Below are 72,089 nucleotides of genomic sequence, written 5' to 3'. Positions count from 1 at the left end.
TCTACTCAGGATCTAATCTTGTTATTCTTTGGGAATTAGACAGGGCATATATTTGAAACTCAACAGATTTTCCCAATTTATTTGATAGTTTCCAACCCTTATCTTATTGCTTTTTGCTAAAAATTGATTCCTATAGCGTAATAAATGATTGTTAGCTATCCTCTCTGAGTATCTTACACACTGACTTGGAAAGAGGAGAGTTGAGACCACACCCAACATGACCACTTTTGGCTCGGCGCACTGGGGTAATTCCTGAGTGCTTGGCAGACCATATACAATGCTAAGGATTGAACTAGGATTGGCTACTTGCAGGGCAAGCACCTAACCTCCTGCCCAGATCACAATGGCTATTTTCTCCTTTGGGTGAGTGGAGGGGTATGTGTTGGGCCATGCTTGCTGGCGCTCAGGATTTACTCCTGGCTCTATGTTCAGGGATCACTGATGATACTCAGAAAACTCAGTGACAAGAACTCAAACCCAGCTCGGCCTCATGCAAGACAAATGCTGCGCCCACTGTATTATCATTCTGGCCCTTCACAATGGCTATTGTTAAGCAACATAGACATACATATACCATATGATATGAAGTATTAAGCAGTGAATAAATTTCTGGAGCAAGTCATTTAGCCAAAAGAAAAACGTGATCCCAGTGGAAGTCAGTTGGCACTGGGTAGAAACTGGCACCTTTCTATCAATAGTCCCTTTCTGCCAGTTGTTATTTATAATTGGCATTGGAAGTTAGACTGCAACATGAGGCAGCCCGGTTCCACTGCCATGAAGTTCTTAGTTTCTATAAGATACATCGAAGGTTATCTCATGAATTCCATCTGCCGGACCCATTCAGTGGAAAGTTAATGCTGAAATGTAGTTTGCAGTAAGCAAATGTTAGTACTTTTCAATTTGCTTCAAGAGTGCCAGGAGTGGTATTTGATTAAATAAACTCAATGGCTTAAATACTTAAATTGGATTTAAGATGGGCATTATAAATGTGACTTGCCAAGTATTCCCCCAGACTTTCATAGTTCAATTAGTACGTCCATTCTCCAGCCTTTGGTTATGCCCCGAAGAGACTGTATTTTGACTGGGTAGAAGGAGAAATGTGTTTAATGTTGAGCAACCAACCCTCATGTTTTAAGTCTTTGGCTTAATTGTTTCTGAAAATTGTCAATGCCACAGGCAACGATTATGTCGGGGAGCACGATGAGTTTGAATCACGAGGCCCCAACATCTCGCAGTCAGCTGGGGCGACAGGCCAGCTTTCAGGAACGGAGCAGCTCTCGGCCACACTACAGCCAAACAACTCGGAGTAACACCCTACCCTCAGATGTGGGCCGGAAATCTGTGCCCCTGCGAAAAATGAAACAAGACATAAAGGAGATCATGGTCCCAACACCTGTGGAGCTGCACAAGGTCAGGAGGGTCATATGTGTCCTGGGGTTCCTTCTGCAGAGTGGGAATGCTGGTGTGAGCTTGGTTATGACATTCCACTGTAGGTTCAGGGAAAGAAGCCAAGGCTTGCAGCCAACCACCAGAGACTTTTCTCTGGAAACATGATTTTTGGAAGATGGTTCTGGGTTTTTTGTTTTGTTTTGTTTTTTGCTTTTTTTTTTTAAGAGAAGGTTGAGGCCAGAGTGGTAGCACAAGTGGTAGGGCATTTGCCTTGCACGAGTTGACCTAGGACAGACCTTGATTCGATCCCTAGCTTCCCATATGGTCCTCTAAGCCAGGAACGATTTCTGAGCACATAGCCAAGAGTAACCCCTGAGCATAACTAATGTGTCTCAAAAAAACAAAAACAAACAAACAAAAAAATAAAAGAAACTATTTTTAGAACAAAACAAATAATGTGAATAATTATAAATGTATTTAACTTGAGGATAATTTCCAGAATTTTTACAGCAACCTTTTATATTTTAATGTGAAGCCCTATGTTGAAAATACATGTGAAAACACTTTTAAATAGAAACAGAAATTGTCTATGGTGATTAGACAAACTGCAGTAATTAAAAAGTGGATGTTCTCTAAAAAAATTTTAAAAAAAGAAAAGATTGCCTTTCAGGCAGTAATTTTATTAAGTATGTATTTATGGTCGAATCTTCTTGTAAAAAATTTGAGCTTCTAACATTATCCAAACTTTAAAAATGGTTTTTTATCCCAACCTTCATTAGAAAGGCAAAGAGTTTTTCAAATGCCTTACAAGCACTGCTTCAGGAAAAAGGAATTTTGGAAGGAATAGGTAAAGTCTTCATCCGAATTATGATTGATAAGTAAATAGCTATGTTATTCAGGAGACATTAGATTCTTTGAAACATAATTTAGGCATCTTGAATGAGAATTGGATAAGCCCTGGTTGTATTCCATCTCTACCTACAATAGTTGTCTTTCTTTATTTTATGGTAGAAAATTCTCTGTGGTCCACAGGGCTGAATTCCAGTTTCTGGCAACATTTAAACTTGGCATATGTAAATGACAGTATTTGTGGAGCCTGGACCAAAGAGAGCCATGGGAGGAAGGGATATCAAGTTTTATTTCAGAGAATTAATGCATTATTTTTCAGTTACTAGTGTTGAGATAGTAACAGTCTCATTTCACCCATTTGTGTGATTCCTAAGACTTTCTGTAGTTAATTAATAACTATAAACTAGAGGGGCTGAAGAGATAGCACAGCAGTAGTGTGTTTGCCTTGCACACAGCAGATCCAAAATGGAAATGGTTTGAATTCTGGTATCCATAATGGTTCTTCATGCCTGCCAGGAGCAATTTCTGAGCACAGAGCCAGGAGTAACCCCTGTGTGCCACTGGATGTGACACACACCCTCAAAAAAAAGAATAATTAAGCTAGAGATTACAGTTGTCTTACCCCAAAGAGCAATCATAAGACTTTTTGTCTCAAGACTTCTAGTTCCTTCATCACCTACCAACACTAGCAGTTTATTTGCAGTTGAGAAAAGATACTATGAAAGGAGTGGGAAGAAAATTGGACTCTGTATGTTGTGTTCTAGTCCTGGGTTTATTCATTTAATATACATATTATGTATGTGCTTTAACTTAAAACTACATTTCAAGAGCCAAAGAGACATTGCAGGGAATAAACACTTTCTTTGCATGCAGCCAAGTTTTACATATGATCTCTTAAGCCCTGCTAGGAGTGATCCCTGAGCACAGAGTCAGGAAGAAACCCTGAGCACCACTTGATATGACCCCAAAACAGTAATTTGAATCCCAGAGAGCACATAGTCTATGAACATTTATTTGTGGAAACAGAGGGAAGATCGTGGATTAAGATCAACAATAGAAAAGAAATAGACTGTCTTTGGGACTAAGACCCTCACCCACAAGAGAAGAGACAGGGAGGATTTCCTAGAAGTGCTGACTCTTCAGGAAGGATGGGGAATGGCATGGTCTTTCAAATATAGAAAAAAGAATCTCAAATACTCCAACATGATTAGTGCCTGGGAGGAATTATAGACAATAGAAAACCAGTCTCTGATATTTTAGGTTGTGGGCCCACAAACCACAATTTATTTGTATATCCAGTTACCTGAAATTGTTGTGTCTGGTTAGTAAGCAAGAATTTTGTTGATCACATATCTGAGTAAGCTAACGGACAATACCAGCAGTCATCTGTAAAGACTCCTAAAGTGATTTTGCAGCAGAAGCTGCATAGCCAATTTTAATTCTGCTGTCCCAGGAGTGCTGGGTTCTCCAGAGATCTCAGGTGTCCAAGAAAACTGCCTTATCTCCTCTCTAATTAGAGAAGAGCAAACTTCCTAACCCACCATCCTGCAACCCAAAGGGAAAGGATAGTGGCAAGTACTAAGTCCCTGCTATGTATTGTACTCTTCGTGGTCCACCTCACAATTACCTAGAATGAAGCAGTGGCCTCAAAACAAGAATCTTGCTAACCCACTAATGCAAAATCCCTGTTTCCCCATTCTTCCTACACTGAAAGCATATAGAGACGACCATGGTGGTAGAGTGAATATGTGAAGGGTTTATTTTAATACAAACTACTTTATTTAAAGACCATGTACCACATAGTTGGCATAATTAATCATACATTTGTTTCCAGGTAAGTGGGAGCATAATTATTAAAACAAAAAGAAGAGTACAACTACAAGAAGATTTGTAAAAATTATTATGTCTCCAATGAGGTCATTAAGTCATTGTCAGAAGATTTGCAGTTGAGAAAAGACAGTAAGCGCTTGTTGCTGGTTGATCGGTCTGTTGCTTCTTTTGTTTCTGAATATTAGATGTCTTCAGATATGCATTGGTGTCTAAATTGGTGTGTTCCTACTGGGATGACAGTATTTAAAAAGAATGGAGTTGTTGAATGGCTGAAAATGCAGCTAAGCATTCCAAGAATTCCAAGCACGATTGCTGATACTGTGACTTTGTTTTGTGGGGCATGTTTTCAGCTTCCACCGTACAAGGAGGCAGGGGAGGGTGTCTGCACTCACTCCAAAAATGTCCTAGTGATGCTAACCCAAATACCAGCATATCTGGGATTTTGGTCAAATTGGTATCTCTGCAGAGAGCCATAGAGGAGTGGTGAAGCCGGATGATAGGCAAAGCAGCAATTGTGAGTGATGGGAGCAGCAGATGTGGCTTAGGCAGGATGGGGATTTGTGGATTTTAGACCACACCCGGTGGTGCTCAGGGGTTACTTCTGGCTCTGCACTCAGAAATTGCCCCTGGCAGGTTGGGAGACCATATGGGATGCTGAGAATCAAAGCAGATCTCTCCAGGTCAGCTCATGCAAGGCAAACGCCCACCAATATGTTCTCTCCCTCCCCAGCTTTCTATTTCTTTATGTCTTCTTTGGCTCTTCACTAGCAGATTCTTTCAAGAGCAGCTGAAAGAGAAAGGGATGAATGTATAGTTCATGAATATATAGACTCATCCCTATCCTAAGCAGGAAAACAAAAGGCCAAAACAACTCCATCTCCTAGTGATGGATTTCAAATAGCATTTTCTGTGAACAGAATCAAGCCTTAACTTATCTTCCATTTGGGGAGATTTTGGCTAATTCGCCATTATTTGCTTCTCAGTTTTCACCCAGTTCTCCTCCTTATTCCCTTTATCTCTTCAGATGAAACCAAGCTCCATTCAGAGTTTTCATTGGTTTGAGCTTGTTTTGTGATCTGTGTGTCTGAGGGTCTGCTGGGTGCCAGCAAGTTGTCCACTTCTCTTTCTTAATGCCCAAAGCTCCTTTTTTTTTTTTTTTCCTAACTAGAGACAGAGAACTAAAGCTGTTTTTAGACCTGGGAATAGGGTGTAGTAGGAGCTGAAATCAGGATTGGAAATTAGTAGGCAGATGATTTGGGGGCCAGAGAGGTTTCCCAGAAAAGGAAACACTCCTGTTCCCTTAGATTCTGTCTTCTTAAACTGTGAATCAAAATACCGTGGGCTCTGAGAGCTGAATATTGGAGTGGCAAAAAAAATAAGGCAACAGTAAAAGGTTTTTGATTATTCAACAACTCAAAAAAGAAATTCAAAATCCTCTCTAATGAAGCCAAAGTGTTTATCGCAGTGCTCACTCAAATTGCATTTCTTAAGAAGCACTTTCTTGGCATCGTCTAGACCACCTTTGACCTCATTTTTCTGTACAGATATATACTCCCACTCCTGAGTAAATCCAAAGAACTGGTACTAATATACTCCACTTTGTTTCTTTTCTAATGTCACATCATGCTGATTTTAAGATGTATTAGAGAGGCTCAACCAAACCTTTGCAGAATATAGTCATTTGGCAAAGGAACCTCTGAAGATCTTGAGCATCCGAGATCACCTGGGAGCTGGTGAAAATGCAGAGCCCCCAAAATGCAGAGCCCCTACCCAAACCTGCCTGGTCAGTACTTTGAGAAGTGTAAACACAGAATCTACATTTTGGCAACTTCTTTATTATATTCTTTGGCAAAAACATATTGGAGACTTGGGCCCTTAGGCATTGATAAATGCAGGCAATGATTCTATTTCAGCGAGAGCAGCGACTGCAGCTCAGTGGCAGGGTAAAGAGGAAATGAGGTTGAGCCTCTGACCCCTGCAGCTTCTGAGTTTTATCTTTAAAATGAATTCAGGTTTGGACGCAGCTTATCACAGATTCTTTCTCTCAGAAGATAAGCCTGCTTGTGATTTTAACCACAGCTCATTGATAACCTTCTTTCCCTTCTAAAGCTTAAATATCCTTTGGTGTCCACTTAATCTATTTTTAACATGAAGTCAAGCTTTTCTTCTTCCATCCTTTAAGGCAAACTAATTTTTATGAGAGTAGGTATTTGCCCAGTTTCTGAATATTTGTTTACAAAATAATCGATAGACATTTCCTATTCCCCTGTCATTTGTGATTGCACTCTCATGAAATTCTTTGCATTGTACACAAGTATTTTATTTATCTCTTTGAAAAAAGGCATTGACAATTATTTGTCAGTGCCATCTTTTCTTTATGGCAACAAGTAGCTTGAATATTTAAGTCACATACCAGGAGGGAGGAAAACAAAAGCTTGTCAGTTTTCAACTACTTCTGCCACCAGCCACTCTTCCTGCAATCAAATTCACTTTGCATTTTCAATCTATTTGAGCATAACCAGAGACGATTTCTTCTTTTTTGGCAGAATAAATTTAATTGCAGTGCTTAATAAAACCAGCTTCTTTTGCAAATTTCTTCCCAAATTAAGCACAGGCTTAATCCTAATTTGGAGGAGAAAGTGATGAAATGCAAGTCTTTGTCTCTTTCAGTCACATACATCGTTCATCACTAGACACCTTGGTGGGTGGGTTTACTCAAGGCCAGATGAGTCCTCATGCCAGGCCTGATGATCTGGCTTGGCACTTGGGTGTTACTCCTGGGAGTACTCAGTGAACCATATAGGATGCTAAATTTCATACTCTGGTGGGCCATACGCAAGGCAAGTGCCCTATCCACTGTGCTATCTTTCTAACCCCTAAACTTTTGTTGGCTGCACTCCTTGCTAGGTCCACTTAGTCTGTCTTCAGGCAAAGTGCTCAGTCAAAGAGGATGCAGGCTTGGTTGTCCGAGAGAGCCAGGATTGTGTTATCTCAGTATGTCATAGGCCATGACCTACTCTGGATCTCAGCTGCTCACTTAGCAGAAAAGAATCTGGCTTTCCTGCAAATAGGGGAGGAATCTTCCCAAGCAGCATTTTTTCTGGTGAAATAAGCATCTGTTTTGCTTTGACCATCAAATGGCAGAGCCCCAGAAACTGAAGCTGTTCTCCAGCTCCCAAGTTCAAGATTTAGTTTAGATTTAGTCTATAGAGTATCAAGAAGGAGGTGGAAGCCAGAAGAGAATCTTTCTATAAAGTGAAATGTAGGTGTATAGTTGCTGTCATTCCCTGAATCCAAGAAATGTAGTTGTCCTTCCTGGAAAGTGTGTGTGTGTGTGTGTGTGTGTGTGTGTGTGTGTGTGTGTGTGTGTTGAGAATAGGGTTGAGTTTGAGTTGTATGTTTTACACAGTGAGTGTCATCCAGCCCTAATGGTTTCAAAAAGTGTCATTTCCATCAATGGCTTTTATCAGGGATTCTGTTCAAACATGCTTTTCAAACAGTAGAAAACAAGGACTAGAGCAATAGCATAGTAGAGAGGGCTTTTGCCTTGTAAATGGCTGAACTGGGTTCAATCCCTGGCATCCCATATGGCCCCCCAGCACTGCCAGGAGTAATTCCCAAATACAGAGCCAGAAAATAAACCCAGAGTATCCCTGGGTGTGGCCACAAAAACAAACAAAAAAATAGAAAACAATTCTTTAATTTGCATTTTTGTTTAAGGGTCACACTCAGCTGTGCTTAGATTTTACTCTCGTATCTGAGCTCCAGGATCACTTCTGGCAGGATTGGTGGACCATAACATGGGCAGGAATCCATGTTAGCTGTGTGCAAAATAAACACCCTACCTGCTGTATATCTCTCCAGCCCCTATTTTTTGGGGGGGAGGGGCCCACACCTGGCAATGCTCAGGGGTTACTCCTGGCTATGCACTCAGGAATTTCTTCTGGCTTGATAGAACCATATTGGACGCCGGGGGATGGAACCACAGTCCATCCTAGGCTAGCACCGGCAAAGTAGACACCTTGCTGCTTGCGCCACCACTCCGGCCCCAGCCCCTATTTTTTTGTTTTTGTTTTAGAAACATAATTATCATAAGATGGATTAGCTCATGCCAAAAAAAAAATGTATAGAGGGCAGTAAAAAATAAGTGACAGTAACCTAACATATCATGTTCAAAGGGGAAGTAAAGAAACATTCAGTCTGTCACTGGTAGGGAGGAGGGATGAGGGACGCTGGAATAAGATTTCCAAGTGAGAATTAAATCTGCTCAATGATTTATAGGGAAATAAGGGCAATGCCTCTGAGGTTATCCTTTCTAATGATTAGGAATCATTTGCATTGCTACTAGACAGAACTCATTTGCATCGGATTCCTCTTCTACCAGTTGCTGGCCACCTTTGCAGAGGCTGAATTGAGCAGTAGAAATGGCAAGTTAAGCAGAATCGCAGAGCGCAGGCTGAGAAGGCCCAGGTGCAGGCTTGTAAGACAAACTTGTGTGCACTTTCCTTCTTGGATTTTGATCCTCTGTCTGGTAGAATCCACTACCATCTGCTTTGGAAATGTAAATAATTAGGGGCCGGAGAGCTAGCATGGAGGTAGGGTGTTTGCCTTGCATGCAGAAGGACTGTGGTTCAAATCCCAGCATCCCATATGGTCCCCTGAGCCTGCTAGGAGCGATTGTTGAGAGTAGAGCCAGGAGTAACTCCTGAGCACTGCCGGGTGTGACCCAAAAACCAAAATAAAATAAAATGTAAGTAATTAGAGCTGGAGAGGTGATATGCTTGCCCTTGCTTTGCTTGCTTGCTTGCTTGCTTGCTACCTGGTTTCATCCGTGGCATCAGAGATAGTGAAGAAGCACTGCCAGGGGTTACTCTTGGACACAGAGGCCTTAAGCCTTCCCCCACTGTGTGGCCTAAGTTCCCTCCCCTTCCTTTACTGCCCTGCACCCCTGCCTCTCCCCACCCCCACATACACACCTGACCAAAAGCTTCCCTAAAATGTAACTCTGGCCTGAAGACTTCTTTCATTTATTTTTTTCTTCCATCCCTTTATGTTTCTTCTCTTTGATTGATTGCTTTCAGTTATGTGACCACATCCAGGGGGTGTTCAATGGCTACCCTTACCTCCATGCTTAGGCAGCTACTCCTCCTATGGGAGCATGAGATGCTGGAGACTATACTAGTCCTTTCCATGCTTGGAGCTCTCTCTCTCTCTCTCTCTCTCTCTCTCTCTCTCTCTCTCTCTCTCCCTCTCTCTCTCGCTCTCTCTCTCTCTCGCTCTCTCTCTCTCTCTCTCTCTCACTCTCTCACCAAAGATATTCATTTCTAGGTTGTAAGGTAGTTCCATCTGTAGAACATGCACTTCCATGTAAAGTAAATGAGGCCCACTGTGATGACTAGTTCCATTCTAGGGAAGGCCGGGGAGGCTTCTGGTGACCAGGTCCTTGGAGAGCTTACACAGACTCTTCTTCCACCATGATTCCCATATTGACAATCTTGGGGCCATATTGAGGCTCATGTGGATGGTTGTCCAGGCAGAGCTGGTGTGCCTCTCTCCTGTAGATGGAGTATATGATGCTTTCTTCTTATTCCAAAGCCTTTATGGTTAGCCCGTAATCATTCCTGAGGAAATAAAACCCAAAACTCAATACTCAATACAGAGTTGATCAGGTTCTACTTGTCCTTCCTGAAAAGCACTGAACATCATCTGAAATCCTCATAAGCCTAGGAGTCCTGTGGAAAGTACCCAAATCTTAGAGATGCAGAGGACCCCTGGAGCAAGGAGCCACACAATCCTAAGGATCCTAGAAGTCAATAAAATTGCAGGGTAAATTTAAAAGGATCTATGGTGGAGGAAAGTTGGGCAGGAACCAACCTGGGAGGTGCAGAAAGAACACTGGCAGGTACCATGAGTCGAGGGCAGGCAGACAGAGCAAAGAAACTGGGACAAACTCTGCTGGCTAATAGGGCCAATGACTGTGCCAAATAGAAGGAGCATCCTAGGGCTGATGATTATTTGGTGACCATCAGTTGTCATGGCTTGGCTTGATTTCCTAGGAGATTTAGAGCCTGCTCTAGCTCTTTCTTCCTGGAGAGGATATGAAGTGAGAGATTGAAATGAGGGTATGAAATGGGATGAACTGGGTGAGCAACACATCCATCTGCCAGAGATCTTTAAAACTGGTGCTCGCTTGCTTGTATCTCGGTCCCAAAGCCCGTCAGCCTCTGAGAGCCCAGATCCAAGCGTCTATCTCTGATATGACTAAGCCCCAGTATTTCAAGCACGGGGTGCCACATGCCTGGGTGGCATGAGTGTGGGAGACAACATTGGAGGCAGGTGTCCCTTCCTGTCCTCTGCCAAGTGGGCTTCCCAGATGGGAAGGCAGGAGCAGCTGCCAGTCTGTCTTGCAAACAAGTGTGGGGCATAAACTGAGATGGCGGGGAGAATGCACTGGGAGGAATGTGGGAATTGTCCTCAGTCCTGAATTGTGAGCTTAAAGGAATAGGGCCCCCTGGTGGTGTCTGCAAAACGTGCAAAAAGTCTGCAATTGGTGGTGTCCAAGTGCCAGATGCTCTGCAGGAAGCTGATCACCTAAAGAGAAGGTCCTTAAGCAATTAGGAAGCCAGGGCTCCTTAGGAACTGCTACTGGCCATGACTGTCACTTTTGAGTGGCTTCCTCACGACAGAAAACATGAAGCCCAAGGCCTCAGTGTAGAGACGGGCTGTCGCTCAAGTTGATGGCTTGTATCCAGACTGCAAACATGAGTACTTGTTTCTGATCTTTACCCCCAGGACATTGTTCAGATATGGGAAAGCCTGGCTTAGAAAATCAAACACAGTCTCCACTGAAGTGCTGTGACTCCAGTTAGTGCCATTTCTAGGGGTGGCCACGAGTGCTGACAACTTGTTAACCTTGACCCGAGCTAGTGGAATTCTCCTTGCCTGGAGTGCTGGTTCTAAGAGGCCAATTGGCTCTTTCAAAACCAAAAAAAAAAAAAAAAGAAATTCAGGCACAGTATTTATAGACCAGGTTCCACACAAAACAGAGACCCTGGAAAATGAATCTGGCTTCATGTGGCCCACAGTCGTCATAAGCTCTTGGATTCATTTGCCGAACTCTATGCAGATGCTCATGAAAGTCCAGAAGGACCCTGCTGAGGGGACATGATCAATTATTCATCTTTCACGTATCACTGGGAAATGGATAAAAGCTGCCTAAACAGCGAGGAGGTCATCTATCAGAGAAAAAAAAATTATCCACAATAGTAATCATAATCATGATTTGGTAAGAGAGCACAATAAACGAGGTCAGCTCTTGTACCGAGGAACCGTCAAGCTGCACCATTCCAACCAGACAAGCCCATCCATCAATACCTCAAGAGTCAGTGTCCTCATTTGCAGGAAGGGGATGATTTTGCTCTACAGAGTCATTGGGAGATCAAAAGCAATCATTGTAGCAAAGTGCCGAGATAAAGGAATCATCAGTGGCGGGACACATGGCTCAAGCTCAGAATTCTTAGATTTATTTGTGGGCAGGAAATAAATCACGGGAGCCACTACACAACAGGAGAGCCATGGCTTCTAAGCACCATTTGCTGATTCTGCTTTAAGAGCAACTGGCTCTGCTCCCTATCTTTGTGAATTGATGGTCTTTGAATTTGTTGTGTTCTTTGAAATAATTTAATTAGTTGTTATTTGCTATTTTTCAGAGCATCATTGAATTCCCCATGAAAATCTAGTGTCCTCTAACCTTGAGAGATTTGTCTAGAAAAATAAAAGATGTTTTTTAGTTTTTAACCATTTATGAACCTCTTGATCTTGACGAGTTGGCAGTGAGAGATATATCAAGTTTGGAGCCCAGGAAAGGCAATGCTCTGAGTCCACACCATGATCTTAAAGTTAATGAGAGGATTGCCATGACTGACAAACACTACTCATGTTTCTCTTCTTGCATTATCATTATCTTGCCTTTCGCAATTTTAGGTGACACTCATCGTATCCTGGGAAGAGCTGAGCTTCTCAGTCAGATCTACCTGAATGAGTGAGCCCTGCTCTTGGGCTTTCCGACTGTTTTATCTTTGCAACTTTCTCCTGGGGGTTGGAGTAGGGGAGCACACAGCAGAAGTAATGGAGGAACTGTGTAATGCAGTGATTGAGTCTAGGGCTACCACATTGGCAAGCATGTACTCTCCAACTTTTCAACTTTCTCCCTAGACATCACAGCATTTACCTTAACAGCAGTCTCTGCCCTTTAATTTCCTGCAATTTGGACCCCAGCACCCAGAATATATTTAGATAGTGTGCATTAACATTTGATGGATATACAAATGCTTCCTTAGATCAACTTGTGCAGAGAAAAGAGTAGAAGTGCTTTATGGGCCATATCTGACTTCAGAGTAACTCTGAGGCCAGCTGATAGGAGGCAACTATCTTGAGTTATTATACCCAGCCTTGGGCAAGTACTCAAGAGAGCTTTAAAAGCCAGACCCTAAGGTACCATATTTGCTACAGAAACACTCTCAGGTCATTTAAGGTATTTTTTTTCTCAACAATCTGGATATACTCTTAGATTGGGAATCCATGGCAAACCCAAGGATGGACTACCTGTAACTTGTTCCAAGGAGGAAAAGAATCCTCTGCCCAGAACAGCAACAGGCAGGTGGTAGGCGGTGGGAAAAGAATTCTTGCGTGGCCCATGAGAACCAAGTTGTCCTTGATTACTTTCAATATGATGTTGATGAGGAAGAAAATAGAGATGAAGAAAACAGCCTGCTCTGTGGAAATTCTCATATGTGTGTTTATTTCTATTTATCTGTTGAATGTAATTTAAAAGAAAAAGAAAAGATCCAGGCCTCTTTAACACATATCATCTCCTTTTATTCAATCTTGATTGGAATTTTACAAAAATCCAAGGACATACTTGGAGAAAAGGGGTTTGAGAAGTTTCCTTATCTATTACAGATCTAGCATATTACTGCAAGGAGTTTGGAAAGATAAAAGTGTTATTAGCAAAATGGTGAAAGGCCTCAGTCTAGTTCAATGCTCACTTCACATTTGCTCCCTTTCTAGGTGACCTTGTACAAGAGCTCAGACATGGAGGACTTTGGATTCAGTGTTGCGGATGGTTTGCTAGAGAAAGGAGTGTATGTTAAAAATATTCGCCCGGCTGGACCTGGAGATCTCGGTGGCTTAAAGCCCTATGACAGGCTCTTACAGGTATGACCATGGGTGGAATTTTATTTAGCACCTCAGAGTTTTAACTAACTAATGCACCCCATTTATTTTTGCTTCTGGTATAGAGGGCAGGCTCAGGAATATAGCTTATAGGGCTGCAAGCATGCTTTGTACATTGGGACCATAGTTTGGTTCTGCTACTATATGGTTTCGAGTAATGCCAGATGTGAACCACCACTCCATCCAACAAAAGAAAGACTGACATAGGAGCCCCTTCCTATACTTTCTATAAAGTACCTATTCTGTGTGTGTGTGTGTGTGTGTGTGTGTGTGTGTGTGTGTGTGTGTGTGTGTGTGTGTGTGTGGTTTTTGGTTCACACCTGGCAGTGCTCAGAGGTTACTCCTGGCTCCATGCTTAGAAATTGCTCCTGGCAGGCACAGGGGACCATATGGGACGCTGGGATTCAAACTGATGACCTTCTGCATGAAAGGCAAACACCTTACCTCCATGCTATCTCTCCGGCCCCTAAAGTACCTATTCTTTGGTAGAATTTGCCAGTTATTGAAACAAAGTTAGTACATTATTTTTCTATTAAACTTTAGTCTTTGATATTTCCATATTTCACACACAAAATCTGAAGAAAAGCTTAACTTAAGGGGGCAGGAAAATGTTTCAAATGTCTAAAGTACATGCTTTGTTTGAGTTTCACCCCTCCTACTGTATGCCCACAAGCATACCTCTCTTCCCAACACTACCAGTTATAGCCCCTGTGGCTTTCAGCATCTCTAGTTCTGAGTAACAGCATACTACTATATTACTGGGCCTGAACAGTAGATGCTGGGGGTCTACTCTGCCAAGCTGAGTATCTCTGGAAATAGCTCCCACTTGCTAGCACTGCTAAGGAACCCTTACCTCACCAAAGTAATCATATAGGACCATGTGTAGTTAATGAAATACTGATATGGTCAAGTTTCATTTCATTAAGCAAAGCAAAGCTCAATTTTTGTTTGATTATTTGGGGGCGGGGGTCCAGATGCAATGATGCTCCTGGGCTTTGAACTCAGAAATTACTCTTGGAAGTGTTCAGGGTACTATATGGGATGCCAGGGATCAAACCAGAATCAGCAGCATTCAAGGCAAGCACCATACTTGCTGTACTTTTACTCCAGGTCTGAAATCCTGAATTTATGTAGAGGTTTCTGATAAAGCATTTTGTAGGATAAGAAGAGGATGACTTCAGTCTTAAGTATTTTCAGTGCACAGGTCTCATCGAACAGCAGACTTTCAAAGCTTGCATGTCTGATTGATTGACTTTCAGAGATTGCTTTATGAAGCCAGTTGTCATTGATCAACTAGAGCATTTTCAAGCCAATTCTGGAGGCCATTTTAAGCTTGTCAATAGAACAATCCATCTTGTATTAGTATAGGTAATGGTTTTCACCTTTTTATGCCTGAAGACTATCTATGCATCTGTCAGAAGAAGAACAGCTAATCATCACAACCCTGTACCTGTGCCTCTTGCTTTTTGATTCCTGTGGACCAGCATTAGTCTTCAGACTGGTGATTAAAAAACACTGATGCGGGGCCGGGTAGGTGGCGCTGGAGGTAAGGTGTCTGCCTTGCAAGCGCTAGCCAAGGAAGGACCGCGGTTCGATCCCCCGGCGTCCCATATGGTCCACCCAAGCCAGGGGCGATTTCTGAGCACATAGCCAGGAGTAACCCCTGAGCGTCAAACGGGTGTGGCCCAAAAACCAAAAAAACAAACAAACAAAAAAAAAAAAAACACTGATGCAGGGAATGGAGAGATAGCATGGAGGTAGGCTGTTTGCCTTGCATGCAGGACAGTGGTTTGAATCCCAGCATCCCATATGGTCTCCCGAGCTTGCCAGGAGTGATTTCTAAACACAGAGTCAGGAGTAACCCCTGAGTGCTGCCAGGTATGATCCAAAAACAAACAAACAAACAAACAAAAAACACTGATGTAGCTGCTCTATGATTGGAGGGAAATAAATGGTAGACTGCCAAAGAAATATCCACCAGCCAACGTTGGTGCATAGACCTCAGGCTTAAGAACGAGGAGTGTGGGGGCCGGGAAGGTGGCGCTAGAGGTAAGGTGTCTGCCTTACAAGCGCTAGCATAGGACGGACCGCGGTTCGATCCCCCGGCGTCCCATATGGTCTCCCCAAGCCAGGGGCGATTTCTGAGCTCATAGCCAGGAGTAACCCCTGAGCGTCAAACGGGTGTGGCCCAAAAACCAAAAAAAAAAAAAAGAACAAGGAGTGTAGGGTACCTTTCTTTCCAATAGATTCTCCAAAATTTGACAAGCTATTTAACACTTAGAATGCCTTTTGAATGAATGACTTGAAGCCATATATACTTTCACAGAAGTTAGAGCTGCGAAAATGGTGGATTGAGACTGTGAAGGGCCATGAACACTATGTTGCAGCATTTGGACTTGAAACCAAGTAATGGACGACATTCTGGACCTCTTGCTGAAGAGAGGTGATAGAGCCAGAAAGAAAGATTTAAGATACTGAACAATGGAGTTTGGATGCATTTGCCCAAGGAACACTTAAGATAAGAAAGAGAAGAAAAGTGAGAATTGGCTTCTTAATTTAAAAGACAGGCAGAAATATCAACAGGAAAGGACTCAGAGTGAGCATGAAAATATTATGGGAAGATGGTGCAACAGGCTTAAGTTGCATTTTGCATGCCAGAAGCCCAGGTTTGAGCCATGACAAGTCATGATCCTCTGAGAACTATCAGGAAAGACTCCTCTCAATCACAAAACCAAGAGTAGCCCCTGAGCACTACTGTGTGTGGCCCACATAAAAAAGAAGTGGTGCCAAAGAAAAAGAGATTTAAAAGAAAGTGAGGGCAGAGCGATAGCATAGCGGTAGGGCATTTGCCTTGCATGCAGCCAATCCAGGACAGACCTTCATTCCATCCCTGATCCCTGGCGTCCCACATGGTCCCCCAAGCCAGGAGCAATTTCTGAGTGCATAGCCAGGGCATAACCCCTGAGCATCAGCGGGTGTGGCCCAAATAAATAAATAAAATATATAAATAAATATTAAATGAAAGTGGGGTCAAAATAGTACAATGGGTACCACATAGAGTATAATAGTAGATTAGTATTTGCTTTGCGAGACAGACCTCAGTTATCTCCCCCATTTCCCCTTGAGTCTTACCAGCAGTAAATCCTGAGCACAGAGGCAGGAGTAATGCTGAATTTAGGCCAAAAAATTGGGTAGGGGGAGTAAATGAATGTGGAAAGTAACGACTGCTGAAAGGCCAAAGGAGATGAACACCAGAGACCATTCCAGAATTTACTATGTGTACAATATTAAGGTCAAGTCCCAAACCTGAAAACACTGAGGAGCAAATTTGAGAATATAGAGGCAGTGTGTGGATAATTACAAGTGTGTTGGTCAGCATGAAGAGAAATAAAGGGAGGAGACAAGCAAAGGAGAAGCAGGGTGACCTCTGAGGGAGGGAATTCACAGGCAGGAACATGAATCTGTGAGCTAGACCCCTTCTGATGCTGACTCAAAAAAAATTTCTTGGTTACTCAATCCCTTCTCTTTTTTTGGGGGGGGGCGGTGTTGGGGAGCCATTCCCAGCGGTGCTCAGGGGTTACTCCTAGCTATCTGCTCAGAAATAGCTCCTGGCAGGCATGGGGGACCATATGGGACACCGGGATTCAAACCAACCACCTTAGGTCTTGGATCGGCTGCTTGCAAGGCAAACACCACTGTGCTTTCTCTCTAGCCCCCCTTCTTCTTTTTTATTTATTTATTTATTTATTTAGTTTTGGTTTTTGGGCCACACCTGGTGACACTTAGGGATTACTCCTGGCTATGCAGTCAGAAATCGCTCCTGGTTTGGGGGACCATATGGGATGTCGGGGGATCAAACTTTGGTCCATCCTAGGCTAGCGCAAGCAAGGCAGTCGCCTTATGCCTTGCGCCTCTGCTCCAGCCCCTCCAATCTCTTCTTGTTGTAGTTAGTGGTCTGTTCAGCAGTTGGTGCTTCAGTTAGGGTTGAGCCCATCTGCTCTGCTCAACCTGACTATGGGTCTTTCTTTGTCTCTGTTCTTAGGAGCTCTACAGTTGCGCAACAGAGAAGCCAGGCCAATGTTAGTCTGTGGCTAAAGCGGGGATAGCCTCTCTCCACACAAATTAGTTGAATGTGTAACCCCATTCCCCATTCCTCTTGTGTAACCTTACCTACAAGAAAGACCTGCCCATGTCTTGGCTGGGTCTTTGGTAGGTAACATAAAGGTTTGGCTTCAGGGGCAAAAGGGATTTGCATGGATGGAGGTTGGAGAAAGGGCAGGAGGAGAGATGGCTGAAAGAAGCTAAGACATAGGGCAAGCTGAGGATAGCATGTGCTTAAATAGGTTCATGATTTAGGCCACACATGTTGGCCAGGGCAAATAAAGATGTTATCTCCTGAAGAAGCCTGCGTGTGCATTCTCTACCCATTGCTATCCAGAAGTTGGGGACCACTGGCTGGAGAGAGGCCAGAGACACATGTCCTGGGCTGGAGGAGAAAGACCTCTCACCCTCCATCTCCATCCACCACCATCCAAGCCCATCCAAAGGGCTTTATGCAACAAAATGCTCCACTGGGGGATTTCCTTTCTGATACTATGACTCATAACTGTACTTCTCAACTTTTCAGGTGAATCATGTCCGAACAAGAGACTTTGACTGCTGCCTTGTCGTGCCCCTCATAGCAGAATCCGGTAATAAGCTGGACCTGGTCATCAGCAGAAACCCACTTGCTTCCCAGAAGTCTATAGAACAGACTCTCCCAGGAGAATGGAGTGAACAGAACAATGCATTTTACCAACAGCCTAGCCATGGTGGTCACTTGGAAATACGAGAACCCACTAATACATTATAGCAACGCTTTTCATAAAGCAAGACGAAAGACAATTATCTACATGGTGCTAAAAGAAAAAAAAAGAAAAACAAAAAAAGAAAATCCCTTTAAGATGTCTGTGACCTTTTAAGCACAGATAATCACGTGGCATTATTGCAAGCACAGGGGTCTATTCCATCTCTCATGGCTCATGTTAACATCACTTCCCTTTTCAAGTTGAAGAGATTTCTTTTTTGGTGACCATTATGGTACAGGGCAGGCAACTTTCTGTCCAGCCCAATGGTAGAGATTAAACACACACACACACACACACACACACATACACACACACACACACACACACACACACACACACACACACACACACGGTCAGCACCCTCTTTCCCCTTCACAAAGAACATCAAAGGAAATTTTTTTACAAGATCATCTTCCTACCACTTTTTACAAAGAGAAATGTCTGTTTGAAAATACTGACGATTTCCTTAAATTCACTTTGAAATCAATTTCTTATAAAGAAGTAAGTCATTCATGTAAGAACGTGACCAAGAAGGCTTTTATTAAAACTGGCTCTATTAGGGGAATTAGAGATTGGGGGACCACTGGGGGCTGCTGCTAAGGGAAGGGGACAGCTATAAGATTAAGTTACATGACATGTTTCAGCAATGATGCACGTAGGAGACCATAATAGGTGGTGGTAAATGTTCTGCCCAAGTATAGGAATGATTTTAGCTAAGATGTATGCTATTCCCTATGCAACAGATGATCAAACAGGATATGTCTTGTGACCTGTTTTGTTTTTGGGGTTTTTTTTTAAGGACACATTTTTAATAGCTGAAAATATCTGATAATGAATTAGAGTGGGTAGTCACACTGAGAATTAGGTATAATATCTTATTTTTTAAATTCACAGCTAAGACTGTGAATTTAAAATGAGGTTTGTCTTGATAGGCAAATCAAACTCATACTGCTTGATAGGCTTTGAAAACTGATTATATTGAGGGGTGTACGGCACATAAACTTTAAAAATGACACTGGACTATCTTTTGTTCTGAGCCATGCCACTTACTGAAATTGTAAATACATTTTTCACAAAATGCATTGCCAATTATTACCATCCCTCAAAGCAATAATAAATTGTGACAGTTGCTTTTAAGGTTTGTCAGCAACTGTTTTCATTTGTTCAGATATTTTGAATAGTCACACTAATAACTGTTATTTAGCGAATATTAAAAGAATAGATCTGTATATTGACTGTAGAATCTCCATATTGAAACATTTATTTTTCAAACACTTTCATTTGGTCAATGATTCAAACAGCTGCTTACGAAAACATTTGAACACTGTGTCCTTCGTTTAAGGAAAAAGTTCACCTTTTTTTTTTTTTTGTGCAAAGAAATATATTATTTCAATCATATTTCAGAACCTCCAGGGCAAGAAAGTATAAAGCAGAGTTATGTTAAGAAAAAAAAGATCATGAGTCACTTAAATATGTATTTTTATTTGTAACAGACAAGTATTAAACTGTAAAGTATTTTTGTACAAATTTAATACTTTAATAGCATGATATTTATCGTCTATGTATGGTTTTGGGGAATTAAAAATTGTTGCGAATATTTGTATGGGGAAAATCCCTCTACCAAATGGAATAAACAGTGGTTTTAAAAAGCAAAATATATATATATATGCATTTTTTTCCTTTGAATATATTTTAGAGTTCTGGACTTTAGCTTCTGAAATTCTTTATGGTCCATGTAAATGAATGTACTGTTGAGGAAAAATTTGGCAACATGGTAAGTTCTGAAGGCATATCACCCCCCAAATTGACTCAAAATCAAATAAATAACAAATCTGAAATGTTTCTGGCAGTGCTTACATTTCTGGGACAAGAAGTTACAAATGGAAAAAAGTCTAAGAAACTCTGCTCTAGACAGAACTGTACATAATGCTTGTTACATAATTTTCTGAAGGAAGCATGAATTTAAAAGCAACAAGAGGGACGGAGTGATAGTGCAGTGGTAGGGTGTTTCATACGCCGACCCTGAAATGACCCAGGTTCGATTCCTGGCATCCCGTATGGTCCCCTGAGCCTGCCAGGAGCTATTTCTGAATGCAAAGCCAGGAGTAACCCCTGAGTGCAGCCGGGTGTGGCCCAAAAACAACAACTAAATAAATAAAAGCAACAAAATCATGAGTTTTGAACTTAAAGCTGTTTGAGTTCCAACTGATCATCGTCATTGGTGGCAGAAATGCTATTTCTTGGAACTAGTATCTTCACTGGTTTAACGTGAATATGCAAACAGGATCAAACCCATGCCATAACTCCTTTGTTTTAGATGACAAAGATGAGTCCCAACTTCAAGGATCACAACACCTGCCCTAGACTGATATACATGAGCTGTTAAAACACACACACACACACACACACACACACACACACACACACACACACACACAAATTTGGAGGCTGGAGAGATAGCACAGTGGCAGGATGTTTGCCTTGCATGCAGCTAATCCAGAATCGATGGTGGTTTGAATTCCAGCATCCCATATGGTCCCTTGTGCTGCCAGGAGTGATTTCTGAACGCAGAGCCAGGAGCAACCCCTGAGTGCTGCCAGGTGTGACACCAAAACCAAAACCAAACAAACAAAAGGAATGAAAATCAAAATAAAACGCCAAGTTTTATGAACAAACATTTATGCTATCAGGTTTGTTTGGGAGCTACACCCAGTGGCGCTTAAAAATTATTCCCCGAACTACCAGAGGTGCTCAGGGACAATGTGATGTTGGAGACCAAATCTGGGCCTCCTGCACACAAAACTTCACTCCAGTTCTTTAGGCCATATCCTGGGCCCTAATTATGTTCTGAAATACAAAAATACAACCACACAAACACACAGCATTAACCCCAAAATTATCACTAGTATAGTGGGTAAGGTGGAGGGTTTGATCCCTGGAATACTACATAGTCCCTTGAACACCACCAGAAGAGATTTCTGAGTGCAGAGCAAGGAGCAAGCCCTGAGCACTGCTGAGTGTGGCCAAAACAAACAAACAAACAAACAAAGAAACCCCCCCCAAAAATAAAACAAAAAATATAAAAACAAATATAAAACAAAAATATAAAACAAATAAAAAACAAAAAGAAACCTCAAAATGACTTTAGCAAGGTTTAAGCATACATTTAAAAATAAGTGCTCGGGGCCGGGCGGTGGCACAAGAGGTAAGGTGCCTGCCTTGCCTGCACTAGCCTTGGACGGACCACAGTTCGATCCCCGGCGTCCCATATGGTCCCCCAAGCCAGGAGCAACTTCTGAGCGCATAGCCAGGAGTAACCCCTGAGCGTTACCGGGTGTGGCCCAAAAATCAAAAAAAAAAAAAATAAGTGCTCGCTTCAGCAGCACATATACTAAAATTGGAACGATACAGAGAAGATTAGCATGGCCCCTGCACAAGGATGACACGCAAATTCGTGAAGCGTTCCATATTTTTTTTATTGCCATGAAGGTTCTACACTTGATCTGAGCTCATAAAAGAAAAAGGGTTTTAATTTAAAAAAAAAAAGAAAAATAAATTATATTTCTATCATTTTAGTTTGGCAAACCAAAAATTAAATTAAGACCATTTCAATGTTAAAAGGGATCAAAATAAATTAGTAGGGGGTCAGAGCAATAGTACAGCTGGTAGGATACTTACCTTGTATACAGTCAACCTAGGTTGTCACTTATGCCCCTTATGGTCTCTGCCCTATTACAAGTAATTCCTGGACACAAAGCCAGGAGTGACCCCTAAGTACAACTGGGCATGGCCAAAAATAAAAATTAATTTAAAAAAATACAATAGGCTAGACGTGTGGCCCTATTCCTGGAGCACCGGGTCCAGGGACAAATCAGCACCACCACAATAACAATGGGCAAAGATCTGCAAATGTCTCTGAAGAGGCAAGTGGCCCAAAGGCAGGTGAAAAAAAGATAATTAATGATAAGGAAATGTAAATCAAAGCCATACATTCACTTCACACCCACTAGGATGACTATAATCAGAACTTAGTATTACACTAAAGGACAAAGTTGCTTCAGAAATGTCTGGCAGTTTCTCCAGAGGTTAAACACGAAGTTTAATGATATAACCCAACAATTCTACTCCTACATATGTACCCAACAGAAATGGATTTATTAAGCCCAGCTCCACAGATCCTCAAAGTATTGGACCTGTGGCCACACAACATCCCCATAATTTTATTCTTTATTTATTTGTTGTCCGCTAAATTGGTCATCAGTTTAATTAAAGCAATTTTAAATTTTATTTTATTTTATTGAACCACTGTGATTTGCAAAGTGCTTCACAGTTGAATTTCAGACATACATACACAATGTCATACAATGAATCAAGGCCAATCCCACCACCAGTGTCGACCTCCATCCACCATGTTCCCAGAGTGTATCACAACCATCATCTTTTCCCCCCAGCCTGCCAGTATAACAGGCTCATTTAAAGTTTAGATTGTTAGAGTTTGGGTCTCTTGAATTCATTGTTGTTGACTCTGGCTTGGATATTTGGTTCTGGGTTTTTTTTGTTGTTGTTGTTGTTTGGTTTTTTGGTCCACCAATGCACTTGAGACCAGACTGTTTGTCCTCTAGCCACCATCCTTTCATATTTGTGTTTCTTCTCTTCCACTCAGTTTCTTTCCTTTTCCTCGCTATACTCTGGGGGCCAAGGGTGTTAGACACAACTCCCATTTGGACCATTGCATTTTTTCATGCAGTTCTATATGCATATTATATATGCATATTCTATATACATATATGCATATATGTATTCCATATACCACATAAAAGTGGTATCATTCTGTATTTATCCTTCTTCTGGCTTACTTTAACATATCATACAGTTCCATCCATGAAAATTGCATGATTACATCATTCCTTACAGCTGTGTAGCATTCCATTGTATTGTATCCACATCTTCAAGATACACTCGTCTGTTGTTAAGACATGTAGGTTGATTCCAAGTCTTAGCTATTGTATAGAGTGCTGCAATGAATAGTGGTGTAAATGAATTCATCTTTTTGAATGGTTTTCTATCCTAGGGACAGTACCCAAAAGAGGGATTGCTGGGTTGTATGGCAGATCAATTTTGAATTTACTGAAAATTCACCATACTGTTTTCTATAGGGATTGGACCAGGGCAGCATTCCCACCAGCAGTGAATGAGAATTCCTTTCTTAGCATATCCCCACCAACAGATTGTTCCCATTATTTTTGATATGTGCCATCCTCACTGGTGTAAGATGATATCTCATTGTTGTGTTGATTTGGATTTCCCTAATAATAAGTGATGATGAACATTTTTTCATGTCTGTTAGCCATCTGTTGTTCTTCCTCAGAGAAGTATCTGTTCCTCTCCCCATTTTTTGATGGGGTTTATAGGTTTTAGGAGTTAACCTTTGTGAGTACTTTGTATATCCTAGATATCAAACCTTTATCTGATCAGTTAAGTGCAAACATTTTCTCCTATTCATTTAGCTGTCTTATAATTTTAGCCCATCTTTCTTTTGCCATAGAGACTTTAGTTTGATGTAGTCCCATTTATTCAGATTTAATGCTCCTATAGCCTATGCCATTGGCATCCTATCATCAAGGACTTCCTTGAGGTCTAAATCTTGGTGTTCTGCCTATGTTTCCTTCAATGAGCACTCCCATAATTTTAATAATGACTTCCCAGTAGGAATACACCAAATTAGATGTGAAATTATCATGGAGGCCACATAGGCTCAACAAACAAAATTAACAAGACACTCAACTAGCAATAAACTGCTTGGTAAACCTTCAGAGAATGACATAACGACCTCATTGCAGGTGTGACAAATTTCACAGAAAAATTTTAATGAAGATTTTTGATTAAAAAAAAGAAGAAATGAACATATTTTACAGGATCAGAAAAGCATTATAGTTTATGCTACCATAAATAAGGAAGGCCAAGCCTGGTTATAGTTCCTAGCATTGGATGTGATACGCTGAACAATGCCAGGGGTGATACCTTTAGCATCAATGGGCATGACCCAAAATATAAAAAATAATATCTCCACACTTTACATTTATGTCATAACTATTATATAACTACAATATATATCTTATATATCATTACATAACTATTATTAGTTATAATAGCTAACACAAGGAAATCATTCAAGTGTCATCTGCTGATGAAAAGGAATAAATTCACCATGACAAGAAAGCACCCTATGTATGGTCCCTAAGTACTGCAAAGCCCTTGAGTACAGAGCCAGGTAAATCCTGAGGACTCTGAGTATGACTAAGAAATAAAAATAACTTAAAAAGGGGCCAGAGAGATAGAAGAGTGCCTTGCATGAGGCTGACCCAGGAGGGATCTGGTCTGATTCCCAGCATCCCATGTGATCCCCCAGCCTGCTAGGGGTAATTTCTGAGTGCAGAGCCAGAAGTAACCTCTGAGCACTGCTGGGTGTGGCCCAAAGAAACCTAACCAATCCATCAATAAAAATGACTCAAAAAGAAGAGAGATTAAACACTGATGCATGCTACAGTAGTGTTTCCCAAAGTGGAAGACAGATTGCCAAAATAATAGTGGACTGTACTAGCCTTGGGTACAAATTAGGATTTTGGGGGTGGACAGGAGATTAGGATGTTTTCACTTAAAAGAACATTTCTAGGGAAGCACTGAATGATTTTTCTTAAAACAGGGAGTTTTGTTTTATAGGTTGTTTTGGAACCATATGGTAAGATAACATTTGAAATTATGCAAATCAAATAAAAAGATCAGTCTATGGGGAACAGCAGGAAAGGTGGTTGCCTTGTATGTGGCTGACCCAGTTTCAATCCCTGGCTTCCCATATGGTCCCCCAAACCTGCCAAGAGTAATTTCTGAGTATGGAGTCAGGAGTAACTCCTGAGTGCTGCTGGGAATATGCCCCCCTTACCCCCTGGCAAATTCTGTTTATATGAAAGGCTCCAAAGAGGCGATCCTTAGTGACATAGTTGTAGTCTAGGGATGAGGAGATTAGAGCTAAGTGTAGCAGTTCTTTGGTTTTGTTTCAGTCACACCCAGCAGTGGACATGCTCAGGACTTACTCCAGGCATGGTTCAGAAATCACTCCTGACAGGCTCAGATCATTCGGTATGAGGGATTGAACCCAGGTTGGCTCTGTGCAACGCAAGCACCCGATCTGCTAGAAACCTCTGGCTCCTGAAGTTTCTTTCAGGATAATTAATAATACTCTAAATTACATATGTTGATATACAACTTTTAAAAAAAATAATCTTTTTATTTAAGCACTGTGATTACAAACTGTACATTGTTGTATTTCAGTCATACAACATATACCATCCTTCACCAGTCCACCCTTCCCGCCACCAATGTTTCCCCCTCATTTCTCTCCCATCTCCTCACCCCCAACAGTCTCTAGGGCAGGGAAGTTGCTTCTCTTCTCTTCTCTTCTCTTCTCTTCTCTTCTCTTCTCTTCTCTTCTCTTCTCTTCTCTTCTCTTCTCTTCTCTTCTCTTCTCTTCTCTTCTCTTCTCTTCTCTTCTCTTTCTCTCTCTCTCTCTCTCTCTCTCTCTCTCTCTCTCTCTCTCTCTCTCTCTCTCTCTCTCTCTCTCTCTCTCTCTCTCTCTCTTTTGACACTGTGGTCTGTCGAAGGAGGAGTGCCTTGCATGTAACTTTCTTCCTTTCAGCACCCAGTTCTCTTTTTTTTTTTACCCAGTTCTCTTAAAGGTAGTAAAAACCACTCAATACTTTGTATTCTTCACATGAATGACTTGAAACAAGGCTATTTTTGAAAAATTGGGATGGAGTAAATTCTTTTTAACCTTTTCCATTGCCATCTAATAAATATATATCATATTATATTTTTATCTATGATCAGTCTCAGAATAAATTTTTTTTCCAAATAGTCAAATCAATGTGCTTCCCAAGGGAATAACTGACACGATAGAGTGGCAATCATTTTGCAATCTATAGGCATATCAAATAAACACATTACAACGGAATTTTATAGAGGCTTATGTCCATGATCTCTCAAAGGGGGGAAAAAAGATATTCTCAAGCTTAGAAAGAATTTTTAGGAAAATATCCCAGGTGAAATGACAGGGGCAGCAGTGATGGCGCAAACAGCAGATTTTTGAGAAGTCTTGATGTCCTGGATGTACGTCAATTACAGGCTCTCTTCACTAGGGCTTCAGTTCACTAGCAAAGATTATCCACAATGATCATGGCAGTTCATTTTATCAAAAAGAAAAACTTATGGGGCCAGAGAGATAGCATGGAGGTAAGTCGTTTGCCTTTCATGCAGAAGGTCGGTGGTTCAAATCCTGGCATTCTATATGGTCCTCTGAGTCTGCCAGGAGTGATTTCTGAGCAGAGAGCCAGGAGGAACCCCTGAGTGCTGCCGGGTGTGACCCATAAACCAAAAAAAAAAAAAAAAGAAAAAGAAAAAGAAAAAGAAAAACTTAAAATTTTTAAAATTGGGGCCGGAGAGATAGCACAGCAATAGGGCATTTGCCTTGCATACAGCCAATCCAAGACAGTGGTTCAAAATCCGGCATCCCATATGGTCTCCCAGGCCTGCCAGGAGTGATTTCTGAGTGCAGAGCCAGGAGTAACCCCCGAGCATCAGCGGGTGCGATCCAAAGACCAAAAAAAATTTTTTTAAATGAACACAAAATAAATTTTTCTTTCATGTCCAGTACTTTCAGTTCTCAAAGGGAAACATGATGAAACTTGTTGTCTTTGATCAAATGAATTTAAAATATTGACAATATAAATATTTTAAAAATGAAACTAGCTACACACATCCTTTTAAATTTAAGAGTTGGAAAGCAATGATGTTTGGACTGTGTGTCAAATGGGGGAAAAAAAAGGTTCTGAGCAAGTGACAGTAAGATTAAGTTTTTTGATTATTTGTGGGCTTGAAAAGTTGTCTGGGAGTTAAACTGTTTAGTCTCAAATTCTGAAGCTTAGAAGACACATGAGGTGATTCTTCCACCTGTACGAAAAACAAGAAAAGCAGAGTTAATTTGGTAAAAAAAAGAAAAAAAATGTAGTCAGTCTACTCTATACACTTCCATTCCTCAGGACATAACACATTTCTGCACTTTTGCTCCTATTGGCATGCCCAGCACTGGATCGAGGACGGCCAAGCAGCAGTGATGCTTTGCTGAAGGAGTATAAAAATCTGGGGCCGGGCGGTAGCGCTAAAGGTAAGGTGTCTGCCTTGCCAGCACTAGCCTAGGACGGACCTCGGTTCGATCCCCCGGTGTCCCATATGGTCCCCCAAGCCAGGAGCGACTTCTGAGCACATAGCCAGGAGTAACCCCTGAGCGTCAAATGGGTGTGGCCCAAAAACCAAAAAAAAAAAAAAAAATCTAAACTCTGGGCCCGGAGAGATAGCACAGCGATGTTTGCCTTGCAAGCAGCCTATCCAGGACCAAAGGTGGTTGGTTCGAATCCCGGTGTCCCATATGGTCCCCAGTGCCTGCCAGGAGCTATTTCTGAGCAGACAGCCAGGAGTAACGCCTGAACACTGCCGGGTGTGGCCCAAAAACCAAAAATCTAAACTCTGACATTATAGGCAGGACTCACTAGCTAATCGCACAGCCCCTACAAAATTAAAATGTGAGCCCCTTTGAAGATTAAGAACTTCAGGGTGACAGCAGTAGTCCTTTGTTCTTCTGGGACAAAAGCCCCTAGGACTCACTGCCATGTTGTTTGCCCAAAATGCCAGCCCAAGGTTAGATTAAAAAAAAAAAATTGCAATGCCCTTAAAGAATTACTAGCAGTGATTCCCAAGTATAAGCCAAAGGAACAGTATGGTTACAAGGAAGTTTCTGTGCCATAGGAACATTAGAAAAAAGAAATTCAGTCCTTACATATCTCAAAACAGAAAATGAATTGTGAAAATATGGTTTTGTGGCTTCTTTGCCCAGAGTCCAGTATCACTTCATATATGCATAGGTCTACACACTTGCCAGGGCATCTCCTGTGCCACTTCCCAGGCTTTTTCTCATTGGGAATTCTTAGCTCGATGTCACTGAATCTGTATTACGGCTCCCCAAGTCCTGGAGCTTTGAGTTCAAGTTTCCTCATCTCTTAAGCATTCCCGACAAAGTCCCATACTTTGGGGTCAAGCTTGTGAGCAGAATCATCCTCTCTAGTTAGAGAATGCTGCTTGTGCTGCTGCCAATATGTAGTGACAACAGCCAGTGCTGAGTTCAGACATCTCCGAGACTGGCCACAGACAAAAGTTTTACAACTGAAAAGTTGTAAAAAGCTCAGAACTGTAGACCATACCACTATGATCTTTTGTATCATCATATTAAATTGTTATTTCCCAAAGTGAATGACACCACTCAAAGGGGTGGGGTGGTGGTGAGTGCCCTGAAATAAGGGGTGAGAACTTTGAGAAAAACTTTTAGAAAAAGTTCTTTCTAAGGAATTGCCCCTATTTTCCTACCAAGTCAAAAGTCTTATTCATCCCAATATTTGTGTTGTTTGGTTTTTGGCCCATACTCAGTAATGCTGGGAGGGGAAACTATTCCTGACTCCTCCAAGCTCAGGAATTGCTCAGGAGTCACCCCTGGCAATGCCTGAGGGGACCCTAAGGTGCCAGGAATGAAATCTCTTACACATAAAACATGATCTCCAGTTCTTTGAGCCATCTCCCCATCCCAATATTTTGCAAGAGACAACATTCATTTCTAGGGGGAAAATGTTGAAAAGTAATGGAAATTCCATACAAAAGCCTGGATATGGTACAGAGGGAAGCTTTGTACTATCTCTTCTTTTGTCACTGTCCCCACAGAACCTATTTCTCAGCAGGTTTTCAGAGTCCTGGTTAATCAGATATGGACGAAACTTTGATGCCTCAGCCAAAATAATAATTCTCAGGTCCAACCTTCTTGCTATTTAAGTGACCATTTAGAGCCCTTAACTTTACCTTTCACTATTCTCCTTCCCATCTTATCTTTTTTTTTTTTTTTTTTTTTTTTTTTTGATTTTCGGTCACACCAGGCTGCGCTCAGGCATTACTCCTGGCTCTATGCTCAGAAATTGCTCCTGGCAGGCTCGGGGGAAGAATATGGGATGCCGGGATTCAAACCACCGTCCTTCTGCATGCAAGGCAAACGCCTTACTATCCATGCTATCTCTCCAGCCTCCCTTCTTATCATTTTGCCCAAGCAATTGATATTATTTTTTTTACTGGGAACCCCAATTCTTTCTAACTATAATTCACTGTACTCTGAAGTTACCTTCACAAATTTCAATTCATCGAGCTCTTTACAAGTTCCTAGAGTTCTCCATTGCCACATAAGTACAAGCAGGACCAGAGAGTAACCCCTGAGCATCACCGGGTGTGGCCTCAAAACCAAAATAAATAAATAAATGATAAGCCCTAGGAGACAGCTCAGTGGGCTACAGTATGGGCTCTGCATGAAGGAAGTGAGTCAGGAATCAGGAGGTGACTTGCCTCCATTCGGGGATGGTCCAGAAAAACCATAAATACTGAATAATCAATAGTGAGAGGCCAACCTATGCATAAAAGGGTGCAGTAAGGGAGACAGAGGAAGAAAGGCAGAGGATGGCACACTTTCTGGGAATGACCCCTTCCACCAGCCACTCCGGCTGCCTAGGAACCAGCCTCCTGCAAGGTGACAAAGATAAATCCAGCTTAAACCAGGGTCAACTAGACAAAGCAGAGTGGAAACTTGAGCAAGGTGAGAGAACTCTTAGTTTGGAGTCCCATAGCCCACTGTCCCACTAGTAACAACCCCCAGATATTTATAAGGACAGTGAAGTCAGCAATACTTAAAGAGAACTTGAGCTAGAAAGAGGGTCAGTCCTACCATCTGGATTTTGTGGGGACTTTCCCCATCGTTGGCACCCCCAGTTCTTTTGGACCCTCGAGAGTTTACTGGATCTTCATCTGAACCAGTTTCACTGGACAATAATTGTTTCCATTCTTCAGGAGAAAGGAACAGCTCATCATCAGCGACAGAGGAACCGGGGATATTGCTAGTCCCCAGGTCACAGGCTGTGAATGCAAAAGGCGAGGCTGAAGGCGGTGTGCTGGGGGGCTGTGAGGCTGGAGGCTGGGTGCTTCTGGGCTCCCCATAATGCCCTGTGCTCCTGGGCTCCCCATTGTCCTCTGAGTTCCTTGATAGAGAGGCCGGGCCTGTAGCAGCAGAGGCATTGGTGTCAGAGAGCTGGCTTTGCAGAAAGTATTTCAAACGAGTTTTCCTGGGGATGATATTCCTCGCGATGGCACTGCGGAGCTGAGACTCCTCAGCTATGACATAAACTCTTCGGCGACCCCGGGTCACTGCTGTGTAAACGTGCTGCCAGTGCTGGCGGCCTGCCCAGCCCACCACGTACACGACCGTGTGCTCCTCGGAACCCTACAGGAAAGCAATGGGTTGGGGAGATTTAATGCAGAGCAACAAACTCAGGGCTTCAGAAAGCTCCATAGAATAGCACGCAGATGGCTCCCCAAGGCCCCTACTGGCCAGTGCGCCCATCATCTCTGCATCCTCCATTTTTTTAACTTCTCAATTCTTTTTGCAATACTGAGGAACTGAACCCTTGTCCCATGAATGCACTCAGTTACTGAGCTACATCAACAGCCCTCTGCCCTAAGAAAAGATTTAAAATGATTGTACAGGCTTTCTTGTGTAAAAGTACTCGCCCTCTCACTTTTAAAGCAAGAGAGACGTTTGCAATACCTAATAGCTGAATATATACATATGCATATTTATATCAGGTCCATATAAAGTATTTTATATGCTGAGATCTATATACTTAAACATAATATCTATATCTTGTAAGTTTTTACATATACCAGGTATCTAGATACATCTTGATGTTTTTTGCAAGCATCAAAGATGTTTTTTTGATCTAACAAAAATTTTAAGACTGGATGTGTGTATATATGTAAAATTCACTCATTAAAAATACGTAAATATATAATTGATAACCAAAACATCACAATAAAAAGAAGGGGAAAGAGATTCAACCAAGATTATTTTGTTGTTGTTTTTTAGGCCATACCCGGTGATGCTCAGGGGTTACTCCTGGCTATGCGCTCAGAAATCACTCCTGGCTTGGGAGACCAGATGGGACCCTGGGAGATTGAACCAGGGTCCATCCTAGGTTAGGGTGTGCAAGGCAGACACCCTACTGCTACGCCACTATTTGGGTCCCCAACCAAGATTATTTTACCCTGCTTATTTCCAAATGAAGAACCTATATATGACTTTTCCCCTTACCTTTCTGCATTTTCCCAATTTAGAACTATTTATTTTTATCAAGACAATAAAACAAAGAGAATAACTAGCCAAGGATAGCAAACCAAGAATAAGTCAAGCAACTTTTCAGTGTCACCATGTAACTGAGAAAAAACAATTTCAAGTTTTGTGGCTTTTTGTAGTCTCTGTATTTTCAGTGCCAATATCTACTATGAAGTAGTTTGAAACACAATCTCCGCCAATGTTCCCACAATTCTCCTGTCAAAAGAGAACTCAGGCAGAGACAAAAGACAAGATGAGGCACACAGAAAATAGAGATGCCTAGTTAGAAAGCAAACCCCTACACAACAAAATGAAAAGCAGCTTGTTCACAGCAAGTACTTCTATATCCCCAGAGAGAGTTTAAGACAACTGCATAGATATTAAGTTTGATAAATAACACTGCCTTAATGTTGCTGTATCTTGAAAATTAACTTAAATGATATTCAAACATACAAATGCTGAATAGAAGCACCAATTTTCCCCTTTGGATTTGTATCATGTACTACCTAAACTTGTGAGCTCTTCCCCACTCCCACCACCAATGTTTCTTTAGTCACTGTGATTTATAATAATATCAATAACAGCTTCAGAAATTATAGGGTTCAGGGGCCTGAGAGATAACACAGCAGTAGGGCATTTGCCTTGCATGCAGCCAGATGGTGGTTCAAATTCTGGCATCCCATATGGTCCCCTCCTAACCTCTACCCCATTATATCTTTTTTTTTTTTTTTTTTTTTTTTTGGTTTTTGGGTTACCCCCAGCAGCGCTCAGGGGTTACTCCTGGCTCTACACTCAGAAATCACTTCTGGCAGGCTCAGGGGACCATATGGGATGCCAGGAATCAAACCACCATTTTTCTGTATGCAAGGCAAACGCCCTACCTCCATGCTATTTCCCTTGTCTTGCTACCCCATTATTTCTACCCCATTATTTCTTTGACATCTTTTTTCTGTAAACTCTTTCATACTGGCCTTCATGCTAATCTAATCACAAATAAGCCAGGAAGCTCCCACCTTAGAACCTTCACTTTGATTATTCTCTCTTCTTGTAATGTTCTTCCCTCAAATACTCACAGGTGAACTTCTCTACCTCCTTTAAGATATCCCTTTCTAGAGGCCAGAGAGATAGCATGGAGGTAAGGCATTTACCTTGCATGCAGAAGGACAGTGGTTCGAATCCCGGCATCGGCATCCCATATGGTCCCCTGAGCCTGCCAGGAGCAATTTCTGAGTGTAGAGCCAGGAGTGCCCTGAGTGCCGCCAGGTGTGACCCAAAAACAACAACAACAAAAAGATACCCCTTTCTCCATGAGGTCCAATCTGATCACCTATGTACAAGTACATTCCACCCTTTGCTTTTCTATCACATTTGCCACCTATTAATACAACATGTAGCTTATTTTTTTTAAAGTGCTCTATCTATTTTCTTCCTCACTATATGCACTCATCATCACAATATTGTATTTCTTTGTTTCAGAGGCTGACATAACCCAAGCACAAGTAACACAGACCCACTCAATATTTATTTGTTGACCTGAACTTGGAAGAAACAAACCTTGCCAATGTAAGATAACTATCAAGAATATTCCAAGAAGACATGCTGTTCAACCATAAAATCAGAGCCAGATTCAATAAAAGACACACTCTGATAACTACTCCATTCTCAAACCAGTAGGAATAAAGTCCACTTTACCCAGAAATACAACAGAAAGACTGAATTATAAATCTGAAAATAGAACAAAAAAATAATGAAATAGAAAATGGAGAAATTGATAAGAAATTTAGGGCATCAATTCTGGAGTGTCAGCATCCATAAAAATTCTAGAAAATCAAAACAAAAAACTGAGATAAAAAAATGTTTTGTTAAGTGTCTGCCAGAGGCAGATGGGTGATGAAGAGAAGGAAGAAAGGAGGGTAACTGGGAACATTGATGGTGGGAAATGAATACTGGTGTTGGAACAATATATGACTCAAAACTCAACTATCAACAAGCTTTTAACTCATTTATTGTGATTTTACACACACACACACACACACACACACACACACACACACACACCTTTTGTTAGAAAGGAGGGCCACGATGGTCCATGTTAGGAAGCTGTCCAAAAGAAGGCCTTGCGGAGTACAGGAAATGAAATTAATACAGAGAAGAAATTACTATGGCAGTGATAGTTGGGAATGGTTGTTCCGGACAAGAACTGTGATATGCATGATACCCCTTCAATAAGAGTATTGCAAATCACAGTGTTAAAAGGAGAATGGGGTAAGTGGGATATTTGACATAGAGGCAGAATAGGAAGAAGGGGCAAGAGGGATACGTGTACTGGTGAAGGGATGGGTATTGAAACATTGTATGACTGAAACTCAACCATGAACATCTTTGTATCTGTGTTATCTCACTGTGATTCAATTAAAAACACATATACACACAAATATTTTGAAAAAATTACTGGGGAGCCTCACAGAGTTGTGCTGGAAGGCAATGGGTGGAATATAATGCTGAGGATGGAACTCCAGGACTCATACTGAGAAGACAGGTGCTCTATCACTTGAGTTACATTTTCAGCCCCAAGAAGTCTTAATAAAATAATTTTAAAAACATTTTCCCAGTGGCTGGAGCTGTGGTGCAAGCAGTAGGGCACCTGCCTTGCATGCGCTAACTTAGGACAAGCAGTTCGATCCCCTGGCATCCCATATGGTCCCCCAAGTCAGGAACGATTTCTGAGTGCGTAGCCAGGAGAAACCCCTGAACATCACCGGGTGTGGCCCAAAAACAAAACAAAACAAAAACTCCCCAGAATTGATGGATTTGAATTTTAAGACTCCAGAGTTCCTTGGGCTGGAGCAATAATACAGTGGGTAGGCACTTGCACATGGCTCATCAGGGTTCCATCCCTAGCAGCCCATGTGGTCCCCCAAGCACTGAGGTGTAATCTCTTGAGTGTAGAGCAAGAAGTAAGTCCTAAGCATCACTAGGAGTGGCCCAGAAATAAAATAAACAAACAAACAAACAAAAAGCCATAACAGGGGCCGGAGAGATAGCATAGAGGTAAGGTGTTTGTCTTGCAAACAGAAGGACGGTGGTTCGAATCTCGACATCCCATATGGTCCCCCGAGCCTGCCAGGAGCAATTTCTGACCGTAGAGCCAGGAGTAACCCCTGAGCGCTGCTGTGTGTGACCCATAAACCAAAAAAAAAAAAAAAAAAAAAAAGCCAGAACAAACTAAATGCCATATGGAGTCTAGAATTTGATCTTGGAAACAACAAAAAGAAAACTGACTGAAAATATTGCTGAAAGCTGAAGTATGAAGCAGACTATATGCATCAATAATAGTCTTAGCAAGTTAAGATATCAGCAAGGGGACTTCTGCTGAGAATTATGTTATAGGTGATTGTCCTTCCACTGTAACTTTACCTTGTTCTCTTCCTTTGCATCTTTTGTTCTCATAATTCAAAATAAAAATTAATAATAGTCTTAGCAAATAGTCTTAACAAATATGTCACAGTTACATAAGATGTTAAAATCAGGAACGAATAGGGGACTAGGAATGAGGTAGCCTCTAAACTTTTTTCCCAGCTCTGTAATTCTAAAATTATTTCCAAATAAAAAGAAGTTATGATGCTGGAGAGATAGTAAAAAGTGTTAAAGAGCTTGGCTTGCACATGTCTGATCCTGGTTTAATCCTTGAATCATATATGGGTTCCCCACACACCCTAGTGACCCCTAAATACAATTCCAGGAGTAAGCCCTAAATACTAGCAAGTGAGTCTTCATAAAAAAGAAGTTGTGGTGCCAGAGCAATAACACAGCAATAAGGTGTTTGCCTTGCACATGGCTGATCCAGGACAGACCTTGGTTCAATCCCCGGCTTGGTCCACTAAGCCAGGAACAATTTCTGAGCACATAGCCAGGAAGAACCCTTGAGCATCACCGGATGTGGCCCAAAAAACAAAAAACAAAACAAACAAAAAAAAAGTTTGTTTCTTCCCCACAGAAGAGGGGACAAAACTCATTCAACTCTATCATTTAAACATACATGCATTTAAACACCCCCAATAAATTTATTAAACCAAAAAAAAAAAATCAAGTAACAAAAATAACATAAATTATATACAATTGGTAACCCTGCATCTACAGGAATACATAGGCTCAAGTCAGAAGTAACTTAAATTTTTTGTTTCTGTTTTTATATTTAGTTCTGGGAACTGTGCCCAGCAGTACCCAGGGAATAGAAAGATATGCAGTAGCAGAGATAGGATTTAAACCCTTATATTTGTAAAGCTTGTGTGTCCACTTTGAGGCACATCCCCTGACCCAGATGTCATTTCAAGGGTGGAGAGAGCCAGACAAGAATAAAGGAAATATGGTACTTGCTTCATCAAACATAGATTTAAGAGATTAGTGGGAAATCAAAATAAATAAGTTGAAATAATATTGTAATGTTATTCCTAGAAGTAAACATTTAGGCCAAAAAATGATCCATGGTGAGAAAAATATCAATTTTGGTTTGTTTTCATTTTAGAGTTGCCAGGGGGTACTCAGGGATTATCCTTGGCTCAATTCTCAATGTTCATTCCCAGTAATACTAAAGGGAATATAGGGCTCCCATGTGCGTAGCATTTGTGCAGTCCTTTGAACCATCTTTCCAGTGCCCAAATATCAAAATTGAAGTAATCATAGGATTGTGAGGAAAGCCATGTCCAGCTACATCAGAGACTGAAGCAAGAGGAAAACTCTGCCATGAATCCTGTCCCTTCTGTCCCTGTGGGAGGGGAAGACATTAGCTTTCATCTGATTGTCTTAGATCCTGAAAATAAAGAAAGCATTGAAGCAAAGAGAACAAAAGGTTAATATCTGCATATTATCTTCTGTATTTCTGTACATTTTGCTTTCTACTTTAAAACAAGTAAAAAAGGGGCCGGGCGGTGGCGCTAAAGGTAAGGTGCCTGCCTTGCCTGCGCTAGCCTTGGACGGACCACGGTTCGATCCCCCGGTGTCCCATATGGTCCCCCAAGCCAGGAGCAACTTCTGAGCACATAGCCAGGAGTAACCCCTGAGCATTACCGGGTGTGGCCCAAAAACCAAAAAAAAAAAAAAAACAAGTAAAAAGGACTTCAGAGATGGTTCAAAAGGTGTGAACATATGGATTACTTACAACTCACATTGGATCCAAGAACTATATGATCATCTGAGCTACATGATCCTAAGTAGCACCAGAACACTAGGTATAGCAACAAAGCCAAAATAAAAAGAAAGAAAAACAACCATAATGGTAACAACAACAAAATAAAAATAATTTCTCTAAAGGCCGCTCTTACCTGGAAAGTGTGAATAGTTCTTGCCCATGCGTGTTTTATTTGACAATGATGCATTAACTTATCAAAATCCACAGTAACTTCCAAGCCAGCCATGTTATTAATAGTCAAATATCGTTTCCTCCCAAAAGTTACATCAGTTACATCCTAGTTTCAAAACAAAGAAACGATACTCTATTTTTGGGTTAAAGGAAAAATGCAAGAACTTTGTACGTAACATTGTGTATGTTAAGTTGCTAGCAATTTCAAAAAGTTTAAGATAAACAAGGGCCAGAGAGATAGCTCAATGGGCAACATGCATGCTTTGCATGCAAGAAGCTTCAGTTCAATCCCTGGCACTACCCAGCACTCGGAGAGCCTTGAACACAGAGCTAGGAATAACCCCTGAATACTACCAGGTGTGGCCCAACTTCTCCATCCCAATATAAAATAAAATCTACGGATGAGCACAAACTTAAATATAATATTTTTTCAAATATTTTAGTGAGGGCCCGAAGAGATAGCACAGCGGCGTTTGCCTTGCAAGCAGCCGATCCAGGACCAAAGGTGGTTGGTTGGAATCCCGGTGTCCCATATGGTCCCCCGTGCCTGCCAGGAGCGATTTCTGAGCAGACAGCCAGGAGTAACCCCTGAGCACCGCCGAGTGTGGCCCAAAAAAAAAAAAAAAAAAAAAAAGGGGCCGGGTAGGTGGCGCTGGAGGTAAGGTGTCTGCCTTGCAAGCGCTAGCCAAGGAAGGACCGCGGTTCGATCCCCCGGCGTCCCATATGGTCCCTCTAAGCCAGGGGCGATTTCTGAGCACATAGCCAGGAGTAACCCCTGAGCGTCAAACGGGTGTGGCCCAAAAACCAAAAAAAAAAAAAAAATTTTAGTGAACGCAGATGAAAGTTTCTGATTCATGAAGCCAATCCTTAGCATCTGAGTTGCATGTATCTTATACTAACTGCATAATCAAAATATACTAATTACAGTTTCTTCTTACAGCTGTTAAAGATGATTATAGTTTGAGAGGGTAGCTACATGAAGAAAATCAATTCAAAGTAAAAATTTACATAGTTTCTGTATTTAAATAGTAATCACAAGAAATAATATTTTGCTGAATATATTATGTCAATTGGTCTTGTTTCTTTTTGGGGAGAGAGTCTGTGAAATCATTAGGAGGGGCACATCTGGCACATCAGGGCTTACTCCTGACTCTCTGTTCAAAGATCACACTTAGCAGGGATACTATGAGTGATGCTAGAGACTGAACTGGTTGGTTGTGTGCGAAGCAAGTACCTTATCTGTTGTAGTATGTTTCCAGCACCAGTATGTCTCGTTTCTTGTTACTCATGTACTAACAATATTACCATTAAATTTCAGAAATTACTTAATTTCCTAAAGCAGTCCAGAAAACATGAGGAGAACAAAAAGTGTCCCAGCTCATTTTATGAGGTTAACATTCTGACACTAAGTAAGGTCTGGAGTGGGTAGGGTGTTTGCCTTTCATGCGGTTGACCCAGGACAGATCTCAGTTTGATCCCAAGCCATCCCAGATGGTCCCCCAAGCCTGGAGCGATTTCTGAGCACATAGCCAGGAGTAACTCCTGAGCATCACCGGGTGTGGCCCAAGAGAAAAAAAAAATAAAAGAAACATTCTGACACTGAAATAAGACATTATGAGGAAACTATAAACTGGTAACTTATAAACATAGTTACAAAAACCATTAACAAAAATTATGGTAAAAATATGCTATAATTGATATGAATACACTCTGAATCCATTTTAGAATGATAAAAAAGCAACTAAAAACATTCCTAATAGGTAAAAAGGCATCGTTTTTCTGCTATCACTTACTTTCGTTATAAAAAATATTTCTCCATTGCAGAGTCGAATACCACTTTCAAAGTTAAGCTTATGTTTAGCAAAACCAGAAGGAAGATCATGAAAGTCTTTACCACTGGGCTCTAGTTCATTATTTTGCTGAGAGCTGGAAGTCTCCCTAGGGAGGACGTCTGAGAGATATGCATTCTTGGTACAACAAATTTTATCACCAACTCCAAATACAAATCTATTCCGATGGTCTCTAGGTTAGAAAAGGATAATACATCATGAAAGTCTGGAAACCTTCCACTCCATTTTAAGGATTAATTCTCATAGTATACAAACCAATTCTCAAAATAATTTCTACACTTTCTATTGCACTTTTCACAGTCCAACAGTCAACAAGCATGGACTTCTACAGAGCAGCCTGACTGCCAACACTCCGCAGTGTCCCAAACTCCTGCCAAATGCTTCAAGTCAGAAATCTTGGCATCAGTGTTAATAACTCTCTTTTCCTCTCTAGATTCTACCCAAAATCTTTATGGATTCTACCTTTCAGATTTGTCTTTTTTCCCATCCAATTTCTCCTATGACTGGTGTATTATAGTGGTTACTCATATTTCTTTGATAGCAATTAAGATTCCGTATCAGAATAAAAGCAGCAATTAAATGAACACTGGATATTAAATGAAACACTAGTGCTGTATTAGTTACTTTAGGTAAATTTTAACATTTCATCCTGATGACAATTCTATAAGGGTTAATCTACAGAATCCTCCTTTAAACCTATGGAAAGAGGATATTCACTGCCCAAGATCATAGTCCTGGATCTCAGAATGGTTAGCCCCAATCTTCATGTTTTACACTTAATTTTATTAGATTTTGTATCTTCCCTTATCATACAAAGAGTTAATTCCTCCTGTAACTTATACATCCTTAATTTCTCTGTACTCAGTAAGCTGTGGGTGTGGATAAAGGCCTATAAAGTGAGTTCAATTTCCCTCTAAGTAAACATTTCTATGCTACTATTTTTCTAATTCATGTTCACCAAGTTGGCTCTCTGCAGACAGCCTGTTGTTAAATTTCTGGGCACACTAGCATGATTAAAAATATTCTCCTAGTCACCTATTCATCATGGACAAGCTAGAGTTTGCCAGCCTAGACACCTAAAAGAAAAACTTGACCCATATTTTTCTTAACACTCTACCAAAAAAAAGTCATTTCTAAGGATATATAGTAAATGTAATTGAAGAGATAATTGGATTTTCACAAATGAGAAAAAGAATCTTAATATACGGCTACAAATGATAAACGTTGAACAAACAAAAGGACAGTGACACAAGGAAGGATGTCCTCAATGCTCCCATTCCTTAAAGCGCTCACTTGATGAGGTGGCCCGTGTAGTGTTTGCAACAGCAGGCGTTAATCACGTCACAGTCTTGTCTGAAAGAAATGAGGGTAACAGTCAATTTAATGGAATCTGTGTGTATTGGTTTCTGTTATCAACAATTATGAAATGTAGCATATGAAAAAGTTTCCATAAGATGATTCTTGGAATTGTATATAAAAGTGTTTCCTTAGGATTGTTCTGTGACTTTTGCCCCACCTAACCCTTCCAGGTGGGGTGCTGTGGAGTTGGCAATAAATAGCTTGAGGCACAGGAGTGAGGGGTCCTTCTGTGAAAAAGCTGCTGGCTGCAGAAGGATTCTCTGGCTCTCCTTGCCCGATCTTTTAAACCCTATCGTTCTTGTCTGTGTGGATTATTATTTGCTGCGGATAAATATTACCAAGGTCTTCCCCCGAAAGGGGACAAGGGGATGGGAAGTAATTTCTCATTCTGGGGACTGTTCTTGGATTCACAAATACCCAGCAAAGTTAACAGCGAAGAAACCTTGCAATGAAACATAGCCAAAACTATAACCAAAAGAAATATTTTGTAATTTTTTTTAATAAAAGGACTACTGATTCAATACGTCCAACTGCTTAGTCTGTGTACTATGGTGAAATTCAGGACTTATTTTTTTTGTAAAGAGCAAAGTATAGACTCTACTACTAGACTCTATCTCCAGTCTCGTAAATTTTAATCTTAATATCAACCCTTGATAAATTCAAATGTCCTATGAGTTTCCAAATAAACTATTTGGTAAAAATGAGCCCTGTTTAGAAACTGCCCTCTGCCAAGCTTGACAAATATCTCAAATTAAAGAGTTCGCAGTGACAAGAATGTCCCATTTAGAAAATATCTATATTAATAAATTATAAGAACGAAAAGCTACAATAAAAAAACTGGTTTGTTATACACGTTTTACCTTCTAAATGCAATAAATTGTGACGTTTCTGCGTTTTGTAGATCATTTTCTTTGAGTAATGTTGTTACTGCAGAATATAAATCTGATCATTCAAGAAGGGAAAAAGCACAGAAGATAACCGAATTACAATTTTTTAAGGAAAAAAACACAGATTTCCTACTCAGACATCTGGGAAAACAACTAACCAAAAGGAGTGCAAGTTCAACTGGTAACCAATCTCATTTGCTATATCATCGAGGGTAAGTGAGAACTAAGAGAAGGTTCCAGAAATTCCATCAACAAAGAGGTTAATCACTACTCTGGGTAGCATCTTATCTATAATATAATTACTCATATTCACTGATAGTCTGTAAGTGCTGAATTTAAAACATGAGCAAAAAACAGAAAACAAAATGTATGACAGAATCATGTAGGAGAATTAGTCTTAAACTATCGTTTAAGAATCTATATACTTTGCATATTAATTTAATCTTCCCCATACTCATAAGAACCTTCTATTATAATATCTGGACTCATATAAGTTATAAAACATGGAGATACTTCTGTAATTGCCAAAAAAGTAATTGCCACTTTCCCAAACATCACTGTTTCACCCTATTTCAATCGTATCTTTTCTAATCCCAGGTCTCCTAGACCTCTCCTCCTCATGATTAAGCACTCAAAGGCTAGAGAGAATACAGGGGTTCAAGCACTTGCCTTGGATGCAGCCAGCCCCCATTTGATCCCTAGCACCACACTTACTCCCCTGAACACCACCAGGTGCACCCCTGAGCAATCTCTTTTTAGAGAGCTAGGAGCAATCTCTTTAGTAATAGACTGACATAGCCTTTCCCCTCTCCCCCGAAAATGTTAATTCAGGGGCAATAAAGGTCTTCATTTCAGGAGTGACCACAAGCATACCCTCCCAGATACAAAATAAAGACATCCTTTGGGGCCAGAGAGATAGCACAGTGGTAGGGCGTTTGCCTTGCATGCAGCCAATCTAGGATAGATGATGATTCAAATTCCAGCATTCCATATAGACCCCCCCATGCCTGCCAGGAGCGATTTCTGAGCACAGAGCCAGGAGTAACTAACCCCTGAGCACCACTGGGTGTGACCAAAAACAATAACAACAAAAAATTCCTTGATATGGGCCTGGAGAGATAGCACAGCGGCGTTTGCCTTGCAAGCAGCCGATCCAGGACCAAAGGTGGTTGGTTCGAATCCCAGTGTCCCATAGGGTCCCCCGTGCCTGCCAGGAACTATTTCTGAGCAGACAGCCAGGAGTAACCCCTGAGCACCACCAGGTGTGGCTCAAAAACAAAACAAAAAAAATTCCTTGATTTATGATGGAAATAGTCATAATAATTTGAAAATATCAAGATGCTAAAACTCTACCAAATACAATATTTGAGAGTATCGATTGTGTAGTCTAGCAATCATGTGACTTCTGGCATCATGAGAGTGTCACACCATATTATCACTAGCCAGGGAAATGATCAAAATTCAAAAATGGCTAGATAGATCCTCTGAAAGCATTTCAGTTTCACACCGCCACAGAGTGAAAATGATCCTGAAATACGCATATGTAAGTCATAAACCTAATGCAGCTTGACTATCACCACCTAGATATAAAAAGAAGCTGGGGCTCTTGCAAGTATAGCAATTTCCTAAATGGAGTAGGGCAGGGGTCTCAAACTCAATTTACCTGGGGGCTGCAGGAGGCAAAGTTGGGGTGAGGCAGGGCCGCATAGGGATTTCACAAAAAAAAAAAAAAAAAGTCCTCAAACGTCATTATTAACAGTTTTAATTATTTCTTCTGAACATGAATAGAACATTGAGTAAAGATCATGACAGTTCTTCTGAACATGGCATCTTCTGCCTATTTCTTGCTGACAGAGACCTGACAGCGCTTCTTCTCACAAATCTGAAGCACATTTGGCTTTAGAGAGGAAGCAGTTGAGACCCTCAGTATGGCTTGAAGATGATCATCATTAAGTCTAGATATATACTTTGACTTATTGTAGTTCAATGTGGAGAATAACTTTTCACACAAATATGTGCTCCCAAAAAGGCACATGGTGTGCTTGAACATTCAGGAAAGCTCAGGGAAGCTGGGGGGCAATTCTCTCAAAAATTGCCCATGCATGTCTGCTTTTCCACTAATCTCCCTGAACTTGGCTTTGAGATCAGAGTTGCATTGCAGGTCAATGAGCTCCATTTGAAGCACAGGAGGGGCATCTTGCACATAAAAAGAAAAGGGATCCACAAAAATTTGGAAAGTGGCTCTGTGCTTTTTGAAGTCTGCAAATCTGTGATTAAATTCCTTCTCTAGCTTAAAAATAGCATCAGCATTTTTGTCACCACTAAGTGGTATGCCTGCATCCACAAGTTCCTTGCATGCTGGGAAATGGCAAAGGTTTGTCTGAGAGAGCTGGGATTTCCATAATACAAGTTTTGTGGAGAATGCTCTCACATTGTCATAGGCAGCACTGATAAGCTGTCCCGGGCCTTGTAACATCTTGTTTAGTACATTCAGCTTATGTGTGATGTCAACAAGAAAAGCTAAGTCCATGAGCCATTTGTGATCACTCAACTCAGAAACAGCATTCCCATCCTTCTCCATGAAGGCTTTCACTTCTTCTCTCAACTCAAAAAATCTTTTCAGGACATTTCCCCTGCTGAGCCAACATACCTCGGTGAAATAGAGCACATCTCCATATTCTGACTCCATTTCCTCTAAAAAAAAGCACGGAACCTCCTGTGCTTTAAGCCCCTGGATCTGGTTTGGTTGATGCATTTCACAACAACAGACATCACATTGTCACATGGCAGGCATTTACTGCAAAGGGCCTGCTGATGGATAATGAAGTGAAGAGCAATGGCCTTCTCCACACCCTCCTCTTCAAGTTTTTTTTGAACAAGTGCCACCAGTCCATTTTTCCTCCCTGTCATCAATGGTGCTCCATTGGTTATTATTCCAACAAACCTCTTCCATGGCAAACCAACATTCTCAATGGCATCACACAGATGCCAAAATATCTCATTAGCGGTGGTCTGGCCATGCATTGGAATTATTGTGAGTAGCTCCTGTGTCAATTCAAAATTGCAATCAACACCATGGACATAAATTGTGAGCTGTGCAGTCTGTTATATCTGTGCCCTCGTCAAGAGCAACTGAGTATGCATCAAAACATTTGGCTTTCTCACACAGTTGATGATAAATGTCACTTGACATGTCAGAAATGCACTCTGGGGGCCGGGCGGTGGCGCTAAAGGTAAGGTGCCTGCCTTGCCTGCGCTAGCCTTGGACGGACCGCGGTTCGATTCCCCGGTGTCCCATATGGTCCCCCAAGCCAGGAGCAACCTTTGAGCACATAGCCAGGAGTAACCCCTGAGCGTTACCGGGTGTGGCCCAAAAATCAAAAAAAAAAAAAAAAAAAAGAAATGCACTCTGCCACAGTGTTGGCAGAAAGGCTAATTTTGCTAAACTGACCTTTCTTTCCTGGACAGATAATACTTGAAGCCTGTAACATGCATTTTCTTTTTTTAAAAAAGTCTCCTTCTGTGAATGGTTTCCCTGCCTTAGCAATCATCTCACTAACCATGTAACTAGCTTCGACTGATACAACATTCTCTTTGGTTGCTTTCTTGAAGAAATCTTGTTGCCTCATTAGACATGCTTTAAGACTGGCAACCTGCTTGGCTCTCTCATTTCCTTGATATTTTGCACATTCCTCAGCGTGTTTAGTTGAATAATGGCCTTTCAAGTTGTAGTCCTTGTGCACTGCAACTTTCTCTGAGCAAATAAGACATGTGGGGATAACCCTGTGCTCAACAAAGAAATACTGGGTCTCCCACTTTTCCTGAAATTGTCTGTGCTTGTCATCAATCTTTCTCTTCACTGCAGGCTTTGATGAAGTCATGATGAAGGTATGACAAAATCTAATTCTGTAATAAACTTCTCTCCGTTCTCTCCCTTAGGCCTCCGATAATGCAAGGGACAGCGGGCAGGAGCAGCGGAAACGACGTCTGCCCTAGGCGCAAAGTATTCACGATTATTCACTTACCGAATATTCGCAATAAAAAATCGCATTAGTAAGAAAAAAGAATCGCAAAAAAATTGCATTAAACATTTGCATACCCCAAACAGAACTGCTCGGGGTATGCGAATGTTTAATGTGATTTTTTTCTTACTAATGAGATTTTTATTGCGATTATTCGGTAAGCAAATAATCACGAAAACTGCGATATTTTAAGGCTGGCCGCAGGCCACAAAATGTTGTATGGAGGGCCGCAAACGGCCCAAGGGCCGCGAGTTTGAGACCCCTGGAATAGGGTGACTCAGTTTCCTCTTTAGAACTCAGGTCCCCAACACTGATGTCACCACGTCTTTAACCTGTTTTTCCTTGTGACACCAAGAAGCAGTTTTCTCTAACCTCTCTTAGCAACATTACAGAACATGATTTGGTAAAATTCCAGGCTTTTGGATATTTTCTCATAGTAGACAAATGACAGGAAAAAAAGTCCTGATATAGGAAAATGAAATTACTCTGCTGACTCCTTAGTTTTTTCAGATGAATGGAAGATCATCACTAAATAATGGCCATGACTCAGCTCATCACCAGCCAAATCCTTTGTCCTAGTACAGGAATCTCCAAAGGACAATTTTTATGAAAAACTGTTTTCTGATATAGGTATAGGATAGTGCTGTTCTTGCACCTTGATTTTTTTCACTTTAGCTGTATCTCACAGATCAATACATATACTGTAGTTTATCGATTCTAGGATACACACATTCCTTATGTTTTAACAATGCAATTCCAACAACAAAAGCTGTTTTTGGTCTCTGTACTCTGCAATAATGAGTGCAATTTCTCAAGGTAATCAAGTTCTAGTGAAAAAGTATTACATACCTCTCTCCCCCTAAGGAGTATTAATTCAAATCTCTTAAAGAAGAGACTAATTTTCCAGAGGAAATTTTTAATTAAGATAAAAATAAAAGAACAGCAGTTAAACTCTGCTGCCATTTCACAACAGGTAACATTTTTTTAAAAATATACAATCTCATTAATATAAAGAATGGGAGCCACATATAAAATACACTATGCTTTATGTAATATCTAAATGGAGTGGCCAAGAGTACAAGTTTCTTTTTTTTTTTTTTTTTAGTTTTTGGGCCACACCCAGGTGTTCAAGAGTTACTCCTGGCTGTCTGCTCAGAAATAGCTCCTGGCAGGCACGGGGGACCCTATGGGACACTGGGATTCGAACCAACCACCTTTGGTCCTGGATTGGCTGCTTGCAAGGCAAACGCCGCTGTGCTATTTCTCTGGGCCCGAGTACAAGTTTCTTTTTTTTTTTTTTTTTTTTTTTTGGTTTTTGGGCCACACCCATTTGACGCTCAGGGGTTACTCCTGGCTATGAGCTCAGAAATCGCCCCTGGCTTGGGGGAACCATATGGGACGCCAGGGGATCGAACCGAGGTCTGTCCTACGCTAGCGCTTGCAAGGCAGACACCTTACCTCCAGCGCCACCTTCCCGGCCCCCCGACTACAAGTTTCTTAACCATTCAAGATTCATATTCTCCCCTGTAATAGCACTGTCAAATATCCTGTAAGTTGTGAGGAAAGTTGTAAGCTATTAACTATTCCAACATATATAATAAAGAGCAAATGAAAAAAATAATAGCTTATAATCCCATTACTTGAAGCAAAGAGAAGGAACAATATTTGTATAAGGACAGTATAATATTTTAAAAATGTAAACCCCCAATTCTGACTATATTACATTCATGGAAATATTTTTTGGTGGAAGAAAAGAGAAGATGTATACAGGGAAATACTAATGTTTACTACAAACACTTCTGACTTATCTAAATTTGTTTAAGGATCATAAATTATTCCATAATAACAAAACAAAAGCAGGTTATAGAACACTATGCATTTATATGATCCCATTTAAAAAGAAAAACCAATACGGTAACATGTGAATGAACAATAACTAAAGGAACTAAGATTAATGACACAGAAACCTTAAATTTCATTTCATTTAATCTCACAAACAGATAAAAGAAAAACAGTTAAGTTAGAAGGATATATACCCTTAAGAACTGTGGCAACTGCTGTAAGTCCTCATAATATTTTTTAGGGGATATCAGGGATAGAACCCAGGGTCTTAGACGTGCAAGGCATGCACTCTCTATTACAGAGCAATATCCCAGGTTTGCTCATAATAGCAGTTTAAATCCTTACTAATTCAAGTTTGAGTAAGCCATTCCACTGTTTTAAAAAAGTTTGCTGTTTTTATAATCCAAATAAATATCAAAAGGTTTAATCTATTTAAGTAAACATTTGCAATAGATAATGTAATCGTATTATTCATAAGAAACTAGTGTAAGCAGTTACTTGTAGAATGCCCTTTATTTATATGCACAGTATGTCTCTCTGCTCCCCTTTAATAATGGCTGTGACATGACACATGTGAAGAGAGGAGACTCTTAAACCATGTGCTTTCTCACTCCTCTCAAGTTCGTCATCCAGAACACCTAGACTTAGAAGCCATGCTTCTCCATTTAGTAAAACAGAATTATGAAGAACTCAGCAATAGTTTGACCATTACCTTTATTTTTTTTCCCCTAAAGAATCTACCAAATGTATTTCCTTTACAAATTGCAGTAAAAGGGGCCTGGAGAGATAGCACAGCAGCATTTGCCTTGCAAGCAGCCGATCCAGGACCAAAGGTGGTTGGTTCGAATCCCGGTGTCCCATATGGTCCCCCGTGCCTGCCAGGAGCTATTTCTGAGCAGACAGCCAGGAGTAACCCCTGAGCACTGCCGGGTGTGACCCAAAAACCAAAAAATAAATAAATAAATAAATAAATAAAAAACCAAATTGCAGTAAAAGAAAACTTCAGGAATTGAGGCACGCTTTCTATCTAATGAACTTGGGTTACTGGAGCTTGCCTTGATTGTAAACATCAACATCACTTCCTCACTCAACAAATATTTGCTGATAGGCTAGAGAGATAGAATTGTTGATAGGACATCTGACTTGCAAGCGACCTGGGTTCGATCCCTGGCATCCCACATGGTCCCCAGAACCAGGAGAAATTCCTAAGTACAGAGTAAGAAGTAACTCCTGAGCATCACCAAGTGTGGTACCCCAAAATTATATATTAGGACAGAGCGATAGTACAGCAGGGAGGGCATTTGTCTTGTACATGGCCAACCTGGGTTCAATCCCCAGCTTTTCATCAGGTCCCCCAAGTTTGCTAGGAGTGACTTCTGAGTGCAGAGCTAGAAGTAATCCCTGAGCACCACCATGTAGTGGTCCAAAAACAAACAAATTTTTTTATCTATTTAGAGATAGGTAATAGATATTTATATAGAAAGATAGATCTATATATAGATAAGCATTGCATATAGAGAGAAAAGCACTCACTGCTTTACAAAGTTCTCAAGATAATCTGCTTTTCATTATTAATACATTTATATACAGTGTCGAATATTTTACTACCAACATTTAACTGTTTAATCAAATAAAGTCATTACTAGTAATCTGGTTGCTATATAGCACAACAAAATTACTTAGATCTACATCATCATAGAAGTTCATACTTACAAGAGCAATGGTTACTTTTTGATGGCTGAGAACATGCATCCTCCTCTGGGAGTCTGACAAAAATAAATGTTTTATCTTCAATTGAGACAGGAAATATTGGATTATCAGAAATCTCCAACTTTGCATCAAATTTTGGAAACTGACGTCTTGAGATTCTGAAAGATAAAGGAATACACCAAGGACATGACTATCTAAAAATTTGTCTTCATATATGATCAGGTAATGCCACTACAGTAGTATCAATTAGTAGATAATAGGGCAAAAAGCCACCCATAGATGTATTTAAAATAGTAAATAAGGTTTAAAATAGAATTAGCAAAGTCCTGCTATACTTATCAATCAGATTCATATAAATTAAAAGCATCAAAAAAATTAAACTAATCAAGGCAGGTGTTTGCCTCAGTTCCCAGGAGAGCAACATGAGGCTTAATCAACTAACAGTTACCCAAGTTCAAGGAGGTAAAAAGCAGAACTAGGAGGCAAATCTAGGACAATTGGTTCTACATCCGTTTCAGTTTTAATACATTGGGTCTGTTTGGGCCTTCTCATCTTTTCACACCACACATGGTCTCTCCCCTACTTCTTCTATGTCTTCTCTCTTCTTCCAGCTTCATTTCCCTAGTGAAAGTATCCATATCTTCTCTTTCCTCTGACTCTTCTTCTCATCCTTCTGGTCTGAATGTTCCAAAACCAGCAAGTCATAAAATAAGGGCTATAAAAATAGTACAGAAGGTAGAGCCCTTTTCTTGCACATGACTGACCTGGGTTTAATCTCTAGCAACCCATATGTTCCCAAACAGCCCCATCAAGAGTGATCTCTAAGGACAGAGCCAGGAATAAGCCCTGGGCACCAACTACTGTGTATGTTCCCAAAATAAAGCAAAGAGTATCAGGAAGAGGACCAAAAAGATGGACTGGGGTTAATGTGACTAAGTTGCATGTAACTGCTGACTATTGTATATAGCCCACTAAGCACTGTCATAAATGATCCCTAAGACAGGCCAGAGAGAGAATACAGTGGATAAGGTATTTGCCTACAGAGCTGACATGGGTTTGATTTCCCAAATCACGTGTGTTACCCTAAGTCCTGCCAGGAGTGATCCCTGAGTGCAGAATCAGGAGCAAATCTTGAGCACTAAAGGGTGTAGTCCAAAAATTGTGATCCCTAAGCACCAAGTTGGACTTTATATATAGCAGAATGACAGGTTTGCTGAAAAGGCACAATAAATAGACTATATTGATCCACTCAAATTCAAAGTTCATAAACATTTTTTTTTGCAGAGAATCACAAAATCAAAATATTTATTTGTTCTTTAGCACATGACAGTGTTAAAACATTCCTACTATAGTACATAAACATTTCTTTACCTTTTATTTCTAATACAACAAAAAGTGCAAATACCTTGTAGCATTGTCCACAATTAGCTCAGATTCTGCTCTATGATTTGTCTTTAATTCAATTGCACAATGTCTTGGCTTAAGAGTTTCAAAAAGATCTTTCAGCAAGTTACCAGGTTCAATGCTGGGTAACTGTCTAATATCACCTAACAGAAAGAAACAAGAAAAATGTCTTGGTACCTGGGTTCCTGAAATTTAGAAAAGCATTTTATATCTTTTTAAAGATACTTAATATAATCAAAGATTCTCAATAGTTGAGAAAGAAGCTCCCAAAAGTCTTTGCTTAAAATTACTCAAAAAAAAAAAAAAAAAGTTAAAAAAATTTTGAGGGGCTTGGTTTTGGGGCCGGCGAGGTGGTGCTAGAGGTAAGGTGTCTGCCTTGCAAATGCTAGCCAAGGAAGTACTGCAGTTCGATCCCCTGGCATCCCATATGGTCCCACCAAGCTAGGGGCAATTTCTGAGCGCTTAGCCAGGAGTAATCCCTGAGCATCAAATGGTGTGGCCCGAAAAAACAAAAACAAAAAAAAAAATTACTCAAGAATATTAATGAACATGAGGGGGAGCAATAATACAGCATGTAGGCTATTTGTTTGGTATGCAGCCAACCCTGGTTTGATTCCTGCCACCGTGTATGGTCCCCTTAGGCTCCACTAGGAGTGACCCTTAAGCACAGAGCCTGACCACCATCAGATGTGACCCACAAACAAAAACAAGAAGGGCAGCATGGTACCTACCCAAATATGATACCTAGAACTTTATATAGTCCCCCACAAACCCATCAAGAGTAATGCAAAAACAGGAGGAAGTCCTGAGTACAGCTGAGTGTGGCCAAAATGTAGGTAGGTAGGTAGGTAGGTAGTTAGGTAGGTAGGTAGGTAGGTAGGTAGGTAGGTAGGTAGGTAGTAGGTAGGTGGGGGGATCGAGGGTGGGTAGGTAGGTAGGTAGGTAGGTAGGTAGGTGGGGGGATCGAGGGTGGGTAGGTAGGTAGGTAGGTAGGTAGAAACATAGGTAGTAGATAGCCAAGTGGATTGCATAATAGATAAATTCCAACAATATCTTGCTCTGCTAAAAACATTTTGGGGGGGGATTAACACTGGCCAGCAGTAACCAGTAACCAGGGGTTATTCCTGGCAGGCTCAGGAGGTCATATGGGATGCCAGAGATTGAACCCTAGGTTGGCCATGTGCAAGGCAAATGCCCAACCCGCTGTGCTATCACTCCAGCCCCCTGCTAAAAACAATATTACTTTAAGCCAAAAAAACAATACAGTTAAGAAAAATATTTACTGAGTGAAACTAAGAAACCTTCTTAAGCCATTCATAGAATTAACTGCCCATTAAATGTTCTCAACAACAACAACAAAATTCTATAAAATTTGATTCTCATATTACAATTCTATGCTTTCTTATGAAATCAAATGGCCTACAGATAACTATTATCCCTTTAACTGTACCTCGTCAGAACTGGAAAGGACTTAAGAGGTTGCACAGTCTAATTTGGGTTATTAACTTAAAATGCTTTTAAGTGGCCTATAAATCAGATTTTTAAAAACTAATTCCTAAGGATCTACATGCTGATTTACTCCGAATCTGTGACATCTTTACTATTTTCATGGTCATCATTTGGGTGATTAGCAGTAACCCTCAAGTATTTAATTGATATCTTTGCCTGCTGATAAATGGCCAATGCAAAGATGTTGCCAAGCCAATATGAAAAAGAAACAGATTGAACTCAGAGCAGCTGAATATGAATGGCATATGTCATCTTATGGAGAGGAAATAAAAACTGGAAAATGGCAAAAAAAAAAAAAAAAAAAAAAAAAAAAAACCAGCTAGCCACTATATTTTCAAACTTTGCTTTAGAACAATATTTCCACTTTAGAAGCCAAATAATTGAGGAAGAGAGAGTGAAGATAAGCAAGAGAAACACAAGCTTCTCCAAATTTGGGGAGAGAGAGCCAAAGAAGGGAGATGCAGGCCACATGCACTCAGGAACCCTCCCAGGCAATAAATATGTTAAAGCAATATTTTAACTTACCAAGGATAATAAGCTTGGAGAGTTTGGAGTGCTCACACAATAAATTCAAAACTGATTTAAAGATTCTTACAGACACCAAACTCCCTTCATCCATAACCAGAACTCTAACAGAAGCAAATTTCCACGGCTTGTTATTGTCCTTGATCCCCACTTTTGTCTTCCATAAATAGAAACTATAATTGACCTACAAAGTAGGATATGTCTAATATCAGGTTATAATATCTAGAAAATTTACCATAGGCATTTTTAATCCAGACATTTAAATGGGGGAGGGGTAGATGGAGGTAGAGCTATAACAGGAGAAAAGTGAAGTAGAAAACACAAAAATACTGATTCAAAAAAAAAACAACAAAACATATCTATGTTCATTGCTGTGCAAGTGCCATAGCCAAGATATGGAAACAATAAAAATGTCCAGTGACTAATAGTAAGCTAGCCAAAGAGGGGACCACCTACTCTAGCAGCCCGGGGGGTGATGGTGGGGGATATGGGTTGCAGGAAGGGAACAGGGATGGGAGAGGACAAATTTGTTGATGGGTATTCCCCTGATTCAATGTTAATATGTACCTAAAATACTACTGTGAAAGATATGTAAGCCAATATGATCAAAATAAAAATTACAAGAAATGTCCAGTGACAGATAAATGGTTACAGAAGTTGTGCCACACACACACACACACACACACATACACATACACACACTCACATATACACACACAATAAAATACTATGAAGCCACAAGAAAAGATAAAATCATGTAGTTTCCCCAAAGGGATGGAACTTGAGAATATCATCTTAAATGAAGTCAAAGGGAGAAGGAAAAATACTGGATGCTCTCACTTATCTGTGGTACTCAGAATAACAAGACAAAGATATAGGAAGAGGTACCAAAGGATGAAAAACCCTTGTCCTGGATTACAAAAATGAGAATGCCAAGGAAGGAGGAGAATTAGGTGCTGGGGGTATTAGGAATAAGACCTAGGATACCATAAGGGCATCATTGGTCAAGGGTGGGTCTCGGGCACTTCAGTGGGGTAGAGGTGAGGTATCTATACATATATATGTATATACATATCTCTACATATGTACATATACATACAAAATTATAAGTCAACACTATCATAAGCAAGTGACCCAAATTATAATAAGCAAAATTTTTGAAGAAATCAATAAAATGTCCTTCCTAATGAGTAGTTAGTGTTTCAATTTATGCTCATACTCAGCACTACTTCACTATAAAAACTTTAAATTGTCTCCTAGGGTGCCAGACCAGAAAAAGTTCCCTTATTCATTTTCATTCCCAAATAAACTTCTCTTGTCTTCCTCACACACACCTATAATACTCCATTCTATAAATAAAGGGTTTACTTTCCAACCACATACAAATGCTCCTTTTCTAGTCTTCTCAACTCTTTTCCAAACATTTAAAATCCACGATCAGGGTCTGAAGAGATAGCACAGCGGTAGGGCACTAGCCTTGCAGGTAGCCAATCCAGGATGGATGGTGGTTCGAATTCAGGCATCTCATATGGTTCCCTGTGCCTGCCAGGAGCGATTTCTGAGTGCAGAGCCAGGAGTAATCCCTGAGCACCACCAGGTATGACACAAAAACAAAACAAAAACACCCACCATCAAAAGAACAATAAAACTAATAAAATCATTTTTAAAAGAAGGAATGGTATTTACTGCTTTAAACATATAGATGGGGAAGAGCAAAGGAGGAAGAATGGAAAGGTGCGTCAGAAGAAGCATAAGGTTACTAGTCACAGGTGGAGAGACTTGGGCACTTCGACGATAGTAAGGTGTGATACCTGTATATCAAAACCATCAAAACCATATTAACAGTATTGTAAACATGTTACCTAAGCTAAAATAATAAAATGTGTATGCACAGATGGAGAAAATTATGTATAAAACTACACCCAGAGAACACCCATACTTCAGTTAACTTAGATATGTCTGCACAGTTTTAAATGTATCATAAATTTTCCCACTGCCACTGGATTCAACATCTTGTTAAATAAAAATCCTTCATATTTTCTACCCAAATGCACCAATTCCCTTCCGCAAACCTCCATTTCTCTCAATCGTCTTGTCTCCCAAGAGAACATTTAGAATTGCCCATTTCCTTTATATAATATATCCAATAACTAAGTTAGCATAGAAATGCGTCAGACTTTCCACTGTGTTTTTAATGAACCAACTCAAGGCTGGCTCCATTTATGTCACTGAGATTACTCCAATAGTCTTGCAGCTAAGTATCCATGCACACTAGTCCAAGATAGGATTCCAGATAAATTATAGGACATGGGGCCAGAGAGACAGTCCAGCCATTCAGATACTTGCCTTGCATGTGACCCCAATCAGGGTTGGATCCACAGCATCCTATATAATCCCTGGAGCCCCACCAAAAGTGATCCCTGAACAGTCATCGTTAAGTCCTGAGCACTATTAAGTGTGACCCAGAGCCAAAAATAAATAAATGAACAAATATAAAATACAAGATACCAAGCTAAATTGATTTCCATATCAATAATGACTTTGTCACAACAAAACAAATGTGTTCATTTGATGCAACATTTATACTTATATTAAAAAATGAGACCAGAGAGATAGCACAGTGGTAGGGCATTTGACTTGCATGCGGCTGACCAGGGAAGGACCCAGTTGGATTCCTGGCATCCAATATGGTCCCCCAGGGACCGGAGAAATAGCATGGAGGTAGGGCGTTTGCCTTATATGCAGAAGGATGGTGGTTCGAATCCCGGCATCCCATATGGTCCTCCGTGCCTGCTGGGGGTGATTTCTGAGCCCAGAGCCAGAAGTAACCCCTGAGCACTGCTGGGTGTAACCCCCCCAAAAAAATTAAATATGGTCCCCCAGCCTGCCAGGGGCATTTTATGAGTGCAGAGTCAGGAGTAACCCCTGAGTGAAACTGGGTGTGGCCCCCAAACCAATCAATCAATAAATCAATCAATAAAATTTTTAAAAATATTATTCATATTTTTATTTGGCCACCCTCACCCATAAGGGGTATGCATGCCACCTTAATGCTTTTCCTGTGCTCTTACACTTTCTGAGTCTAAATGTGGTTTCAGAAATGTTCTCACCAGCAAGCCACACAGCTATTAAATATAAAAACAGATTAGAGTTGGATCATAAGATGAAATTTAGAGATCTTTCTTTGATCTCTCCTGTGCTAATTCAATCCAGCTTAATCAGCCTTGATGGCGGAGTAGAAAACATCATAAACTCTTGAGAAGAGTCTTTTATCAATTAGCTACAATTTAAGAACGAACTTCTTCAAGATTATATTCAGCTCTATGACAAAGGTAAATGGCAAAATAATTTCCAAGATAATTGACGGCTCTTTGATGTTATGTCATTTTCCTTAAAACTAACTTCTTTCACTCTTTTGTTTAGTAACCTAGTAAGTCAAGTTCAAGTTTCTTAGTTAATACTGTAAGAAATGAAGAAAGAGAAATAGCTCCAATGTCATATAGGTTAGAAACCTGACTTTTTCAAAAAGGAAAACAAACCTGAAATCAAGTGTTAGTTCTATATCTTAAATTAGGTTCTTGGGTAAGTCATTTAACACTCCTAAATTTCAAGTTTCAAGCTTCAAATTTTTTTCTGTAAAAACTGGGAACATCGGGGCCAGGCGGTGGCGCTAAAGGTAAGGTGCCTGCCTTGCCTGCGCTGGCCTTGGACGGACCGCGGTTCGATCCCCGGGTGTCCCATATGGTCCCCCAAGCCAGGAGCAACTTCTGAGCACATAGCCAGGAGTAACCCCTGAGCGTTACCGGGTGTGGCCCAAAAACCAAAAAAACAAACAAACAAAAAAAACAACTGGGAACATCGGGGCCGGGGAAAGTGGCGCTAGAGGTAAGGTGTCTGCCTTGCAAGCGCTAGCGTAGGACAGACAGCGGTTCGATCCCCCGGCATCCCATATGGTCCCCCCAAGCCAGGGGTGATTTCTGAGTGCATAGCCAGGAGTAACCCCTGAGCGTCAAATGGGTGTGGCCCAAAAATCAAAAAAAAAAAAAAAAAAAAAGCTGGGAACATCACTGAAGCCCACGTCAGTGATTTATCAGAGTTCATGAGATGATCTCAAAATACAATGTCCAAAAAAGTTTAATTTCTATTATTTTACTATACACTGACTTCAATCAGTGGACTAACCTAAAAAACTTCACAACATATCAAGGCTATTCTCTTCAAACTCTGGAAAGACTTTTCTCCTAAATAAAAGGTCAGTCTCCACACCTGGGCCTCCCAGTTCTTTGCACTCCAATTCAATCACATTTCTTCAGAAACTTTTGCATAGCTAAGTTCCTTGAACTATAAATGGCAAACTAGAGCTAGGAAACCCTCCTCAACTTCTCATAAATGAAAAAAATACATGATTTTAATATAATCGAAGTGAGCGTTTCAAGCATATTAATTTACTTGGAAATCTTAATTTGTGACTCCTAATTGCCAGGCACTATTCTAAGTGAAGAGATAAAGAACTGGGGCCAGAGAAAAAGCACAGTGATAGGGCATTTGCCTTGCACACAGCCAACCTAAGACAGACCTGAATTTGATTCCCGGCATCAACTATGGTCCCTGAGCCTGCCAGGAGTGATTTCTGAGTGCTGAGCCAGGAGTAACCCCTGAGGGCCACTAGGTGTGGCCCAAAAACAAAAAAACAAACCAATAAAGGGATAAAGAACTAAATCAAAGTCCTCACTTTCATGAAACTTTTACTTTAAAAATACAAAGTTGGACTTTTCTTTTTTTTTTCTTTTTTTTTTTTAGTTTTTGGGTCAGACCCGGTGGTGCTCAGGGGTTACTCCTGGCTGTCTGCTCAGAAATAGCTCCTGGCAGGCACGGGGGACCATATGGGACACCGAGATTCGAACCAACCACCTTTGGTCCTGGATCGGCTGCTTGCAAGGCAAACGCCACTGTGCTATCTCTCCGGGCCCAAAGTTGGAGTTTTCTTCCAATTCCTATAATAAATGCTCAAAATATAATAACCTGCAATTCCACATTTGTCACTAGTCTCAATAAGAAAAGCTAAGTGAGAATCTAAACAAACTACATCACTAAACATGTATTTTAGCTGACATTTCGTTCCTAAAGAGACTTTCTTAGTGAGGGAAATATACTGATTTATTTTCTGGTAGAATGGTACTACTCATAGTCCTACTCAAAGATCTCACAGCAACTCAGTAACAGTTTATAGACCAGTGGTTTCCAGTGATAACTGACCAAACAAGTAGATAGTGAGTCAGGAATCCAGAAGACATCCAATAAATACCTACAGATTGTCATGAGGATGAAATAAACTTTTTTGTTGTTGTTGTTTTATTTTTTTTTTCTTTTGTCTTTTTGTTTCGGACCACACAAGGTGATGCTCAGGGGTTATTCCTGGCAGGCATAGGGGGGCACATAGGATCAAACCCAGATCAGCCACCAGCAAAGTTATCCAATGCCCTGCTGCTATGCTATCACTTTGGCTCTTAAGGTAAAAATAACAAGTGCCATCCATGTATCTATTCTGCATCCATGGATCCAGAAGATTCAAGATATATAGATAGAGATATAGGTATCTATAGATGCACAGACACACATAAAGGAATACTACTTAGTTTTCTTTTTTAATGATAAACCTGACATAAATAGGTTTAAAGGGGATCGGACTTCTTGTGTGGTGTATATATCTTACAGAGAAAGATATTTTTCATGATTTCACTTATATGCTGTAAAGAAACAAAACAAGTAAATAAGCAAAGCAAAAATAAACTCTAAGACCACAAGAATAAAATAATGGTTACCAGAAAGGAAGAAATTTGGGGAAAGGAATCAACGGCATAACAATGGATATAAGCAAGATTTCTGGTGATGAATATAATGTAATACAGATGCATGATACATGATGATGTAACAAACACAGAAGCAGAAACTGGAGCGATAGCTCAGAAGGTAGGGCATTTTCCTTGCATGCAGCCAACACAGGTTTAATTCCCGGCATCCCAGATGGTCCCCCGAGCCTGCCAGGAGTTTTTTATGAATACTGAGCCAGTAGTAACTCCTGAGTACTGCCAGATATGGCCCAAAAAACAAAAACAAAAAACAAATACAGATGCATGATACATGATGTCTGTATCTGACATCAAAAGGGTTGTTCTGATGTACATACAAAAATGCCACAGAATTTTGTGTTAACTGTGCATGCAGGCTGCTACCTTGCTATATTGCTTTATTATTCCTAAGAGTATTTGGTAGTCTTTAGGTTTTTCTATGTAGATTATCCGCAAATAGTGATAGTTTAACTTCTTTTCCAATTTGGATCTCTGATTTCTTCTTCTTGTCTGACTGCTATGGGAAAGTCTTCCAAAACTATATTGAATAATATAAGAGTGGTGAAAGTGGAGATGCTTGCCTTGTGCCTCAAATTAGAGCAAAGGCTTTCAATTTTGCAGCACTGAGTATACTGGCTGTGGGTTTGTTATATATCTTGAGATATATATCCCTCTGTGCTTTTTAAAAAAAAATCATGAATGACCTTTCTGTGATGAAACTTATTTCACGTAGAAGGGGAGTAATAAATGGTCAAAGGCAACAAAACTGGAGTTAGTACACAGAACTGAATTTGCTGAAGTGGGAAGAAGAATGAAGCTCTTTGGACACTGGAAATGGGTGTGGTACTGGGTCTAAGTATGCATAAAAGTTTTTTTTGGTTTGGGAGCCACGCCTGGCAGTGCTCAGGAGTTACTCCTGGCTCTTCATACAGAAATCACTCCTTGCAGGTTCAGGAGACCATACGGGATACCAGGAATCAATCCCAGGTTCTTCCCGGGTCATTTGCGTGGAAGGCAAATACCCTACCACTATGCTATCACTCCAGTCCCTGCATAACACTATTATTAACAATAAGTCACAGTACCTCAGTAAAAATGGGGCAGAGGGGAAAACATAAAGACCTGAAGCTTGTCTTTAAGATCAATATTCCTTTTCCTTTATAATTAAAGATTATTTACAATATTGGTAATTTTATACGCTTTTAGACATACAATGCTACTGCTACTCACATACCACTAAAGGAGCAATATCCCTGCACCACTACCCCTAGTTCTTATCTACAGAAAAATAGTTTTTACCTGGCACAGTGTGTAGGCATGTAAACCTGTTTTCTGTCTCAGTAAACCAGCCGCCTTGCCCGTAGGTGCTGTAAGTAAAACTTCTATGGCCCTCTCTGTCTTCATTAGGTTTTCATCAGTAAAGTCCATCCATTCTTCTGGGACGTCCTGGTCCTGCTCAAAATCTTTACAAGCTTTTTCTACTTCACTTTCTTCCAGCTGCTCAATGTGCTTAAAGAGATGGCTGACGATTGTGGTCTTCCCACAACCACCTTTGCCACTTATGACAGTCACAGCATTAGAACAAATCATTTCCAATGCAGTCACCTGATCCCGATCCAGTGGTACTTCACTGATTTCAGCAGTGACTTTATTCTCCGTGTCATCCCAGAGATGGTCTCGGCTGTTCTGTGTGTCCAGAATGTGAACAGAGTCTTCCAATCTTGATTCATCAGGTTGATTTTCATTCAATGTGTCATTGCTTATGGGATCCTCTGGTTTTGTGGGGTGAATAGAAGTAAGCACCTTTTCAACATCAATATGCAAATGCCACGAAGGTCTGGTCATCAGATCTCCTATTGAAATGGCAATATCTTTTTCAGCTTGGTATAAGTCAGAAAGAAAGACATAGCTTTTCTCATATGTCACTACACCAATATCCTTCATGAACTTCAGAGATTGGCAAGCGTCTGGGAAAAACATGAATTCTGACAATAGGGATGTTAAATCAGTTACTTCCACATATGTGTGTCCATATTCTCGGCAGAGCTGCTTCAGTTTAGAATATATTATTAAAGCATTCTTCTCCAAGTCAGTCATCAGTGCAAGAAGAGATTCACATTGACTAAATGCCGTCCAACTGGCCTCACATCGCAGAAGATTCAACTCTTTGTAGGTTAGCTTTAAAAAAAAAAAACCTGGAAATGTTGACCACTATAAGCATTAAACTAAACATATGTTACTACTACGTGTAAGTCCCAGAAGATATGTATTTCAATGAAATTTGGAGGAAAAAACTATTGAGAATAAATACATTATTAACTTTCCTTATTTGATCAAATTATCTAGTTCATTTTAATTAAAATTATTATCAAAGGAATCCACATATAATTTTTAAAGAGTTTAAGTAACACTATGAAGTTTATCACTCACCAAAAAAAAGGAATCTTCTGCTTTAGTTTTTGTTTGTTTGTTTTTGTTTTGGGGACACGCCTGGCAGTGCTCAGGGGTTGCTCCTGAGTAAGCACTCAGAAATTAATCGTGGCAGGCACTGGGAACCATATGGGATGCTGGAGATGGAAACCAGTCATCTGTGTGCAAGGCAAAGGCCTTACTTGCTGTGCTATTATTCTGGCCCGATTTTCCTTAAAAAAAATTTTTTTTTTTTGGTTTTGGGATCATACCCAATAGCTCTCAGGGGTTACTTCTAGCTCTATGCTCAGATATTGCTCCTGGAAGGCTTGGGAACCATATGGGATGCCAGGATTCAAACCAATGACCTTCTGCATGTAAGCAAATGCATGCAGATGACTACCTCCATGCTCTCCAGACCCTTTCCTTATTTTTTTTTTTTTTTTTGGTTTTTGGGCCACACCCTGTGACGCTCAGGGGTTACTCCTGGCTATACGCTCAGAAGTCGCTCCTGGCTTCTTGGGGGACCATATGGGACGCCGGGGGATCGAACCGCGGTCCGTCCTAGGCTAGCGCAGGCAAGGCAGGCACCTTACCTCCAGCGCCACCGCCCGGCCCCATCTTTCCTTAATTTTTTAAAGTAACACATTCAATAAATCTAGTATTTCTTCCAGAATTTATCTCCACATACAAGTGTTTAATATGATAGATATGCTTGATATATATTAAAAATTTTAAATATAGTCTTTCTATATGTAAAAATGTATATAAATGACATATGCTTGGTACATTAAAAAGTTTAAGTTTAATCTCCTCATATGAAGTCTTTAATAGGAGATCTCTGTATATGTATGCTACCCTGAGCACTGCTATAGGGGCTCTTCTTCTTCTTCTTTTTTTTTTTTTTTTTTGCCTTTTTGGGCCACACCCAGTAATACTCAGGGGTTACTCCTGGTTATGCGCTCAGAAATCAATCACTTCTGGCTTGGGGGACCATATAGGACTCTGGGGGGATAGAACCACAGTTAGCGCATGCCTGCAAGACAAATACCCAACAGCTTTTGCCACCGCTCCAGCCCCTGGGGTCTCTTCTGAGCACAGAGACTATATTGGCCACTGAGCACCACTGGATGCAATCCAAAAACTAAAAGCCAAAACAAACAAACAAACAGGAAAGGGAAAGGAATAGGGTTGAGAAAGGGTACTAGAGCAACAAAATGTTATATGAACTTGCCAAACTAATTGTATTTGTGTCTTCATGGATCTATATTATAGGTATGAGTAGAAATGTAGTTTTTTAAAAAGTAGTCCACTATGATTAAAATAAAAATTATATTTAAAAAAAGTCATATTACAATACACAAATCTATTATAAAACCTTGAAGTCCTTCATTTTGTTATTTTGTTTTTCCTTTATAAATCAGGCATATTTTTTACATAAGAATTAGTTATAAATCTATACTTAGTTGTAACATGCAGGTAAAATATATCAATACTGGAATCCATATAAATTTTTTTCTTTTGAAAGTGTCAAACGCCACCTTATGCAAAAACATTAAATGCTAAGCAAATGCTGTACTTACTTTACTAAATCCAAGTTTCCATGGATTTGTAGTTAAAATCTCTTCTATGGTTTCCAACACATCTTCAGAACCTGACCTTATGAGCCATTTAAAATGTCGAGGCAGAAGAATTGGAAGGAATTCCATTATTTTGGGAAACTGCAAAGCTGTCATGACAATCATAAATGGAACTACAACATAGCAAAAAAAGAACAAATCAAAATAAAGAAATATACAGAACAGGTTTGATGGACTTTCTCGTTTAGCACAACCAGGTCAAGAAATTCACCACTGGTCCACAGAACCCTGGGAAGATGGCTGTTAGGGTTAGGGTCAGTGTTCTACTCCATCACCACATGTGGCCCCTCAGGATTATAGGAAGTACCATAACTAACAAAAAATATATCATTTCATATTAGAGCAATTACTTTTTATAATAATGTGGCTTTAACAAAACCACATTTGTTAATGTAATATGGTTTTAACATAACCAAAATGCATGTGCTTTAAATGCTTAGATGGCCACTTCTTAGTTTTTTATCGCCTTTGGCTTGCAATATAATCAGAATGCAACTTCTGACACAATGATATAAATTCAAAGTTATGCCTAAAAATGAACTCATTTATAAACTAACTCTGAAAAACCACCTGACTACAGTCATGATTCTTTTGTCATGGAATTCAGTAAATACACAGTCAAATGTATTTGAGAAAATAAATGAAATATTCTATATAAATCAAAGTCTAGAAAATAAGCCCATTTTAAAAGTATAAGAGTGAGGATTTGACAAGGATCTGACAAAAGCCAAGTTCAAGTTCACTGGTCACCAGAAGATCCACATTTCTAAGTGGGGCTTTACTAAATTTAATGTGGATGAGCTTGAAGACATGGGGGCTGAGAAGAAGTTCTTCCCAGATGTCTGTGGGGTCAGAGACATTACTAATTGTGGGTTAATAGACAAATAAGGAGCAGCACTCTGAGAAACTCAGAGCTGCCCCCTCCCATTTTCCCACTCCCTGCTAAACACTCCTGCTTCTTAAGCAAACAAACAAACAAAATAAAAAAACCTTATTTGGGGCCGGAGAGGTGGCACAAGTGGTAGGGCATTTGCTCTGCATGCAGCTAACCTAGGACAGACCACGGTTGAATCCCCTGGCATCCAATATGGTCCCCTAAGCCAGGAGCGATTTCTGAGTGCATAGCCAGGAGTAACCCCTGAGCGTCACTGGGTGTGGCCCAACAACCAAAATAAGAAAAAAAAAAGAAAAAACAACAACTTATTTTTTAAACTATCTAGACTGGAATGTTTCCAAAAGAGTTACTCATATACTTGCCATTCTCTTTTAAGTTCTTTAACAAAACAGTTGACTACTAAATTTTTCTTAATGACTTAAAGTAATTTCATAGACACAAAAGAAATAAGGAAAGTGAAACTCAGTCTAGCACTGGAAAGACCTGAATAAAGTCAAAAGAAAAATCTCATTCAATCTCATCTGAACTCTCCATATTACAGGTGAGGAATGTGGAATGCCAATGATATACTCCAAATAGACTATCAGTGCACTTTGCCAAACCAATTTTAGGAATGAAGGAAAGGCAGCTTCCAAGGAATTCTCAGGGGACCCAGAAGCCACTCCCAGCAATACTTCGCCCTCCACATAGTTCAATGGTAGAGCCAGAGCATGTGCCTATGGCAGTGCTCAGGAGACTCAAGTACATACTCAATGGTGCTGGAGAGGGGGGGGCAGGAATATGGCCCTGGGGAGTAAGCCAAGGTACTTCACAAGCAAAGCATGGTCTCTGGCTCCTCTCCTATCTCCTTGGCCCCTGATCAAATCAATTTTCAAAAAGAAGACTCTGCTAAGACACTATGACAGCAGTATTTTAAAAATACCCATCACTGAACACAAATTTGGTAATGTAATTAGGCCTTTTACCCTGAACATTGGCATAATGATTTGGCTCAGGCCTCAGAAGAATGGGTGTCGCCCACACACCTGAACTATGGAAACAACCACAATTGTCTTTAACATTCCCAGGATCCAAGCCTCTACCAGAGAAGACTTACCACTGCTTTGGCATTGACTGACTCCAAAGAGTACTCTGCATTTAATGATATGCTGAAACTAGAGGATGCTCCACATCAGCCTGACATCAACGAAAGAAATGCACAGAATCCAGAGTCTTTAAATATAAAAGTCTGATACCAACTATAGCTAAAGTGTGAAAAAGTTTCACCAGGACCTTGAGAATGACTGGAGTTGGATAGACTGGTATGCCTGGAACCCAGAGTCTGTCTTATGCCAATACACTTCTGGGGTGAGGCCTTTTTGTAATCAGGTCAAGGATTTTTTTTTCCCATTTTCTCCATTTTTCTGGACCTATGCAAACTTTGGCAATTGCCACTATCACACCTTTACTATATTTTTTTACTCTTATCCTTTAAGGAAAAAAATACAACTCACTGAACTTAAAAACAAATTACTGTAGTAGAATGCCTGTCTCGAAAACAGGCAGAGGATGGGAAGGGGGGAGGGGGTAATGTTGCACTGGTGAAGGGGGGTGTTCTGGTTATGATTGTAACCCAAATATGATCATGTTACATAAATAAAAAATATATTTAATTAAAAAAAATAAAATAAAATGACATATCTGGCATCTCAAAAAAAAAAAATACCCATCACTAATGACCTCAATTTCACTTAAACTTGTTGATAAGAATCACTTACTTTTGTTTTCTACCATAAAGTTCATTTCAGAATCCAGGGGTAATTCTTCCTGATTTCTCTGTTTCGATTGCTTTTGTTCCTTCCTTTCCATTTCCTTCTGGAATGTTCTCAGTGTTTCCCTAAGATTTCCAAAGTTGAGGTTTTTGTAACTTGAGACTTCATTTATCCATACTGAGAACTTATTTCTATTTTCAGCAGAGACATTACAATCCTTCAGAAAAAGGGAACAGATGTGTTCTTGATTTGGTGGTGCCATATCATACTGTAAAAAGTAAGATGGAAATCCTTGAGTTTGATAGTTCTTCTTTCCCAGAGGTTTTACGTGAACCTTCACTCGCCACCAAGGATTGGTCATTGGAAAACGTCCAAATACATCACAATTCTCTTGAGTGTTTTCATCAATAATTTTAACTTTGAAAGAAAAGAGTTAATTTAAAATATTTTAAATCATTTTCACACTGTTTCATCAAATCCACCATTCTCTAACCAGTGGTCTTTAATCATAAGTCCCATGTCAGCCTGCAGGTACTAAAAAACTGTTCTACTGTGTTGGTTATAACTATCAGGGACCACAATATAGGAGAAGTGTTGGTACACAAGTGTAAAAAGGCTAATGAACCCTACTCTCCAAGATGTCTATTGAGTTGTACACATTTCACATAGAACTGAATGTTTTTTGTTCTTTTGTTTCTGAATTTTTAGGGTGTAGTTTTTTGGTTTTTAGGGGGGGGTTGTTTGTTTGGTTTGGTTTTTGGGCCACACCCGGTGATGTTCAGGGGTTACTCCTGGCTATGTGCTCAGAAATCGCCCCTGGCTTGGGGGACCGTATGGGATGCCAGAGAATAGAACCGGGGTCTGTCCTAGGCTATCTCGGGCAAGGCAAACACCTTACCTCTTGTGCCACCGCTCTGGCCCATGTTTTGTTTTGTTTTGTTTTGTTTTGTTTTCTGTCTACTTCTAGTGTTGCTTGGGAGACCAAAGGTAGCATGGGCTTCCTACATGCCATGCCATGTAGCTCCATCCCCTTGGCCTAATTAGCAGGTCCTGTTTATCTGAACTGTACATTCTCTAGAACAAAACATCTCTTCTCTTTGTAGTCTAAGAAGTAAGCATGGTACATGGCAAAAGTCTACTTCTAGTTTTGTTGGTTTTTTTTTTGGGGGGGGTGTTTGTTGGTTTAGTTTGGGGGCTACACCTCGCTCAGGGATCACTCCTGGCTCTACTGTTGCTGTATGACTACCTATGGGCTGTACTACTGCTCTAGCTCCCTACAATTCCTTTTAAAAGCACTCTTCTCTCAGTTAATCTGACCTCAGTAAATACTGACATTTCTGAAATTTCTGAAAATATTTTGGTTCATCCAATCACAGGACCTTTGAATTAACAATTCCATCTGCCTTAAGGGGAGCTTGCTATCTTTCTGTTGACACTATTTACTATAGATCCCAGCTTTTCGAAGAGCTTTTCCTGACTGTCATGACTTTCATGGTACTACTTGCTTCTAAGCACTAAAAAATATAATTTCTGTGTTTAAGACATTCATTTTATTTTAAACCTATGGAGTAAATGTCTACCTACTCCTAGCTCCCAAGAGAGCAATTTCTTTATTTTATCTCTCCAGTATCCCAGCATCAGACACTTGGCTTGGAACATAGGAGTCTGCCAGTAATACTTCTGGAATAAACGACTATACCTTCTGGTAATACTTGAAAATTTTCTGAGTCTCTGCTGTCTTCTTACATGACTAACTAAATTGTAAGTAACTAAATAAAAGGGCTGGTGCTGTGGCGCAAGCGGTAGGGCATTGCCTTGTACGTACTAACCTAGGACAGACTGGGATTAATCCCCCTGTGTCCCAAATGGTTCTCCAAGCCAGGAGTGATTTCTGAGCGCATAGCCAGGAGTACCCTCTGAGCATCACCGGGTGTGGCCCAAAAACCAAGACAACAACAACAAAAACCAAACACTAAATAAAGTGGGGCTGAGCAATAGCACAGTGGTAGGGCCTTTGCCTTGCACATGGCCAACCCCAGTAAGATCCAGGTTTGATCCCCCGCATCCTATATGGTATCCTCGGGTATGCCCCAAAACAAAAACAAATAAACAAAAGCTAAATAAAATATAAAAATAAACCAGTGACACTAAAGTTCAGTGACACTAGCTGCAATTCAAAGTTTTCAAAAGCTACACGAGGCTACTAAACTTACTAAACTGCTATAATGGACAGGGCAAATCTAAAATAAGACCACTAACCCAGAAAGGTCTCCTGAAAAGCACTGGTCAGAATATGAAAATATGGGCCCGGAGAGATAGCACAGCGGCGTTTGCCTTGCAAGCAGCCGATCCAGGACCAAAGGTGGTTGGTTCGAATCCCGGTGTCCCATATGGTCCCCCGTGCCTGCCAGGAGCTATTTCTGAGCAGACAGCCAGGAGTAACCCCTACGCATGCCAGGTGTGGCCCAAAAACCAAAAAAAAAAAAAAAGAATATGAAAATATTCTTAAATGTCAGTACCAGCATCTGCACAGACCTAATTTATAGACCTCACAAGTAAACACAGATCACAGCTAACAGAATAACAAAGTCTTGAAGCGTTGAGCGGTTAGAAAATAAGAACCTGGCCAAAAAACAAAACAAAACAAAAAAAAACCTGTCCTTATTTTTGGGGCCGGGTAGGTGGCGCTGGAGGTAAGGTGTCTGCCTTGCAAGCGCTAGCCAAGGAAGGACCGCGGTTCGATCCCCCGGCGTCCCATATGGTCCCCCCAAGCCAGGGGCGATTTCTGAGCGCATAGCCAGGAGTAACCCCTGAGCGTCAAATGGGTGTGGCCCAAAAACCAAAAAAAAAAAAAAAAATAAGAACCTGGGCCGGAGAGATAGCACAGCGGCATTTGCCTTGCAAGCAGCCAATCCAGGACCAAAGGTGGTTAGTTCGAATCCCGGTGTCCCATATGGTCCCCCGTGCCTGCCAGGAGCTATTTCTGAGCCTGGAGCCAGGAGTAACCCCTGAGCACCGCTGGGTGTGGCCCAAAAACAAAACAAAAAAAAAAAAAAAAAGAAAGAAAGAAAGAAAGAAAGAAAGAAAGAAAGAAAGAAAGAAAGAAAGAAAGAAAGAAAGAAAGAAAGAAAGAAAGAAAGAAAGAAAGAAAGAAAAGAAGGAAGGAAGGAAGGAAGGAAGGAAGGAAGGAAGGAAGGAAGGAAGGAAGGAAGGAAGGAAGGAAGGAAGGAAGGAAGGAAAGAGAAAAAAAAGAAAATAACAACCTAACCGAATATAAACAAAATAGTGTGCTGCCATCCCATGCACAAGGTGCAAGAACTCACAGGCCGCCCACATCTTCCCTCTTGCCATGCTTATCTACTTTCACACTTGCACGCTGGGAATTTGTACTGGGGCTCCCTCTCCACCTTTGGAGAAACCCACAATCTCTCTTGAGGCCTCTCTGCCTGTCTGTCTGTCTCTCCCTCTCCAATCTCCCTGCCTCAACATTTTTAAATTAAAAAATAAAAGTCGATTTTGCAAAAGTAAGTAAATAAATAAACATAGCACTTAGGTCACTGGTCTCCTGAGCACCACCTCCAGTTTTTTGGCCTGCAAAACTATGTGATCGGCGGTAAGCATTCAATGAAATAATGCATGGAAGGCACCAGGGTAAGAGCCAGCATTTTGGGCTCATCACTACTTCTGTTATTGACATTTTACCCTAAGCAAGACAGCTAGGCCAACTTCAAGGAGTCTGCAAGCGGTGGTGGAGCCCTACTTGGGACAGGGCACTAGTCGCCACCCTCCACCCCCATGCATGGCAAGGGGCCTTGCTCGCTCACCATGGAGGCGCCCAGGTAGACTGCCAGCTACCACTCCCCCGCTGCAGAGCTCCTCGGCGTCCACGAACGCAGAGTCGTCCTCCTCCTCCTCTTCATCCTCCTTGAGATACTCAATATCCTCCTCCTCCACGTCCTTGGGTGGAAGCAAAGGTCCCAGCAGCTGGCGCGAAGACTGACTCTTGCACGCCATTCTCACTCCCGCCCCGGGCAACTTCTTGTAAATTTCGGGCCATGATCGACCAATGAGCGGCCGGATTGGAAACATCCACTTCCGGGAACGCCCCCAGGCGGCAGGGCCGCCTCCCGCGAGCGTGGATTGGAGAAGAACGTGGTGACGTAGGAATGGGGCGTGGTCTTAACGGGCCTTTGGGCGGGGCTTGGAAGGGATTCCCCGGGTCCTGGCTTCGTGCTCTAGCGTTCTTGGGCTGCTGGACTTGGAATTGGAACAAGCTCCAGTGAGTTTTCTTTTCTTCTTTTCTTTTCTTTTCTTTTCTTTTCTTTTCTTTTCTTTTCTTTTCTTTTCTTTTCTTTTCTTTTCTTTTTTCTCTCTTTCCTTTTCCTTTTCCTTTTTTCTTTTCCTCTTTTCTTTTTTCTTTCTTTATTTCTACTTTTCTTTTCCTTTTCTACGTTTTTTCTTTCTTTTATTTTTTCTCTTTTCTCTTTTCTTTCTCCTTTCTTTTTCTTTCTTTTACTTTCCTTTCTTTCCTGCTCCTTTCTTTCTCCTTTCTTTTTCTTTATTTTGTCTTTATTTCTTCCTTCCCTTCCATCATTCCTTTCCTTCCTTTCTTTCTTCTTTCCTTCTTTCCCCCTTTCATTCTTCCTTTTCTTCCTTCCTTCCTTCCTTTTTTCTTTTCTTTCCTTTCTTTTTTTTATTTTTTTTAATTTTATTATTTTTAATTATGAGAACAAAGATGCAAAGAAAGAGGACAAGGTAAAGTTACAGTGGAAGGACAATCTCCCATAACATAATTCTCAGAAGTCCCCTTGCTGATATCTTAACTTTGAACTTTCAGCCAAAGAACATTAAGACAAACAAAATAGAATCCATGTACAATTACTTTGTCCCTCAAGTCCCCAGATTGTAGCACATTATAATATTTCTTAACAGCACACAAGGCAATCTAAAGCCATAAAACTTACGTAACTCCTTAAACATTAGAGGCATAGTATTTTTTACATTTCCCTGTACATGCATATTAGCTTAAGTTAACCTCAAATTTTAAGTGGGTTTTTTTTAAGGATTAGAGTCAGTCCTTTTTTTTTTTAATCACCCTGAGATACAGTTACAACGTTTTGCAGGATTGAGTTTTAGTTATACAATATACAACAACCATCCCTTCACCAATGCACAATTCCCAGTTTGTGCTATGTCTCAGTTTGTGCATTTTTATGCTTTAGCCAGATTTGGAGACCATGGGATTCGATGACAGTTTGATCTTTTCTTCCATAAGTGAATCCTAATGACACAAGCTTCTTTCAATGTTCTCTTGGGGCTGCTCATAGCACAGAGTAGAAAAAAGAATGTGGAAAGAGTTGGAGAGAAAGGAGAGTATGAGGGTCAGAGAGATAGCAAAGCAGTAGAGAGCGTTTGCCTTGCACGTAGCCAACCTAGGACCGACAAGGGTTCGATCCCTGGCATCCCTGATCCTGCCAGGAGCAATTTCTGAGGAGAGAGAGAGAGAGAGAGAGAGAGAGAGAGAGAGAGAGAGAGAGAGAGAGAGAGAGAGAGACAGACAGAGAGACAGAGAGAGAGAGAGAGACAGAGAGAGAGAGACAGAGACAGAGACAGAGACAGAGAGAGACAGAGACAGAGAGAGAGACAGAGACAGAGACAGACAGAGACAGAGACAGAGAGAGCATTGTTGGGTGAGGAAGGAAGGAAGGAAGGAAGGAAGGAAGGAAGGAAGGAAGGAAGGAAGGAAGGAAGGAAGGAAGGAAGGAAGGAAGGAAGGAAGGAGTGCAGGCTTTTTTGGATCATCATATTTGATAAGAATACAATTTGAAAGTCAGAGTGTTTTTTTAAGAAATACCATAAAAATATATCGCTGCATTACCATTTTGATTCTATTTACAATCTATTGTGTTAGTAAATAAATATAAAATATGTGCACTGCTTGCCAACTCCAAAAGCATCTTAATCTTTTTTTAATATAAACAACAAGATGGCACCAAAGATTGAAGAACAATCTCTATGAGAGAAAATTTTATGTGAGAAAATACTAAATTTGACATTTTATCTTTGGGGACAAACATTCACCTTTGTTGCTTTTAGACACATTTATGGTTGATTTATCAACAGTGCATGCAGATTGCAGAGATTGGCTGTTTGAGGTTGAATGCTTTCTACTTGTGGTGGTTCAATGTTCTTTCCACCATAGCACTGAATGGGTTCTGGCAAAGGTCATGCCACTAATAATCTTGATGCTAAGTCCAGTGAAAACTTTTATAGAGCTTTTTTTTTTTAAATCTTTGATGTTGATAACCTTTTTTCTTGTAGCACTCTGCAACCTGGACTTTTCTATGTGTTTCATGATTGACTTCTCTGTTTTTTTGTTTTTTTTTTTTATTATAATATCTTTAAGCATCTTGATTACAAATATGACTGTGTTTAGGTTTCAGTCATGTAAAGAACACCCCCCTCACCAGTGCAACATTTCCACCACCAATGTCCCAAATCTCCCTCCATCCCACCCCACCCCCACCTGTACTCTAGACAGGCTTTCCAGTTCCCTCATTCATTCACATGGTATGGTAGTTTTCAGTGTAGTTATTTCTATAACTGCACTCACCACTCTTTGTTGTGAGCTTCATGAAGTGAGCTGGAAGTTCCAGCCCTCCTCTCATTGTCTCAGGATTGTTGAAAAATGACTTTTATTTTTCTTAAAACCCATAGATGAGTGAGACTATTCTGCATCTCTCTCTCTCTCTCCCTCTGACTTATTTCACTCAGCATGATAGATTCATTGTACATCCATGTATAGGAAACTTTCATGACTTCATCTCTCCTAATGGCTCCATAATATTCCATTGTGTATATGTACCACAGTTTCTTTAGCCATTCGTCTATTGAAGGGCATCTTGGTTGTTTCCAGAGCCTGGCTATTGTGAATAGTGCTGCAATAAATATAGGTGTGAGGAAGGGGTTTTTGTATTGTATTCTTGTGTTCCTAGGATATATCCCTAGGAGTGGAATAGCTGGGTCTAATGGGAGCTCAATTCCCAGTTTTTGGAGGAATCTCCATATAGCTTTCCATAGAGGTTGGACTAGACTAGCCTGAAGTACTCTGGATAGCTCAGGGCTGAGTCTTCAATTCCTTCCTCCTTAATTTTCAATCGTCACTTATATAGTTATTAACTTCTCATCTGATTTTTATATTCATGCCTATACCTGTGAGGGGGCCAGAGAGATAGCATGGAGGTAAGGTGTTTGCCTTTCATGCAGAAGGACGGTGGTTCAAATCCCGGCATCCCATATGGTCCCCTGTGCCTGCCAGGGCGATTTCTAAGTGTAGATCCAGGAGTAACCCCTGAGCACTGCCGGATGTGACCCAAAAACCAAAAAAAGAAAAAAGAAAAAGAAACCACATGTGGGCCAAAAACCAAAAAAAGAAAAAAGAAAAAGAAACCACATGTGGGCCCGGAGAGATAGCACAGCAGCGTTTGCCTTGCAAGCAGCCGATCCAGGACCAAAGGTGGTTGGTTCAAATCCCGGTGTCCCATATGGTCCGTTCCCCCCCCCCCCGCCCCGTGCCTGCCAGGAGCTGTTTCTGAGCAGACAGCCAGGAGTAACCCCTGAGCATCGCCG

General features: G+C 40.7%; 2 protein-coding genes and 1 non-coding gene across 4 annotated transcripts in view; 2 read left to right on the top strand and 1 right to left on the bottom strand.

The window, feature by feature from the left end:
• The window catches only part of GRIP1 (glutamate receptor interacting protein 1), a 225,827-nt gene extending 207,390 nt beyond the window's left edge, over positions 1-18,437 (top strand). For both annotated transcript variants that reach the window (XM_049782734.1, XM_049782735.1), the window contains 3 exons: positions 1,177-1,410; positions 13,138-13,284; positions 17,930-18,437. In XM_049782734.1, coding sequence (XP_049638691.1) covers positions 1,177-1,410; positions 13,138-13,284; positions 17,930-18,154 — 606 coding nt within the window. In that variant the 3' untranslated portion in view covers positions 18,155-18,437. The remainder of the gene's footprint in view (positions 1-1,176; positions 1,411-13,137; positions 13,285-17,929) is intronic.
• Positions 18,438-21,516: 3,079 nt separating this feature from the next.
• LOC126023398 (U6 spliceosomal RNA) lies at positions 21,517-21,623 on the top strand. Its single transcript, XR_007500523.1, has one exon. It is a non-coding gene; the product is annotated as a U6 spliceosomal RNA (small nuclear RNA).
• A 5,397-nt stretch (positions 21,624-27,020) lies between these two features.
• Positions 27,021-68,474, bottom strand: HELB (DNA helicase B). Its single transcript, XM_049782790.1, has 13 exons — positions 68,285-68,474; positions 64,467-64,877; positions 61,758-61,927; positions 59,065-59,943; positions 51,917-52,100; positions 49,884-50,025; positions 48,482-48,636; positions 40,878-40,959; positions 39,952-40,011; positions 38,602-38,830; positions 36,771-36,914; positions 30,010-30,561; positions 27,021-27,152 (listed from the first exon to the last, which is right to left on the bottom strand). Exons 1-13 carry the CDS (start codon positions 68,472-68,474, stop codon positions 27,051-27,053), a joined length of 3,300 nt encoding a protein of 1,099 aa, XP_049638747.1. The 3' UTR covers positions 27,021-27,050.
• Positions 68,475-72,089: the final 3,615 nt, after the last annotated feature.

Source organism: Suncus etruscus, chromosome 11 (genome assembly GCF_024139225.1).
Source record: "Suncus etruscus isolate mSunEtr1 chromosome 11, mSunEtr1.pri.cur, whole genome shotgun sequence".
In the NCBI taxonomy this organism is placed as follows: Eukaryota; Metazoa; Chordata; class Mammalia; order Eulipotyphla; family Soricidae; genus Suncus; species Suncus etruscus.
The sequence above is the reverse complement of the archived record's forward strand: the minus strand, read 5'-3'. Positions and strand labels throughout refer to the sequence as shown.

Coding starts and splice junctions, on each gene's coding strand:
- HELB (XM_049782790.1), bottom strand. CDS start 68,474: ATGGCGTGCAAGAGTCAGTCTTCGCGCCAGCTGCTGGGACCTTTGCTT. Junction 52,101..59,064: donor ATGCCTACACACTGTGCCAG/GTAAAAACTATT, acceptor CCTACTTTGTAG/GTCAATTATAGTTTCTATTT. Junction 40,012..40,877: donor CAATTTATTGCATTTAGAAG/GTAAAACGTGTA, acceptor CATTTCTTTCAG/ACAAGACTGTGACGTGATTA.